General features: G+C 39.4%; 4 protein-coding genes and 1 long non-coding RNA gene across 6 annotated transcripts; 2 read left to right on the top strand and 3 right to left on the bottom strand.

Annotated features, from left to right (window-relative positions):
* Positions 1–9,609: 9,609 nt before the first annotated feature.
* LOC103436799 (F-box/kelch-repeat protein SKIP25) lies at positions 9,610–10,923 on the bottom strand. Its single transcript, XM_008375253.4, has one exon. It carries the CDS (start codon positions 10,832–10,834, stop codon positions 9,701–9,703), a length of 1,134 nt encoding a protein of 377 aa, XP_008373475.3. The 5' UTR covers positions 10,835–10,923; the 3' UTR covers positions 9,610–9,700.
* Positions 10,924–30,209: 19,286 nt separating this feature from the next.
* LOC114825596 (F-box/kelch-repeat protein SKIP25-like) lies at positions 30,210–31,719 on the bottom strand. Its single transcript, XM_029104398.2, has one exon. It carries the CDS (start codon positions 31,498–31,500, stop codon positions 30,349–30,351), a length of 1,152 nt encoding a protein of 383 aa, XP_028960231.2. The 5' UTR covers positions 31,501–31,719; the 3' UTR covers positions 30,210–30,348.
* An 18,138-nt stretch (positions 31,720–49,857) lies between these two features.
* On the top strand, positions 49,858–51,185 carry LOC139197173 (uncharacterized). The gene is made up of 2 exons (XR_011582309.1): positions 49,858–50,009; positions 51,022–51,185. It is a non-coding gene; the product is annotated as an uncharacterized lncRNA (long non-coding RNA).
* A 4,660-nt stretch (positions 51,186–55,845) lies between these two features.
* LOC103436798 (urea-proton symporter DUR3) lies at positions 55,846–59,810 on the top strand. 2 transcript variants are annotated; one of them, XM_008375252.4, is made up of 9 exons: positions 55,846–56,353; positions 56,910–57,017; positions 57,136–57,231; positions 57,345–57,427; positions 57,546–57,766; positions 57,874–58,136; positions 58,246–58,484; positions 58,569–59,218; positions 59,311–59,810. In XM_008375252.4, exons 1-9 carry the CDS (start codon positions 56,165–56,167, stop codon positions 59,616–59,618), a joined length of 2,157 nt encoding a protein of 718 aa, XP_008373474.1. In that variant the 5' UTR covers positions 55,846–56,164; the 3' UTR covers positions 59,619–59,810. The 2 variants fall into 2 exon arrangements, with proteins under 2 accessions (XP_008373474.1, XP_070680039.1); XM_070823938.1 differs by having other exon boundaries at positions 55,872–56,353; positions 58,566–59,218.
* A 1,042-nt stretch (positions 59,811–60,852) lies between these two features.
* Positions 60,853–71,295, bottom strand: LOC103436797 (formin-like protein 14). The gene is made up of 18 exons (XM_008375251.4): positions 71,112–71,295; positions 70,667–70,804; positions 69,860–70,560; positions 69,506–69,727; positions 67,475–69,156; positions 67,036–67,162; positions 66,236–66,307; positions 65,101–65,199; positions 64,714–64,755; positions 64,558–64,638; positions 64,429–64,479; positions 64,267–64,348; positions 64,053–64,147; positions 63,631–63,702; positions 63,408–63,524; positions 62,796–62,864; positions 62,627–62,693; positions 60,853–61,460 (listed from the first exon to the last, which is right to left on the bottom strand). Exons 2-18 carry the CDS (start codon positions 70,737–70,739, stop codon positions 61,306–61,308), a joined length of 3,807 nt encoding a protein of 1,268 aa, XP_008373473.3. The 5' UTR covers positions 70,740–70,804; positions 71,112–71,295; the 3' UTR covers positions 60,853–61,305.
* Between the last annotated feature and the right edge of the window lie 531 nt (positions 71,296–71,826).

The raw sequence follows: 71,826 nt of genomic DNA, 5'->3' as shown, positions 1-71,826 counted from the left end.
TTTGAGAAAGCTAGCACCTCTTCAATTTTTGAATTGGCCTCTTCGAATTCTGAGCTCGCCTCTTCGATCTCTGAAATCCCATCGAGTGCTGATTTTTATAGAGGCACGCAGTTCGTTTCAAAGCACACTTGAATTTTCGCTTGTAGAAACTCCCTTCTTGTACTTCTAAGATCTTGATTTATCCGACCTCTTCTTCCTTCAACACCTTTGAAAATGTCTGGACCCTCCGACCGTCGTTTTGATTTGAATCTTGGTGAAGAGGCAGTCCCGCCTTCTCCAGACAACATATGGCGCCCATCCTTCATATCCCCTACTGGTCTTCTTACCGTTAGGGATTCGGTGGTGAATAATGATATGACCGCTGCGGTGGTGGCCCGAAACCTTGTCATTCCCAGAGATAACAGACTACTTTCCAAACGGTCTGATGAGTTGGCTGTTAAGGATTCTCTGGCTCTCAGTGTGCAGTGTGCAGTGTGCAGGTTCTGTGTCTAATATGGCTCAACGCCTATTTGCTCGAACCCGTCAAGTTGAATCATTGGCGGCTGAAGTGATGAGTCTCAAACAGGAGATTAGAGGGCTCAAGCAGGAGAATAAACAGTTGCATAAGCTCGCACATAGCTATGCGACAAACATGAAGATGAAGATTAACCAGATGCAGGAATCTGATGGTCATATTTTACTTGATCATCAGAGGTTTATGGGTTTGTTCCAGCAGCATTTGCCTTCGTCTTCTGGGGCTGTACCGCGTAATGAAGCTCCAAATGATCAACCTTTGGCTCCTCTTCTTCCTGGAGTTCCGTCGAGTGGTGTGGCTTCAAACTGTCAACCTCCGGCGCCTCTCATTTCTGGAGCTCTGCTGAGTGGTGAGGCGGCACCTGATCGTCCTTGAAGATCCCCTCTTGTAAATTTGATTTTATTTTTTTTTTTAAGTATGTATAATGCAAATTTATGTAAAATTTCCAGAAAAAATAAATAAAAACGGACTTTATTTCTCTCAATGCATTTGTTTTGTTTTTTTTTTTTTTTTTTTGCTGTAAACATACATATATTATGCACACACACATACATACATACATATTAATTTTTCACATGGACTGATCCACCATTCCAAAACCTTTTCCCTTTTTTTTTGCATGGTGCTAGCCACCAAGGATCCACTTTCTTCTTTTTTTATTTATTATTTTTATTATTATTATTTATTTATTTATTATTATTATTATTATTATTTTATTTTTTCTTCTTTTCCGCTTTCGGTGCCAGGTGCACCACCATTCATTTTTTTTATTTTATTTTATTTTTCTTTGCTTTCGGTGCCTGGTGCACCATGTCTCTTATTTTCCCTTTTTCTTTATATTGTAATTTTTATATGCACACATACATACATATATATATAGGGTGCATGATAGGAGTTTGGAGGAGGAAGAAGGAGGAGCACGGAGGAGGAAAGCAATGGAGAGGTTGCTGTTGATGAAACCCCAACAAACCCGAATGGGAAAAACCCTCGTCGTAGTGCAGACGGTGAGAGGGAGCAGAGTCCCAATTCCCAAAGAGCCAGAGGCGCCAGGAAAATGGGTGCAGAAGCCTTGACCGCCACCGGCATCATCGACCTCATCGAAGATCGAGATCAACCCCTCCGTTTTCACGACGAGTTCACGAGCCTCCCAACGATGATCACTCTCATCACCACCTATGGGAATTTCTTCACCTGCACTTTCACAGGCCACAGTGCCGGAGTCCAGAAGCTTGCCATGGATAGAACCAAAGTTCTCACTTGAGATCCAGTCGCCAAGTCATTGCTGCAAGTAGAGAGAGTCAGAGGTGGCGGAGACAAAGCATGTCTTCCAATGCCTGCGACGAGAGAGCAGATGAGTGCCATGTTGAAGATGTTCTATCTCGGATGCTGCCGCTCTATCATGGTTCAGAACGACGACGAGGTCGTAAGTTTGGAGACGCAGATTTGCACAGAGGAGGAGCGGGCTGACGTGGAGGTCCACTTGCTCCGGGTGTGCACACCATGTGCAGCAGGCGGGGTTTGGTGGAGTGAGGCAGCAGAGAGCGGTACAAAGACCGGTGGATTTAGAGATGTCTTGGAGGGCATGACGAATGGAAATAGAAGCGTGGATGCCATTGCTGAATGCTAAGCAACTGAGTTGGACCGCGTCGAAACCATGCATGGCTGTCCGATTGAGGAGGAAGGAGGAGGAGGCCGAGGAGAGGAGCTTGGATGGATCTGGTCCAACCCCACTGGAAGTGCAGGGGAAGAGATGAAGTAGGTGATGAAAGAGAAGGCCATGAGAACAGCAAGCCCTGCAACCCATCCCAACTGAGCTATTGCCCATGCCAGAGACAACACCCCAGACCCTATCACAGCCGTTATGATATGTGCACTAGCAGTCATCCATGTCCCGGTTCTTTTGGGACGGCCATCGTCGTCCACGTTCTTGCGAAAGTCAACGTTTTCGATTATTGCAGGGTTGTGCTCTATGTACATGCTAGTCTTCTAAAATTGGCCTGCCATCTCTTCTATCTATCTCTCTCTCTCGATTTGTAGCTCTTAGTTTTGGTTGCAGCGGAGTTGAGAGAGAAATGGGCCTGGATCTTATGTGTTGTGGAGATGGCGGAGAGACTGGGCCTGGGCCTGGTGTTGAAAGAGGGCAGCGCCGCAGATGGGTTCGACAAGTCTTTGTCGTGGGTCGTAGTGGTCCGGATCTGGATGGTGCGGCGCGTCATCGCTGTGGTCTGTGGGCCCTCGAGGAAGCTAAGATCCTCATCGTCGTCGATCGGGTGCGATTCCTTACAGAAAACCAAGTGGGAGAAGAAAATGAGAGCGCTGAGCGTGAATGCGAGAACGAGTCGACTCGCCATTTTTTTAGCGAGTGAGTGAGTGACCTTGACCTTTCTCGTCGTGCTCCTCTTGAATGCGTTGTTGGTGCCGTTTGTCATCGGTCTGAGTTAACACGTCAGTGGCGGCTTTACCAGTGGACTCGCCGACCGACTCGGTCTGTTCTTTGGAGAAGGCTTTGGTGGACTTGTTTGGCAGAAAGTGGGCTTGGCCAAGTGAGGATGGGCTTCGAGACAATCATACATATTTATTATTTCTTTTTCTTTTGTTTTGTTTTTTTTTTTGTTTTTTTGTTTTTTGTTTTTTTGTTTTTTGTTTTTTTTTTGTAATAAAATTGACTTTCTTTAATAAAACATTTATTTTTTTATTTTGATATGACTGAACTCGAAATTTTGAATATTCAAGCTGCCTACGTACCCCTCCAAAGAAGAGATCAAGTCAATGTAGTTCAAATACATACATATTTTTTTTTTTTTTTGGTATTTTCTTTTTGTGCCGTACGCAGTTTATGCTCGTGCGGGCGAGGAGCCTTGTGTCTTGCAGTTTAGGCTCTTGCATATAAGGAGCTTTTGGTGCCGTTTGCAGTTTCAACTCGTGTAGGCAAGAGCGTTTGTTGTCGCCTTTTATGCTCGTGCGGACCAGGAGCGTTGGTTTGTGCAGTTTAGGCTCGTGCGAACAAGAAGCTTTGTGCCGTGTTGCAGTTTCAGCTCGTGCAGGCAAGGAGCGTTAGTGTTGCCTTTTATGCTCGTGCAGACCAGGAGCTTAGTGCCATGCAGTTTAGGCTAGTGCAGGCGAGGAGCCTTGGTTCGTGCAGTTTAGGCTCATGCAAACAAGGAGCTTTGGTTCGTGCAGTTTAGGCTCGTGCGAACAAGGAGCATTGGTTCGTGCAGTTTAGGCTCGTGCGAACGAGGAGCATTTGTGAATTTTGTCAAGCAATTTTGGAGAGGCGTTCCTCACAATCTTCATAGCAAGGAGCCTTGACCGAGTGATTGAAGAAGTCTTCGGGAAAGAAATCACGCATTGTGATGGCAATGGATGATCTTTGTGTTGCAATTTCATCATCTTCAACACGTTCACGTTGCTTTGAAGGTTGACAATAGTTGCTTTGCCCCCTTTCTGATTGGCGGACTTGTGGAGGAGACGTATGCTTCTTGTGCAATTTCTTAGGAGTGACTTGAGTCCATCCTTCAACTTTGCTCGTCTTGGAGGATGCCCCCGGAGGTTGAGGTAAAAACTTTGAGTAGGAAGAGCCAGAAGTGATGATGGTATAGTTTGACTTCACCACATCGTCAAGATCTAGCTCGATGATTCCTTTCTGGGCCAGCTTCATGATGAGATCTTTCAGCACGAAGCACTTTTCTGTCGGATGACTGATGAAGCGGTGGAATTTACAGTACCTTGGACTGTCGGTGCAATTCATCTCTTCTGGCCGTCTGCATTCAGGCAAATCGATCACCTTCTTTTCCAGCAAGTCTTCTAACATGGCAACCACATCAGAGTCGGGGAATGGATAAGTTTTCTCTTCAAGCTCTTTCAAAGTGCGTCTACGCATCTCTTGATCACGAAAAGCTTCAGCTTGAATCGCCTTGTCTCGTGTAGGGATTTTGACGGGAGATGTGTTGACTGTCATTGCTTCCTTGGTGGATTTCCACGTAGCCTTCTCCACCTTTGTCTCAAGAACTTTGTCGTTCTTGTAGTCGGCAATCGGTTCCTTCTTCCCATGATGGGTGATGCTCAACTCCATGTCATGGGCGCGGGTGGCCAATTCCTCGAAAGTCCGTGGTTTAATGCCTTGAATGATGTATTGCAAACCCCATTGCATGCCTTGGATGCATATCTCGATTGAAGAGGTTTCTGAGAGCTTGTCTTTATAGTTGAGGCTTAGAGTGCGCCATCTGTTGATATAGTCAATGACCGGCTCATCTTTCCATTGCTTTGTACTTGTGAGCTCCAGCATGCTTACAGTGCGGCGGGTGCTGTAGAAGCGGTTAAGGAATTCTCTTTCCAATTGCTCCCAGTTGTTGATGGACTCAGGCTCTAGGTCCGTGTACCACTCAAAGGCGTTTCCTTTCAGCGAGCGCACAAACTGCTTGGCGAGGTAGTCTCCCTCCGTCCCCGCGTTGTTGCAAGTTTTGACGAAATGTGCAACGTGCTGCTTTGGGTTTCCTTTTCCATCAAACTGCATGAACTTTGGTGGTTGATATCCACTCGGCATCTTTAGGGCATCAATCTTCTTTGAATAAGGCTTTAAGTACAACCCGGAGGTATTTGAGCTCCCTTCGTACTGTGCCTTGATAGTGTTGGTGATCATCTCCTGCAGCTGCTGGATAGAAAGAGATCCCATGAGTGCCGCTGCTTGGTCTGGCTCTGGCTTCACATCGATTTTCTCCACCGGAGGCTCATCTTCTTCGACAGCTCATCTTTTTTGTGGATCATCTTCTGGTTTGGGGTTTTCGCCGTCCTGTGGCTCTAGTCGGCTGACGAGTGCAGCGATTTGCAAGTCTTTTTCTTCCACAATCTGTGTTAGCCTTGCAATCGCTTCATTCATTTGAGCCAGTTGTTCTTCGATGGAGGTAACGTCGATAGTCATGACTTGTGCAACCAATAGACGTGACTTTCCTTTAGACATCCAGGATGCTGACGAAGAACATCGTTGGCTGCTTTGGGATGTCATCTTGTGTGCCTCAGCAGCATGCTTTGGTGCCCTCAGTGAGGTCAGGTTGATGATAGACTCACACCTTTGATGCTCCCCTTGCTCTTTTAGCGGCACTAACTTTGAAGTGGCATGTTGAGGAGCGGTTGTGGCACCAATGGATTGTCCGTTTGCGGCAGAAGTGCTTAGGATCATTCCCCCAGTGGTTGCGGGAACAGCTTGTCCCTTGCTTGATGCCATTGACTTTGAGGTGTGTTTGGATTCCTTGAACGGAGAAAGAGATGAGAGGTAGAGATGGTCCCACTGGGCGTGCTAATTTGTGAACACGGAAAATTCCTGAAAGGAAAGAGACAAGAACAACGTGCACAAACAAATATTTGTATTTGATGATTTTGGGTTACAATCTCCCTCTATTTTGATCCTCTGATTCGATCTCCGTAAGGTATTGGTTTGTGGATGTGTGATTGATCCAAGGGCCGTCGAGGCTTGATCTTGGATGAACGTTCTTTAAGGGCCGTGGGCTTGATCTTTGAAAGTGGATTTGAGCGGATCTTCAAGGAGCCGTTGGGGCTTGATCTTGAGGATGAGTGTTTCTTCAAGGGCCGTTTGAGGCTTGATCTTGAATAGCGATGATGAACGGGTCTTCAAGGGCTTTTGGGCTTGATCTTGAAAAACAGTGATGAACGGATCTTCAAGGGCTTTTGGGCTTAATCTTGAAGAACGGTTGGATGTGTGGATTTGTCGACGTTGTTGATCCAAAGGGCCGTTGGGGCTTGATCTTGGATGAACGGATAATGAACAATGGTGCTTTCTTCAAGGGCCGTCGGGGCTTGATCTTGAATTGGTGGAAGTTCTTCAAGGGCCTTTAAGGCTTGATCTTGAATTGGTGGATGGTTGATCCAAGGGCCGTCGGGGCTTGATCTTGGAAGAACGATGAACGAGGAACGAAGAACACTTTCTTCAAGGGCCGTCGGGGCTTGATCTTGAATTGGTGGATGATTGATCCAAGGGCTGTCGAGGCTTGATCTTGGAAGAACGATGAATGAGGAACGAAGAACACTTTCTTCAAGGGCCGTCGGGGCTTGATCTTGAAAGAACGATGAACGAAGAACGAAGAAAACTTTCTTCAAGGGCCGTCGGGGCTTGATCTTGAATTGGTGGATGATTGTTGATCTAAAGGGCCGTTTGGGCTTGATCTTAGGATGAACGATGAACGAAGAGCGAAGAGAGCTTTCTTGATTCTTTGGGAACCTGGATGCTTGAGAGCTTCGGAGTTTCAGAGCTTCAGAGCTTCAAGAATTTTGCCTAATGATTTTGGTTCCTCCCCCTCAAAGAATGAATTAGCCTTCTATTTATAGAAATTTCCAAGGCCTAATTTTGAATATAATATTCCAGATGAAATAAGTCGTTTCTGCCAGGTGTTGACACGTGTCCTGTTTGATGACTTTTCCAACTTATTTTGATTTTTTGTTTAGAAACACGCTACGTGTAAAATTTATGTAATACATGAGCGTTGAAACTTTGATTTATCAGTCAACATTTATTTACCGAAATTTCGATGTCTACACTATCATAATATGAAACCTTCCAGAGCCTATTTCAAACAAACTTGGCAATTTCCTCAAGGAAATCTCATTTTGTCATTTTAAAACCTTTCAGAGCCTTCTCCCATCTTCTATTCCAAACTGAAACCCACCAGTTCTTCCATCTCTCATTTCTCTCTCTCTCTCTGCAAATCTAGAAACTATTCAACCTACCCAACTTCTTCAAATCCCTCAATTTATGCCCACATGCTCTCAGTCTTTCCCTTGATTTTATCGAAATTTTACTCGGACGAAGAGGGCACAAGGCTCCAAATCAGAGAAGACGATGGGCTCTAGATCAACGAAGATGACGCGGTGGATGTGCTTTGCATCATCGGTGTAGGAAAAGATGATGTTGAAAGCGTCGTCGCCGCGGCCGACAATCTATCCTAGGCATCTGACCATCTGGTCATTGTTGCATCTGGGTTTCGCAACGTCAGAGGATGACGAGACTTTGAACGAAGCGTTTATGTTGGACCCGTGGACGCGTCCCTAATCGACTCGTTTCAAACGGGTCGAGTTAGGTCCGGTTCCTAATTCAGAAACTTGAATACTTACTCCGCCCCGCCCCATTGCATTTTAAAACGAGTCCGGTCCGGTCCCTCCAAATTTAAGCCCGGCCCGGCCCGTGCCCACCCCTAATCTTCACTAGTTTGGGTGGCTCTTCAACGACGGAGTATCTATGAGTAGACCTCTTCTAAATGCATGCATGTTTTAATAGTAGAAATGCATACATGGAAAGCATGATTTAATGGTTACATTTTATGAATAAATTAGATTTACACTTTATGATTATCATGCTTTACTGAGAATATTTTGGAATACCATACTTTATCGAATTTATATTCTTTGTAGTATATATAATGGATAACTATATACTATTTATGAACATGTTTTTACACTCTTTGTAGTATATATGATGGATGACTATATACTATGAAGATGTTTTGAGATATATGTATGTATGCTGAAAAGATTATGATTCAATGGTTTTGTGCGTATCTAGTGGTCACTGTTCTGCCTACGGGCGATGATACTTATGTTGGCCTACGGTTCGGTTGATGTAGAGGCCTACGGGTCGAATGAAGATTTATATATTAGCCTACGGGTCGGGTGATGTAGGGGCCTACAGGTCGAATGAAGATTTATATATATTTGGCCTATGGGTCGGGTGATGTAGGGCCCTACGGGTCGATTATGATACCACTAGTTAGCACATTATATACGATATATGTTTTATGAAAGGTTTTATGGCATGCTAAGGTTTTCGGAAAAACCTGCTATTGATGTTTTCATAAAACTTTGGGAGTTAGTACGTTATTAAATAATTGTTTTAATATTATATATATATATCAACTTGGTCCACTCATATTTGTTTTGCGCCCCCTCAGGACTTAGAATCGAGGCGTACAATTCTGGCATCAAGGCACTCCCATGTCGGCATCTTCGAGTCCTTTCGGTGTAGGACCCATCCTTTGTTTATTTCAATTTTATATTATTCTTTTCTAGTATCTCTGTTTAGCTGTATGCTCTAAGCACGTTCCTCAATTGCATAAACATTGTATTTAAATTTGTAAGTATTGTTTATAACTATTATTTCTCATGCATCCTAATATGGACCTTTGGGTGTCGGCTAGCACGTGCCTACCTCGGGTATTTGGAGGATATCAGGGTCGCATGTGTCCAGTATTCATCTTTATTAGAAAATGGTACAAATATATGTGGTAAAAACAACGTTTATTGTAAAATAAGTTAATAAATAATCAATGGGAAATTTTATTTGAACTCATATAACATCTCTCTACACCCAACTTATATTTTAAATGTGAATTGTCTTTTTTATCCTATTGCATAATTAAGATCAAATACAAGGTGAAATTAATAACGAAACTAGAATTTATTAATAAACCCACTGTTGATTCTAAAGACAACTGAGGGTCTGATGCTCCTTCGAATTGGGGAATCTGAAATAAAAAATTTGGATTTAAGAATTTGGACAAGCATAAAACTATCGTCTCCTACTCCCCGCAACCTTAAATTCTTCATTCTCTCTCTCCTACCAAGACAATGTCAATGAGGTTAAAACCAATGACAGATCTCAACCGCTAGAGAAATCGCTCTTGCCAGCCTTAACCCCGCTTCTACTCACTTTCCAGAATAATAAAAAATAACAATTAACATCTTCATAAAGATGAGAAGGCTAGCTTAATAACATTACAAACCAGACAAGAATCGTTCTATATAATTTGTCCTTATATAATTATTATTACTACTGTGTGTATTTATAAAATGATTTTGAGTTTTGGAGTAGAGTTTAATTATTGTGGCAAGGAGTGCGTGAGTTTGAATTGGTCTTGTTTATGAAGCAGCAATGGGATAAACAATGGGAATCTAATTCAGATAAAGCACACTTTGAATTAATGGTAGAACAGTAATTTAGAGTTTTTGTTTTCTACATTGGTCTAAAGATAAATTTACATATTAAATTGGGATTATGAGGGTAATTTAGGTATTAAATTTAGATTTAAAGAGATATTAATAGTTTAGTTAATAATAATATAGATGTAGAGAATAACTTTGTGTAGAAAAAAGTTACATGGGTTGAAATAAAATTTTCATTAATCAATCCGCATTGCTCATTCTCGGCAAGATATGAATCGCCAGCGCCTCTAGCCCCGAAGGCGTTTGTACAGCCCAAAGCCTCGGCGTCGCCGCCGACACGTCCACCACAAATATCTCACCACCACAAACAACGCAAACTCGTCCACCTCCGGCAGCGATCTGATCAGCTCCTCTCAGCCTCTCGGACTCGAATATCTCTTCCCACACATCCTTGTTGGGATCGTATTTTCTCAAAGCACCGTTGGCCTCGTCCACCACGTACATCACGTCCTCGTCCATGGCTGCCACCGGTCCTCTCCACCCAATAATCATCCCTTCCGGCATGTCTTGCCACGTGTCCTTCTCCGCATCGTAGACAGCTCCCTCTTTTGCAGCGTGTCCCTTAACATTGACCATGCAGAGCTTTCCTCTCCATCCCACAGCGTCGATCGCATCTCTGCTGAATCTCCCATCTCGAAGCCCGCTCACTTTCTCCCAACCATTCGAATTAACTTGATACTTTTTCCATTTGCTTAAGTCCCACTTCTCTACTGAACGCGCAACATCCATAGAGAAATGGGACCCGATTCCACTCGCCATGTAGACCACTCCACTTAGCACTCCGACCACACACCAGCGGCGTGGCGTGGTGAATGGGGGACCGAAGGTCCAGTTTCTGGTAACTGGGTCGAAGACCAGAGGGCGAGGGAGAGCGTGGAGAAAGTTATGGGTGGTGGCTGCGAGGAGGATTAGGTTGCCGGATGCGGAGACGGATTGGATGGGGAAGTTGCGGGATGTGAAAGAGGGGTGGCGAAGGACGAGGCGGAGAGGCGGGTCGGGAGGGGTTGGGGGGAGGGGATGCCAGTCGGAGGAGATCGGGTCAAATCTGTAGAAATGAATGGAATTAGAGGTGGCGGAAGCTGAGGAGGAGAAGAGGGCGTAGAGAGAGAGAAAAGGAGGGAAGGAGGAGGAGTAGATAAGGCGGCGCCATGAGGTGCAAACGGAGAACAAAACAGAAGGATGGACGAGGGAGAGGGAGAGTAGGGCTATGCTGTCCGGCAGACCAGGCAGGAGGGGGTGATGTTGGTCGTCGTTTTGACTCAGTTTCTTTCTTTCTGAGGGAGATATGGAAGTCTTTGCCTCTGACATTGCCATAGGAAAAATTATGACGAATAATTTTGTCGAAAAATATATTATTCTTGTAGTGAAAGCAAAGAAAGTTATCCTTTTCGCCTTTAGAACTTTGTTTTGGTTTGTTTGTGTGAGAAGCGAAGATACATAAATAAAGAAAGGAGTTGTCGAACTCAACCGACCTCTAGGGTGGACACTTGAAATTGAAACACGAACCAAATCTGTGGAGCCAAAAATATTCACAAAGCGACACGTGAATTTTTTGATAAAAGAAGACAAAAATATCCTTGAGGCATACCGGGATTCCTACGCACGAGCAGCGGGCAATCATCCGTTAACCAAGTCAAAAATGCCCAAAGAAGGTAACAAATAAAAGTTATTTCATCCATATACTCCACAAGGTAACCATTCCAAACATTCCATTTAAATTAGATTAATTGGTGAGTTAATGGATTTATTTCCTAATTAATCCATTAAATCACCAATTAAATGACCCATTATGCCAATTAATCCCCCATTACATAACCAATTACCCAAAAAATCCCAAATGGCAGGCCACCCTAGTTGATCTCATCATGTTCACCTATTTTATCACATTAGTTAGTTAGTTAATTTGGCAATAATTTTATTTGCTAAATTAATTAGTCAATTATTCCCATAACTCCTAAATTTAACCTAAATCAAGAACCGTATCCCTATAAATAGGCTCTCATTCTCACCAAAAACCTAATTTCCAATACTTTGGCAAAAATCCCAAAATTCTCTAAACACTCTTTCTCTCTAAATTCTAACTTTGGCATCGGAGGTTCTTCGGCCAAAGCCCCCCCCCCCATTCATCGTGGGCGCGTGAGGCTCTTGGCCTTAACCTAAGGTGTTAATTGTTTTGTAGGTGCAAAATTGTCCAAGATCAAGGAGGAAGAAATTTGCATCCACAAATTGGTGCTTTCATTGAGAGTTGAAATCCATACTCGTAGAAGACTCTCGCACAAAAAGGTTTTTTCTTTATTTTCTAGTCCATTTGAATATTTTTCATACGTTCTTATTATTAGAATTTTTTACTTGCAAAGGTTCTTTGATAAAACGTATAAGCAAAATATAATGGCTAGAAATTTAGAAAATTCCACAAGTGAAAATTCTAATGTTCAAGAAATGGGATTGCGGAGATCTGTGAGGCTAAATGCGACAATAAGTGGAGCAGCACCACCACCACGAGTTTCCACCATGGGAACCACCACGGTGGCTACCTCGGTAGCCATCCGTGGCGAGGTCCATGGTGCCTTCACCACGGCTCGAGCCGTGCCATCCAAGGCTCACGGCATCAAGGCCACGGCCCAAGTCGTGCCATCCAAGTTTGCACGGGCCCCGGCCCAAGCCTCGCATTTGCTTGCATCACATACTAAGCAGCATGTTCTCGCCAAGCAACCTGCTCTTCCGGCCCAGCCTGCTCCCGCCAAGCAACCTGCTCTCGCAGCCCAGCCTGCTCCTGCCAAGCAGCCTGCTCTCGTGACCCAACCTGCTCCCGACGAGCAGCTTACTCCTGCCAAGCAACCTGCTCCTGCCAAGCAGCCTGCTCCAAACGAGCAGCCCACTCCCGTGGTCCAGCCTGCTCCTGCTAAGCAGCCTGCTCTCGTGACCCAGCCTGCTCCCAACGAGCAGCCTACTTCCGTGGTCCAGCCTGCTCCTGCCAAGCAGCCTGCTCTCGTGACCTAGCCTGCTCCCGACGAGCAGCCCACTCCCGTGGCCCAGCCTGCTTCCGTCGAGCAGCTCACTCCCGTGGCCCAACCTGCTCCTGCCAAGCAGCCTGCTCTCGTCACCCAGCCTGCTCCCGATGAGCAGCCCATTCCCGTGGTCCAGCCAGCTCCAGTCGAGCAGCACGTTCCCGTGGCCCAGCCAGCTTCAGTCAAGCAGCCCACTCTCACGGCCTAGCCTGCTCTCGTGGCTTTCCAAGCAGCCCAAGTCGGCCCAAGACTATCTCAACCATCCGGACCTACCATCGAGCCGGGGGCATTCTCACCACATTTTTTCACAGATTTGACATTTCCCAACTCAAATCTCACGCCCAGAGTCTACCACTCTTCCACTGCCCAATGAGGCGCATTCCTTCCAAGCTCTTCCAATCCAAATGGCGAACAACACTTGTCTCGACAAGTCATAAAGTTGACGAGCGCCCTTGCACAACAGACAACCTTGGTGAATCAACTTTTGCAACGCATCGGGATCCAACGTGCCCCAGACGAGGTATCCCGAAGTAGGACAAGGGCAGACACCTTTCCAGCAGCGTCCCAGCAAGCAGCCACTCGATCAATCACGAGCTGAACGTTTGGGAAGTGTACATTCCCGTCTTAGCGCGCGGAGGAGCATGCACTATCGACTAGGCCCACGGATGAGCATACATTCACGGTTGGGGTCATACTCTGATAGTCAACATGAACAACCTTCCGAGCAAAGTGTCCATTCGTAGCTAAGCCCACAAAGAGCATTATCCACCTCACATCAAAGTAGGTAGCACGACGGACGGAGAGAAGTAGTCACTCAATCCAGCTCAAGTTCAACCAGCAGCCTGCGAAGAAGTCGCTCGCCTGCTAGGAACACACCACATGCACTGCATCCGCGGCATAGACGAGCTAAACACCTGGAATAGCAGCCTAGACCAGCAAGTGATGGCTGGGAGCAGTCGAGAGCTCAGCTACCCCAACAAAGGCAAATTCAGGAAGAAGTAGAGAGACTCTTGACTAAGCGATTGCATGATTTCCAACGCAACGAGGTCACCGACGAGGCACTTCGACGGATCATGACCAACATAAGCAGGTCACCCTTCACGGACGAGATCGAGCAGGCAGAGCCTTCACGCGAGTTCAGCATGCCATATTTCACATCTTTCAAAGGGGATGAAGACCCGGAGAGACACATAAAGCGCTACCGAAGCGCAATGATCCTTTATCGAAACAACGATGATCTCATGTGCAAGATATTCACCACTACTCTACAAGGCGAGGCGCAAGATTGGTTCTACACCCTGCCGCCACAATCCATCTGGAATTTCTATGAACTTTCTTTGGTTTTCACCAAAGAATATTCATCCTATCGCTCGATCAAAAAGAAGTCTGACCATTTGTTCGACGTCAAGAAAAACCCAAAGGAGTCGCTTCGCGACTATGTGAGGAGATTCAAAGTAGAGAAGGCAAAAATAGTCGGATGCAACGACTCGATAGCTAGAGCAGCCTTCCAAAAAGGACTTCCAGCAGACCACCCGCTATTCGAAAAATTGATCATGAAAGAAGATCTAACTCTGGCAGACTCTTTTACTTTGGCAGAGAAGCATGCACTTTGGGATGAGGATCGCCAATGCATATTCAAGGACTTGAAAAAGTACCCGACATCACCTCCATAGAAGCAGCGGAGGACTTATTCACATGTTTGATGGTATCTAAAGTAGCAATAAGCTATACCATCATGCGAGAAGAGATGAGGGCCCGACTACCTGTATTCTACAGTTCAAAAGCTCTCCTCGATGCTATTAAAAATTCAAAAGCTAACTTTGGCGATAGTTGTTGCAACCCGGAAGCACAAGTTTTACTTTCAAACGCATGCAGTCATCCTCATGACGTACTATTCTGCCCAATCCAGACGCGCGACGATAAAGGCATAGACCCCGGCGGATGTAAAGTTTTCTGACGAACGCAACACTGGAAGGACACACTCAGAAGCAAGTTTTGTCCTCGTCACCCTAAAAGATTCTACATAGGAGCAACATGTACCGGCTGTTAAGTACCACTTCTTGCTGCGCACCACACGGCCCTAGCCGACCCTTGCTCAATGATTCAACTCTAGAGTGGCCCAATACCAGCAGTTGAGCATCTCCTGCTGCGTATGACATGGCCCCATCTCCACAGCTCCCTACTGCGCCTTCACGCCGAGCCTAGGTGACGCAACAGAGCGGCCCAACGATGCTTCAGAAGTAGCCGAGCACACTCTAACCGCGCCTACTCCACCCGATGGAGACTTTTGGCATTTGCATGTCGACGGCGCAGAAAAGCCCTCATCACTGCCTGTAGAAAAGGATCCAAAAAGACGATTCTCATCTGGGAAAGTCTGTACAAGATCAGCAGAGTAGGCGGCAAGAGTAGTTACACCCTCGCCACCATGAAACGGTAAAAAGATCGAAAAGTAGTGGATGGCCTACAATCTGAAGAAGTACCATGTGTGACCTCCCGCTACATCAAAACCCGAAGACTCAAGAATCTCGACGGGCACCACCTCACAAGATGAGGACTATCCAGTTGTTATGCAGTTCCTACCTTACAGCTAAAGTCTCATTCGTTTCACTCGTTTTTCAATGAGGAATTTAGAAGTAATCATAACTTGGCTTGGCTGCATGCTTACAACAACTAATCACTCATGCACTTCAAAAGAAGATTGCGCCCTTCTTAGGGACTCATCGCAGGAATTGCGCCCCTCGAGGGACCAACCATGCTCTCCAGTGCGAGAGGGTAAACCAATTCCCCGACACCCATATGGGTTAGCTCTCCAAGATGGGAGGATAAACTTTACACTCCGAATATCCAGACATGGATGAGCCTGGCTGCCCTAGTATAACTAGATGCACGATGGCTTGCGCCGGGATTCCTAGAAGTAGCCACAATGGTCTTTTTCAAGGCTTAGCTAACTGAAGGATTTTGGGTCTCTTGGCCTAATCCGTGGGAAACCGGGCCCTAGATACGGAGGGGGCACATTATGCAGTACGCCCTACAGACGGCTGCCCTGAAACCCTAAAGCTGCTACCGATTGCACTAAGGTAGCCTACGGATTCCAGAAGACTGCCTACAACTTGCCCTTCGAGCAGTAAAGCCACACTAGACTTATACAGCCGCACATTCTTGTGAAAGGTTAAACAAGCTAGCATGCATATACGAAGTTTTATCCACTGCCGACATGCTACGTAGTCGATAAGCTTCACTTCTGCCAAGCGCGGAACAACCTACACCAAGTCCTAAAGTGTTGTGATACTTGCTACGCAATCTACGGAATTGAAGAAAGTCAAGTTAACAGCCTAGTGGTTACGCGGACTTGTCTGCTTCTGTAAGTAAGGCATCCGGCTGCCAACCCTATGGCTAACAACTTTGCAAAGTTCTACACAACACCTACGGCTGCATAGGCTGTGCGAGCTTGTCTGCTTATAAAAAAGTAGCATGCCTGCCACTGGTCTATCAAGTTTAAAGGTTAGGGTATGAACAAAAGAAGCGAAGATGAAGAAAAGTGAAGGAAAACATGTTTATAAACAACTAGCAAAGGCTGAAAGAGTTCAAGCAAAACAAGAGCTACAAGGAAAAACAAATAAAATCCTAAAGGCTACCTAGAAGAGTATAGCAGCTTGGACATCCCACGACTACTCGGTCGCCACACCTTCAGCAGCCGCGACGCTTTTAGCAGCGGTATCATCCGGCGTTTCACCCCCGGTTGCCCCAGCCTGGGTACTAACTTCTCCAACTACTTCACCAATGGAAGCCTCAAAAGTAAAATCAAGCAAGTCTTCCGGAGAAATAGAGAAGGTCTCGAAACCCCGAGCCCAGCCTTTTCACCTTTCAGCTGCTCATCCTCCTCGAGCAGACCAACATGGATATTCTGTAGCTCATCCACTTCCTTCTTCAGACTTTCGTTGATCTTCAGTACGCCTTGAAGTTCCAACACTTGGGGTTCAAGCCTATCGATGATTCTCTTGAAGTGGATCACTTGGTTATAAGCAGCAATCAACTCTTCATCCTTTGCAGCAGAACGAAGCTAAAAAATGACATGCTTAAGATCTTGAATCTAAGGTATGTGACATCTGATCTCCTTCTCTACACTTTCATGCTTAACTTGGATCGCGTCAAGCCTAGTCTTCAAGTCAACGATCTCTTGGCGAGCGGTCTCAAGCTACAAAAAAGTGGGGGCAGAAATATTAGACCCTTTCAAAGCAACGAGCTCAGAATCTGCCATAGTATTTGCCATCTCCTTAGCAGCCTTGCTATATCAGCATCATAACAAGCAAAGCAGTTCCTCTATATTGGGTTGTATGCTTCGCAAACGAGCTTGGGCAAACAACCTTTTTGACGCCATCAACAAACTTGGCACAAACATCCATGTTTTCAAGAGATCTGGTTTCAAAAGCACATAGATCTCAGCAGCTTCCCCAGAAGCAGGCTTAGTGGATTTCTCACAGCTGCCTACGCGAGCAGTCTCCTCATTCCCAACAGACGAATCAGTCTCAGCAACATAAGGAATGGGCCTTGGCACCACTTTAGCAGCAGAGTCCACCTTATCGCTCTTCATAATAGCAAGCCTCTCCAAAGGTGAATCGGACTTAGCTCCCAACAGACGTCTTGGTACAAAATTCGGCACTAGGGGCATAATAGGACCTTTATGCCGAACAATCCTATCAGCAATCATACTAGCCATTCTTGACATGACAAGCGCCACATGCTCAGATCTAGCAGCCTCATTTTTCGTCCCCTTGGAAAAAGTCAAGTCAATCACAAGCCTGAAGGCAGTCGGCGAACCTGCGCCAGCAGCGAAATAAGTCTTTGGTTTTTTCTCAGCCGGCATCTCTTGAGCAGGCAGGGAAAATCCATTTTCCCACCTTCACTTGCAGCAGGATCCACAACAGTGATGGACGAGCCAATGCATCCGCCTTGATCCTATTCACCTCATCTTTTGGGAGCAACCCACGTTTCTCCTGACAAAGAAAGTTAAAGTAGCCAACACCATTCGTGGTACCTAGCAGGGGAGTTTCAACCCAACATTCCAAAAGCTCATGAGGCCCGCAACCTCTTTATTTCTCTCAATCACCGGCCTAGCTCGCGTCATGTCCAAAAGCCTAAAAGGACATGAGCCATGTGACTCGCCTAGTATTGCACCCCATCGCCACAATCCGCGGCCCCAGCCTCACAAGCTGCCCTTGGTTCTAGCCAAGTCAAGCAGCTTAAAGCAGTGGTCCCTGCCACAATACCTCATCGGCCCACGCCGAGCCGACTCCTGGCCCATGCTAGCCGACGTGCCACACCACCCCGACGGCTGCCCTGCGGTGGCACCATCCAAGAAGAAGACAAGGAAAATTAATTTTTTCTTACCTCAGTGCGGCACGAAGAAGACAAAAAAAGCAACAAAAGATGGTCCTTTGCACGGGCAAGATGTAGAAGATTGCTAGAGGAAGGGGAACAAATATCCTCTAAGCTATCTCTCTCTTGTAGGGTAGAATAAATCGCTCTCCAAAGTTGATTTAATAACCCACTTAAGGTGGACTTAAATAGGCTTTGAGAGAAATTTATTTTCCTTTTCTAGAAGGACCTAATTTCCTATTAAAGAGAGAATCTACATCAAAATAGGAAGCAGTCCTACGTTTCCTAAAGCAAGATGATCTCTACACCTGCTGCCCTTTTCTGCGAGCAGCCCAACAGGTGTGGGGGCATTTGTGGAGCCAAAAATATTCACAAAGCGACACGTGATTTTTTGGATAAAAGAAGATAAAAATATCCTTGAGGCATACCGGGATTCCTACGCACGAGCAGCGGGCAATCATCCGTTAACCAAGTCAAAAATGCCCAAAGAAGGTAACAAATAAAAGTTATTTCATCCATATACTCCACAAGGTAACCATTCCAAACATTCCATTTAAATTAGATTAATTGGTGAGTTAATGGATTTATTTCCTAATTAATCCATTAAATCACCAATTAAATGACCCATTATGCCAATTAATCCCCCATTACATAACCAATTACCCAAAAAATCCCAAATGGCCGGCCACCCTAGTTGATCTCATCATGTTCACCTATTTTATCACATTAGTTAGTTAATTAATTTGGCAATAATTTTATTTGCTAAATTAATTAGTCAATTATTCCCATAACTCCTAAATTTAACCTAAATCAAGAACCGTATCCCTATAAATAGGCTGTCATTCTCACCAAAAACCTAATTTCCAACACTTTGGCAAAAATCCCAAAATTCTCTAAACACTCTTTCTCTCTAAATTCTAACTTTGGCATCGTCGGCCAAAGCCCCCCCCCCATTCATCGTGGGCGCGTGAGGCTCTTGGCCTTAACCTAAGGTGTTAATTGTTTTGTAGGTGCAAAATTGTCCAAGATCAAGGAGGAAGAAATTTGCATCCACAAAATCGAACCCTACCGAACGGTTCGGTTTTGCATTTTTTGAAACTAAATTGCATTGTAAGAAACGGTTTGGTTTTAGTTTTAACTGAAAAACGCACCGAAACCGAAACCGCACCTTAAATTAGATGTCATGTTTTAATTAGTTATTTGTTAGAGTCCGTACATTTAGTATGTACATGTCATAATAATGATTATTTTTTCCAAATTATATCCCTCATCAAGCTTGGCATCTCAATGTTTCTTTACAAGAAAAGATGAAAATTTTATTACCAGTAAAAGCACCTCAGAACCCTAATTTACAAGTTCTAAATGACAGCCTATATAATAGACTGATCAGAAATGCAAATGAAAACTCAAAAAGAAACAATGAGCATCAAATAAGAGTAGTCACAGTAAGAATGATACAAAGACCGAATCTCTAATCAAGTAATAAGCCGCAACACTCCATTTGGGTATTTTTTCCTGCTCATAGAGTCTATCATTTGTGCAATTAGCTAGTTAGAGTAAAGAAAAAAATTATCATGTGGGTTGGTTAATTAATGTATTGTGTGGAAAATGAGACCATGTTTTGTGTGAATAAGTATAATTTAAATTGTATATATTTTCTCAGAAACCAAACCGAAACTGTTTGAAATCACATCGAACCAAACTAAACGGTTTAGTTTCATTTCGGTTTTGGTTTCAAAACCGCACTGAACCACAACGCAAAAAATTACAATTTCACTCAAAATCGCACCAAACCAAACCGTGCTCACCCCTACCAACCTCGTTCTAGCTCTGGTTTGGCAGACAGACACAGGAGAAAGTGGGCAGTCAAAATAATGTCAGCACCGGTAACGTGATAATAATAAAAGACAACAGTGGGTGAGAATATGACAATGCGCTACTTTTTGTGTGTTTGCTTGGTCCACCGAAAATAGCAAAAGCCTACAAGGCACAATAGGTACCATCTTATATTAATGGATCCCACTAGGTCCGGCAAAATTATACACGATACGATAACACAATACAAAATTACAAGAAATGATTAAATGTTTAGGTTGAAATTTAACAGGTAACAGGTGAACACGTTAATAGCCTGTTAATTCACACGTACACTCGAATCGCCCAACAGGTATCTATTCTATACCTATTTGTTTCAACCTGTTAAGAGTAGGGCTGATTTAGAAATTTTACATGAGAAAGACTTGGTCCCTCATGAATTGAGAAGGAAATCCTCCTCAAGATTCTTCTTGAGTTATTCCTAGAACTTCATATTTATGATCGGAACCATTTATATTATAAATTACTCTGTAAAGATCACACTACAATAAATAAATTAAAACTAAGATCATTTAGTCATCAAACTCAAACTGTATAAAAACAGATGGATTGATTAGGTAAAAGCATTGAAAACAGTATATATTCATTTGCTTCCATTGATTGACTAGGCAATCTTAATTTTATTTGATTTCTTGTTGAATGATTTATTATATGAATAATACGCTCGTAAAAATAAAGTTTTGTAAATAGATCACGAAGTACTTTGATGAGGAACTCCTCCTCAACCTTAAGGAGTCGAGCTTTTCTCATTTTACATACCAACAAGAAGCTAACATGAATTCACCACCCATCTTCTTTTCTTCCTCCCTCCCTAACTTTCATCACTCATCACAACCATCGCACGCAATATTTGAAGTGTACACGAAGTTAGCATGAACCGAATTTTAAGTAAATAGAGTTGTACTCGTAGTCAACTAAAATAAATTTTGCTCATATGCAATTGCACATTACTTGCTCCGGAGAAAAGAAAATTGCATTAAAGCAAGCAAGACAAGAAGGTCAGAAGAGGCAGCGGAAGACCCGATCAAGGGGAACCCCCCAAAAAAATGTTTTATATCATTCGTAACATAAATAAGTTAATGTGATGGAAAAAAATAAAATATATACAATGATTATAACCAAATATAATGGATTTGGAATTTTCGAACAAAAAAATATAAAAAAATAGACAGAGAAAAAAAAAATATATATATATATGATATGTTATAAATTTAGTAAAAAGTAGATCAGAGAGATTTATAAACTTTAATATAACATTAAAGAATATCTTTTGATAAAACTAAATCAAACTTTAGATTTTAATTTTAAGAGTTACTGATTTGTTTATAAAATAAGATGTTAAAAATAGTTTTAAGATGAGTGATGCTGGAATTGAAAAGAAAAAGAAACCTCATGTTTTAGTTATTAGTGAATAAAATTAAGAATTTTGTGTAAACTAAAAACAATATAATATTGAATTTACCAAAAAAAAAGGAATAATATAATACTAAATTCTTTATAAAGGATGAAAGAGTGAGGGTAGGCATACTAGGCTTATAGTGCCTCCGCCTCTGCAAAAAGGTAGACAAATCTAAAATAATTAAGATATTTATTTGTAGTGAAAAAAAAATTGACAAATATGGTTTACTAAGAAATATTAAATTTAATTCAACCGTCGGAATTTGGGTTATTTTAGTAGATATGTTCTTTGAAGTAAGACTTAAAAAATAAATAGTTGGGTCATTGAAAAATATTACGGAATGAGCTTTACAAAAATGGAAATTTTATTTAAACTCATTTAACCTTTTTTTATACCCAACTTAAATTTTAAATGTTAATTGTCTATCTTACCTATTGTATAATTACTATTAAGTACAAAATGAAATTAATAATAAAACTCAAATTTATCAATAAACTCAAAAACTATAATTAAACCCTACGATCACTCTTTGTTTATCCTACATTTATTATGGCTAAAACCCTAATAGCTCTTGACACACCCCGATCCTAGAATCAAGGCGTGTTGGCCGTCACGTGGGCGTGACGTAACCAAAAGTGCGATGCGGAAGCAAAAGATAAAGGAAATACGAAGGAATAAAAACCAACTACTAGCAATAATATCCAACTAACATGCTAGAGTGAGTTTAAGTGTGAAACACGAAAATTCAGAGCATAAGTACTAGGTACAGTCAAGTAGGACCATAACTAAATTACAACACCCGAATGTGAGTCCTACATTTATGTAGTCTGTCAGTATGCCGCGGAAATCCTCGTGGGCCACCAAAGCTACTAACTAGAACCTGGAGGGGCGCAAAACAAAATTGAGTGGGTCAGTAAAACAAAGCTTTTCAAAAACATTTCATTTAATAACATTTCTAACCCCTCGCTGTAAAACATGTATACTTTCCCAGAAAATAACATAATATGCATATAATTCTTCAAATATCTCAAATCACCAATCTTTATCAAAAACCAGAAAGTATGCCATGTTATAAGCGTCAATAACAGAATAAGGATGCAACATTATAACAGGTGAAATAAGGAATCAACCGAAGACCCTGCAGTTGGTCATGTACGGTTAATTCTATAGCTCAATATCCAACCAACCGGAGTCACCACAGTGACCTGTACGGCGCTACTCTGCACATAAATCGGAACTACCTGAAGTAGTCTGTACGATAAGAAAGGTGTAAGAATACGCTCTAGTGCTTCTCTCATCAACAGCTGTATAATAATCTAAAATCACCTACAAGTCGGAACCACCTCTAATGGTCTGTACGACATGCACCTACTTGGATCCAAGGTGAGCGTGTGGTGCGGGTGAGTAATATAAGCACTAACACCAGGGGTGCAGGTTATGAGCTCTCAACACAATTCACATCATCAATAATTCACATGAATAACATAAAACTCACCTGATACTCACATGTGCCTCCACAGCACCATTTCACATATATATATGCATCAATTACTAACTCAGATATTTCATAATATGCATGCATGGCATTTTAAAACATACTTTCATTTAAATTCAATTTCTGGGAAAAAAATCAATAGTATATAGGTAAATACATAAAATATTGCCCACTCACTGGTAAGTCGAAGAGTCGTAACCCCCGTGACGCCCTTGACTCGGGATAGGTATCACCTATATGCGAAACAACTATAAAAATGTTATTTAAAGCACATAACCGACAATACGTAATAAATTCTCATACGATGCTCAATTTGGGTATATGAATATACCACAGTGACCTACTCGACGTCACGGACGTCGAGGTATTTTTAGAAAAAAAATTCAATGTTGCATACGCCCCCACGCGCGTCATCTTCTTCCTCCAGTCGACGGACTAGTTTTGCCTGCGCCGGAAAACTGGAGATTTTTCAATCTCCTTGTTCTCCGTCATTTCTCAACCATTTCTTACAAAATTTATACCAAAATGAAGCCCTAAACATGTAGAATCACGATGCACTACTTTAAGGCTAAAAAACACACGAAATCTCACAGGAGAAAATCCAAGAAAACCGGCCAACTTCGAACCCTACGATCCCGACATCCAAAACCTTCAAACTAAGTACTCCGAGCTTCCTTGGGACCTCACTAAGCTCCCTGTAAGCTTAGAATTACCTGAAAATCAACATTTCACGTGTGCATGAACAGTGATTTCAAAATGGGTTACGAGTTCGACGTGATTTCGAAGGTTTCCAGTTCTAAAATGGTACCATTCAACTAAGGAGGTTGCAAGGATGAAGAAACTCACCTTTTTGGCGTCGATCCGTGAAGATTTGAGGGTTTGGTACCTTGTCCGTACGGTTTTGAGAGGAAGAGAGAGAATGAAACTGAGGGGGAAGAGAGAGAGGGCATGGGGTAAGGGAGAGGGCTTGTCCCGTGCGTGTGTGTGGTCAACCCAAAACAAATCAAAATTTCTTAAATCCCTAACCACACAAAAATGCATACCATTTTAATCCACTAAATTTCCAAAACTGAGGCATGTAGGTTTTATTCCAAATAACATGTCACACGTACCTTAGCAATCGTTAAGGCAAATCTGTCATTTCATACCCACGGATATGAAATTCCGGGACGGGCTGTGACAGCTCTCATAGAGAAAAATAAGTTTTTTTTATTGATGGATTGTGATTTTGAAGTTTTGAATCCTCCAATCAAGGTATGACTCAATTTATGAATTTTTTGTTCGTTTGATTTCAATTTTTTAGAGAGTAGAAGTTATTTACTGTAATTTTTTTTTCAACAAATACAACGAAAGCATCCTACCTTCCGCTAAAACAACAACGAAAGCATCCAACCATGAAAAATGTCCCGTGTGAAAATACCCAGTAACTGGTTGAATTGGCAAACAACTAAGAGAAGTCAAACTCTATGCTCCTTTTCCTGCGGTTCTGAAGCGAAAACCACATTCCCTTCCCTTTTCAAGTCTGTTATGAAAACCCACTGGGCTCGAAGGTCACACAAATTCGTAAGGAAGCATTTCCTGCGAGCATCGATACAGAGCTTCTATGGAAACAAATATTGATCATGTCATTCAATCTCATATTCTCCCAAGAGGAGACTCATCCGCGTGATCATACCAGCCATAGATCATAATCATAGAAGCGTTTTATCTTCTTCTCAAAACTCAGGATATAATTATTGTGAATTATAACATGCATCCCTTTAGTTTCTCGCACCCACATCTTGTTCTTAAAGTATAATCCTCCAATTGGGAATGCTGCATGTGGCAGCAGGTAGAGATCCACTTTGTTAACGAGCTTGTTGTCTAATGCCTAGTTAAAAGCAGGTTGATCATTTGCTTTTTTCTCTCTGGACCATGGTTGATCTTTAAGTTCCTCGATCCACTTCTTAATAACCATCTTTAAGTTCATGCAAGTAACAAATGAATTGTCAGCTTTTGTGTTGTGGAAAACCATGCAAAGAACTTAGGTCTAAACACATCAAATTTAGCTTCTAAAAATCAAATGGGTGTAAAAATAAATCCACATATTGAATTGGGTTTATGAGGGTATATTAAGTATTAAATTTGGGTTTAAAGAGATATTAATAATTTAGTTAAAAATCAAATTGGTGCAAAGAGTAAGTTAAGTGTAGAAATGGGTTAGATGGGTTTAAATAAAATTTTCCTTACAAAAATGTGTGTCAAAAATATGTGGGCCCCAAATCATCGTTGCTATATAAGAGCAAAGAAAAAACCTAGCAACGGTATTTCCATGCTAAGCCGGATGAATGACATTTATGACGAATAATTTTGTTGAAAAATTATTATTTTTGCTCTAATAGCAAAGAAAGTTCACTTTGGCTTTACAACTTTGTTTTGGTTTGTTTATGTGAAGGATACGTAAAGAAAGAAAGGACTCGTCAAACTCTAACTGACCTTGTTCCTGTTCTGGTTATCGTGTTTGCTGGCGACAGCGGCAGTAAGGACGACAATGGTGGCGCATCTACCAGCGACCAGGTGGGGGTGTCGCGTACGGCGGCGTGCAGCGACGAGTGATTGTCTGTACAACAGCGTGTGGAGACCTGAGATGTTACTACAAGGTCATTCGAATTCCCAAATCACGTGGTATCCTCCATTTTCACTAATTTGAAGTCTTTTCTCTGCGACTTAGAAAATCTTAAATTTGCTTGGAAAAGTTACTAAAGGTGTTAATTATAGGTGCAAGCTTGACTAGCGTTGACAATGGCAAGGCGCCTGTTGTGGAATCACGATCCGAATTTCTATGAATGGATCCGTTGAAATGTTTGATAAAAAAATTTTGATAAACTTACATGCCTCTGATATTATTCTTTTGTGGAGTCACGAGATGCAAGTTGTTAGATGTCATGGAAGCAAAGGTATTTGTCAGAAAAAGGAACAAAATAGAGATCGCAATCTACAATAACATCAAGATAGCCATCTGATATCATTGAAGGACAAGGATTCTCTTTCCCCACTTTTTTCCGTCCCTTTTCATGTCTTCCTGATCAAGATTTCATCTTTGTGGAGAAAGAAAAGGGAAAAAATGTAGAAAGAGAAAGAAGTAAAACAAATTGTGAGAGGGGAGGAGGGAGGGAAGGGAAAAAAGGAGGGGGGAGAACTTATTCCTCATTGAATTAAACTTTGTCCCTCGATTTGATTCGACGGCGACTCCGCCCCTTGTGCCGTCGGAAGTTGGAAGGCTGGGTTGCGAATTTATCATGCTAGGCTGGGAATTATCAAATTATGGATCAATTTTTTTCCGAGCGATCGTGAATTTCGTCTTCTTGGTCTTCTTCGTGGATTTCATCGTCTTCTACAACGTAGTCAGGAATATGAAAAAGATCTGAATCAACGGTCCAGATGGTGAGATTTTGGAGGCTCCGGTTCAAAAGATCCAAAGAAGATATGAATCCCTTTTATTACCTTCAAAATTTATCTTGTGGCATTCTATTTAGGATTTGACAAAATGCTGGCTATAGTTGCATAACTTGCATTGATATCTGAACATCTCCCACGTGACACTATCAAAATTGGAAGGGCCAAAAATTGTTTCCAGTGTTATGCCAATTTCCAAGCACTAGTTCTTTCAAAAGTAGACAATTCGCGCTTTCAGCGTTTAAGAGCAATTAAAACATCTCTCTCCTTTTCTCCACCAAAAGGATTCGTTGCCTCACAAATGTTAAAAAACAAGGAAATGAATCCTCTCTGGATCCTTTCCTCCTAATCCATCAAATCAGAAAATTCATATCGTTGAAATTTGATCAAACGGCTGAAGTTATCATATTTTTTATCGTGAGCCCCTGTTTGTAGCCGTTGAATCAAAATTCAACAGCACAGATTCATTGATTTAGTGGATTAGGAGTAAGGAATCCGAAAATGATCGATCCCTTTCCAAAAAACAAAACAACAAAATAAAAGGTTAAAAATACATAAATAAATAATCAATTCGCGTTGCTCATTCAAGGCAAGATATGGATCGCTACCGCCTCTAGCCGATATTTTGCCGTCTAAATTGCATAAAAGATTTGGATTCTAGTAGATAGGGTGAAGTACATCCGGTATTTTTTTTTTTACAGAAAGTTAAATTATCACATAAGTCATCAAATTCGCTCTTTTAAATTGGGTCATGAGAGTTCTTAACTTGAAAACCCAACACAGTATAGATCAATAGAAGATCTACTTTTGTTGTTAATTTGGTTTGTCAGATCATGCATTCTACAGGAACCTCATTTTCAAGTTGTGAGGAGGTGCGACCGTGAGCGAACGTGTTTTGGACTCATAACTAATGTCAATCGACAAGTTATGAAACTTGTGCTATTCTGGACTTGATTTCGAAATAAAAAATCAGTCCATGATGCTATTTATGCATCAAACAATGATATGGGACTTGAATCATTTTAATGATTCATAGCATGTCCCATCCGGCTTACCAAACGGGCCCCTTCTTGATCAATTGGAGTAGTAAAAGACTTCCATTGTTGCTCCATCTTCAACATAGGCAGAGTATAGATCCCTTGCCAGCTAATTATGTATGTAGCTAATATTAGGGCTTGTTGGAAAAAAAAAAAAAAAAAAACAAAGATTAGGGCTTGCTTGGGATGAATTAAAAAATAGACCATGAGGTTTAAATTTATCATATTACACCCTTACATTTTGAAATTATACAAATTTGTTGTGCATTCGATGTGATTGACTATATGATCATTCATTAAAGTGTACCCTTTTGTGTTCTAACGTGTAAGTAATATTTGCACTATATTGAAGAAAAAAAAAATTACTCGTCAATTTAATGGAGGATTAGACATTCAAAGAGACAAAAAAAAAAAATTTAATTTATGCAATTTCAAAACCCCAGGTGCAATGTGATAAAATTGGAACTTCATGACTCATTTGAAAACCACCTTAAACGTGGAGGTTGTAAAATATTGTTAGCAGTTAAGATTAATTCCCGGAAGATACTCATACCAAGTCATTGTCCAAATCTCGATTTCTATGAAAAATGCTAATTAGGAGAATTTCTCAAAAGTGAAACTCTCTATAAATTCTCTGTCATCTTACAGTTTAACATCAATTCTCATGTCAACATTATAAAACATTGTACCAAAGACAGGAGGTGGCAAAGAGTCCATGAAAATCTCATTTTGAGAGAGTCTCCTTAACGTTCTCCGATTTATATTAAGGATTATATGATTTTATTAGTTTGTTAATAAGTTGACTTTGTACTCCGGTCTAATGATATTCCTCTTCACTTGTAAGTGAGAGGTCTTAAGTTCGATTATCGTCAAAGGCGAAGTTGAACCACATTAGCCCTCTCTCACACTCCCTTAATGTAGATACTATCGTGTTAAATAATAATAATAATAATAAAGGTTGACTTTTTCTGATTAATAGGATGACTTTGTTAACCAAATTTCCTATAAATACATTGTTAAGGTTAATATATTTTTATTTTTTTTCAAAAGAATTTGGGGACTCCTAGAGGTGTCAAGGATTGGGAGGAGTTGGATTGGATTGTTAAAGGAATGCTGTTTTGTTCTCTTGTATTAATAATTGCTCCAGGGAAGAAATTTTTAGTTGTGACGGGAACACAAGTGGTACACTATGTGTTTTAATAGGAATGGTAAGAAATTTTATTTTTTAAGTTATTAACCTTTTAGCACACATATCCCACCATTTGTTTAGCGACATGTTGTGTATTATCCCGTGTCCCGGTCACACTGAAAAATCTCTCGCTCCAGAGACCAACATGCGACTTTATGTTCTTTCGAGGTGGAAATTAGATAGTCTCATGCTCACAACTCAATGATACAACTAATGGGTTCTAGGTGAACAACCTGATTGAGTCTAAAAGTTTTGGTCTTGTCTACGGGTTTGTCTTCGGTAGTCAAACTTATCAAGTAGTCCGACTTAAAAATAAAATTATTGTACGATCATTTAGAGTCAATCTTTTATCGTTCATTTTTCGAGTATTGAAGAATATTTGTTTACAAAGGAGTACTCCCCAGTGATGAAACTTACGTTTTTTAAAGGTCCGCACAACCTACTAAATCTTAGGTCGAACACTTAATTTTTCGAGCATGTTCATGTTATGTTATCAAATTGTTTTATGAGTTTGCCAAAGTATAATATAGTACTAGAATCTAGTCATCATCCAAAGAAAGCAGCTTCTAAAAATGATGACACTGTATTGAGAAATTTTTTTATGCGCCTGAAACACAAGCCAGTGTCCTTTCACTTGTGTTATGACACGTACTGGCCTAAGCTCTGGATATACTAAAAAAATAAACAATACTTGGTTACTTAAGGATGAGTAGAAGCTCATACTTAAAATTCTCTACGTTTCAATCATAGAGCTTTGCGCTTATGATCAAAACTGTTCATATTATGAATTACTCTGTAAATATCATCTTTGCAACAAAAATGAATTAAAACTAAGAAAAACTAATGAAAAATGGCTTAAAAACTTTGAGTTTTAACATTAAGAACAAAATAAAGGGTAAAGTGAATAGTGCCAATATTGACTTTTTAGTGTAAAAATGTGATTTTTTGTTAAAATGAACAATACCAAGAGCTTTTCGTTAAAGTTTCCTTAAAACTAAGGTTGTTTGGTCCATCTATTGTAGCACAATATTCATAGGACAGTTCGTAATGTTTTTACTAATTTCGTTCATCTGTTTTTATATAGTTTCATGACTAAATGACCTTTATTTTAATTAATATTATGCAGAGCCGATCTTTAAAGAGTTATTTATAATATAACCGATTCTAGCCATAAACACAAAATTCTATGAATCGATCATGAACAATTTTGAATTATTCGATCTTTGAATAGCCAAGTATTATTCTTCAAAACTTTTGCATTACAATCCATTGAATTCATTACACTTCTCTTTTAAGGATTTGGATCCCATCCAGATCCAAATTGTGGGAATTCTATAGATCCTTATATCTTAATCATTCATCGTACATCGTGTGGTTATAAATTATTTGATTTTGTTTATTTAAAATTAAACATAAATAATACCTGACGAAAACTGATCGCACAATGTACGATGAACGGTTAGGATGTGAGGATTCCTAGGATCCCCACAAAGAAGATCATCATCCCTCTTTTAATACCATTATTTTGAAAAGCCACCTCACAAGTTGGCTAACATGGACATGGATCCAGATCCATTGGTCCTAATCCACCAAGTTATATCATTTGAACCATTGAAATTTAATCCAACGGTTATAAAAAGGGATCCATTTTAAAAGTTATAATAATTTTAATCGTTAGATTAAATTTCAATAGTTTAGATAATGTGACTCGATGGATTAGAACCAATGAATCCGGAGATGATCCATGTCCGGCTAACATCTCCCACGTGACATTATCAAAATTGGAAGGGCCAGAAATAATATCGATTCAACGAACTGTATCCAGTTCTATTCCAACCACTAGTTTTCAAAAGTAGACAAATTCTAACTTTCACCTTTTAAAGAACAATAAATTAATTAATTAAATATTCAATTGGAACATATCTCTTCTTTCCTCAACCAAGAAGATTCGTAGCCTCACAAAAGTTACACAACAGAACAACGAAATAAAAAGTAAAATAAATAAATAAAATAATCAATCCGCGTGGCTCATTCTGGGCAAGATATGGATCGCCACCGCCTCTAGTCCCGGAGGCGTTTCCACAGCCCAAAGCCTCGGCGTCGCCGCCGACACGTCAACCACAAATATCCCACCACCACAAACAACGCAAACTCTTCCGCCTCCGGCAGCGATCTGATCAGCTCCTCTCAGCCTCTCGGACTCGAAAACCTCTTCCCACACATCCTTGTTGGGATCGTATCTTCTCAAGGCACCCTTGGCCTCGTCCACCACGTACATCACGTCCTCATCCATGGCTGCCACCGGTCCTCTCCACCCTGCAATCATCCCTTCCGGCATGTCTTGCCACGTGTCCTTCTCCACATCGTAGACAGCTCCCTCTTTTGCAGTGTCTCCCTTAACATTGACCATGCAGAGCATTCCTCTCCATCCCACTGCGTCGATCGCATCTCTGCTGAATCTCCCATCTCGAAGCCCGCTCACTTTTTCCCAACCATTCGAATTAACTTGATACTTTTTCCATTTGCTTAAGTCCCACTTCTCAACTGAACGCGCAACATCGATCGAGAAATGGGACCCGATCCCACTCGCCACGTAGACAACGCCGCTCAGCGCTCCGACTGCACACCAGCGGCGTGGGGTGGTGAGTGGAGGACCGAAGGCCCAGTCTCTGGCAGCTGGGTCGAAGACCAGAGGGCGAGGGAGAGCGGGTAAAAAGTTGTGGGTAGTGGCGGCGAGGAGGATTAGTTTTCCAGACGCGGAGACGGATTGGATGGGTAGGTTGCGGGAGATGAAAGAGGGGTGGCTTCGGAAGAGGAGGAGAGGCGGGTCGGGAGGGGTTGAGGGGAGGGGATGCCAGTTGGACGAGATCGGGTCAAAGTTGTAGAAATGAATGGAATTAGAGGAAGAGGAGGCGGAGGCGGAGGTGGAGGAGGAGGAGGAGAAGAGGGCGTAGAGAGAGAGAAAAGGAGGGAAGGAGGAGGAGTAGATAAGGCGGCGCCATGAGGTGCAAACGGAGAACAAAACGAAAGGGTGGACGAGGGAGAGGCATACTTGAGCTATGTGGTCCGGCAGACCAGGCAGGAGGGGCTGATGTTGTTCGTCTTTTTGGCTCTGTTTTGTGCGTTTTGAGGGAGATCTGGATGTCTCTGCCTCCGCCATTGCCATTTTTGTACCAAGAGGAAAGAAGGTTATCCTTTTTTTGCCTTTTCCAAATTACAACTTCGTTCTAGTTTGTTTGCGTGAAGGATGCAAAAATAAAGAAAAGGCTCGTCAAACTTAACTGACCTAATTGTGGTCGGCAGTCCCACACAAGAGGAAGTGGGGAGTCATAATAGTGTCAGTACCCGATATGATAATAAAAGACAAAAGCGGATGAGAGTATGACAATACGCTACTTTTTGTGTGTGTTTACTTGGTCCACCCAAAAGCCAAAATAGCAAAACCCTAAAACGCCTAATTATTTGGATAATGATCTTTCTAAACTAAATGATGTACCATCTTATATTAATAGGTCTAACTACAACTCCCAATATTTAACAAGACACAATTACACGGATTTGGATCCTCTCCTGAGCTAATGGAGAGGATCCTCCTGACCACTAATCATGGACCGTTGGATTTTTATCCAACGGCTACAAACGGGGCTCTTTTTAAAGTTATAATAATTATCCCTTTAAAGTTATAATAATTATAATCGTTGGATAAAAATCCAACGGCCCATGATTAGTGGTCAGGAGGATCCTCTCCATTAGCTCAGGAGAGGATCCAAGTCCCAATTACACAATACAAAATAACATGAAAATATTAAGTGTATAATTTGAAATCCAACGGTCCATGATTAGTGGTCAGGAGGATCCTCTCCATTAGCTCAGGAGAGGATCCAAGTCCCAATTACACAATACAAAATAACATGAAAAAATTAAGTGTATAATTTGAAACTTAACAAGTGAACCCATTAGTAGTCTATTAATTAACAGGTATGCTCGAATCACCCAACATGTATTTGTTTCAACTCCTTAAGAGTAGGATTAATTTAGCAATTTTATTTGAGAATTCAATCTCATATATTTAGTTACTATTTCATTTCAATTTCATACAACCATTAGAAAATCTGTTAAATCAGTCATTAAGTGGTGACATGTCAAGCATGAAACCTACAATTTGTTGATTTAGAGTTCAAATTTGTGCCATGTGGTAAAAAAATTAGAGGAAACTTGATATAACTCCAATTTTTTGAGCCAATAGTAGGAATAGTCCAATTTATTAGAATAGGTCCAATTCTTTAAATTTAATTATTTTATTATCAATAATTATCTCTTAAATGAAAAAATTTATTGTAAAAATCAAATTTCTTCCTAATTATCTCTTTGATTATTTCTTTTTATTTATTTATTTGTTATTTCTTGTTCTTCCTCGTGCTTTAGCCCATTTATAAATTTTATTTTAATTCTTATAATCAACCTATATCACAGGTTAATTGTATTTATCTACCTATATAACAAATTCTTTTTCATAGTCAATCTGTCACAAATGAATGTGTCTTACTTGTAGGTATATTATGTTTTTTCTACCTTTTAGTTAGGTTTCATATCTCACTTATAGGTATAATATACATTCATATATTTGCTACTTGAGTTAGGGTATAGTGTTTTGTAGATAGATTTATGTTAGTATATTATTATTATTATTTTGTTATAAGATATTAATTAGATATTTTGGAGTTGAAAAATGCATAATATTAAAAGATTTTAATTGATTTTTAATATTTTTAGAAAATATAAAATGAGTATAAAAGAAATAAAAACATATAATTTATTAACTGGACTCACTCCTAAAAACTCTCTGACACACCCCGACCGAGATCAAGGCATGTTGGCCGTCACGTGAGAGTGACGTAGTCATGTGCACAGTGCGGAAGCAATAGAGATAAGAAATATACGAATAATTAAAAACCGAATTACTATAGTACACTACTAAACAGGAAGTGATAAGAGTTAGTTACAAAAGTAAACACTCCTAATCAGAGCATAATAAGTCTAGGTGCAGTCCAGTAGGACAAGTACTAGTTATACAGTACCAGGAATGTCCTACTATTATTTAGATAGGTCAGAACTGCCGACGTCCTCAAGCCACCAACAGCAAGCTTACTTAAAACCTGGAGGGGCGCAAAACAGAAAACTTGAGTGGGCAAAAACAAATGTTTTACAAAATCATTTCATTTATCAACATATATAACCCCTCGCTGTAAAACATGTATAATTTTTCCCAGAATCAAGATATAAGCATGTACACACACACACACACACACATATATATATATATATATATATGAAATCATATCAATTCAATTCATACTTCACATAATCATTTTCATATGTATGCCATGCCAAGATATAATAGAGTAAACAATTCAGGTAAGATTAATTTCATAGGAATATAACATGTGAGCCGAAACCCCTAAGGTAGTATGTACGGCTGAATTCATAGCTCAAAGTTACTCTAGCCGGAGTCACTACAATGACCTATACGGCAACATACTGCACAAGAGTCGGAACCAAACAAACAGGTCTATACGACAATAATGGGTGTAATACAATCATGCTCAAATCTACTCTCATATAATAGCTGAGCGATAAATCGCTAGTCACCTACAAGTCGGAACCATAAATAAAGTCTGTACGACAAGACTGTGCACTTAAATTAGATCAAATATGAGCATATGGTGTGGGAGGTGACATAATAAATAGGCATGTGCCATATCTATGGCTAAATCACAATCACCCTAAGTGCAGTTTTATGAGCTGATAGGAGCATATTTATGCGACTAAGTTAGCTTGTTCTCATGCATTTATGTTGTTATTTCTTAGTTAATTATGTATTTTAAGCTATTTTCGTATGTTTGTAGGTCCATAGGCCTTATGAAGCAATAAGATCCATTTTGGTGCATTTTGGAGCAGTTTTGGGCTTGGAATGAATAGCACATGCATGGAGCAAGGTGGATGGACGAAATTGAAGACTAAAGAGGCTAGGAATGTGTTAAAGAGAAAGAAGAATTAATGTAAAAAGGACAAAGAGCTCAGCCACAAAGGGGTGTCACTCCACCATTCACCTTTCCATCATTGTCGTGCACCACCATTGCACTCTCTTTGGATTCCTATGCCGTGCTACACCATTCCTTGTTCCCTCCATCATTTCAGATTTCATGCATCATTACATTGAATCATTGCACTCAATTGCTACACTATTCCTTGTTACCATTCCTTGTTCCCTCCATCATTTCAGATTCATGCATCATTACATTGAATCATTGCACTCAATTGCTACACCATTCCTTGTTCCCTCCATCATTTCATATTTCATGCATCATTGCTCTCAATTGCCACACCACTCCATGTTCCCCTCCATTGCCATGCACTTCCTCTATAAAAGGAAGTATGTGTAACATAAATTGAGTTTATACTTGGTTAGATCATTCACTTCCATTTCAACACAACATTCATCCAAACACATCCATTCATCTTCACATCCATTCCTCCATACAAACAAACCTTCAAACACTCACCAACACCTTGTGCCGTAGCAAAGGAAGGGAATGAAAGTGCTTGGACGTGCTTGCTGTCCAACTTGGATCGTTGGAGCGTTTAGGTGTTTTCTTTCTTTTCTTTCTAATGTTTAAATTCATTTCCTTTCGTTTTGTTGTAAATATGAGTGGCTAAACCCCTATTGGCTAGGGGTGATTTCAAAGCCATGATTATGTGTGCAATATAATTTGATAAATTCCAGTTATTAACTCTTGAATCGTGAATACAATTGGCTTAACTATTTGATTGATAACTTATTTGTATTTGTTAATTAAGGGTCGACACTTAATTGGCATGCATAAATCTGTTGCTAGAATATAAGGAAGTTTCACATAATCGTTACAAACTTATATTCACATGTAGTGAAGGTTGCTTATAAACGATCGCGTTAAGTTCAATTCCTAGCATGAGTGACATGATGTCATAGTTGCAAGTGCTTTGTCAATGCTTATGATTTTCATTAAACGTAATGATCTTTGATTGTATCTCTATTATGATGTCATGTAGGGAACTTTAGAAGAATGTTTTGGGTTGTCGAATGATGTCATCCAATCCAATAAAACAAGGAAAATCTGAGAGTTAACTAGTGATGTCACGGTTAATTTGGAGCATTGTCGTTCATAATTCAATGAAGTAGTAACTAGAAATCGAATTATTTGCATACATGTCATGTGTGGAGAAAAAGCCTCTAGCTATCCCATCCATCATCTTATTTCTCAAATTTGTTTTACAATCTGTCTAGTTTTTCATACTTGTTTGTTTGTTTCAACTTCATCCCAATCAAACCCCCCCCCCCTTTTAGTTTCTTGTTTCAAAGTGTTTCAAATCTGTTTTAGTTTGTGTTTTTAAATGTTTTGATTCAAGTAAAGTCAATTTTCATCCAAAGTCATTCCTAGTGTCAAGTTTAAGTTTATTTGGTTGTTTTAAGCTGTTTTGAGTATTTTAAGTTTGCTTTGAGTCTTGTGAATCTTGTTAAGTGTTTTTAAGTTTAATTTTATGTTTTTGAGTCAGTTTAAAGGTTATTAGCAAGCCCTCCTAATCCCTGGTCCAGAACGATCCCTACTTATACTTGTACTACAATTGTCAAAAGAGGGTTAAATTTGTGTGTTAAGATAATTTTCACATCATGAGCTCAACATTATTCAATCACATATCACATCATCGATGATTCACATAACTAAACATAACTTACATGAGCTTACCTGAGCCTCCACAACACCACATTTATACATATAAAGTATCACACACCAATTCATAAACGAATTATAATATACTCAAAACCAAAAGCCCACTCACTGGCATAATATAATTCAGAACACCACATTCATATGCATGGCATTCAAGGCATAATCATTTAAACATATTTTTCTGGGAAAATATCAAGTATATAATATATACTGAAAACCAAGAGCCCACTCACTGGTATGTCGAAGGATCATAGCCCCCGAGTTGCCCTTGGATACGCTCGTCCTCGGGATAAGTCTCACCTATATGCGAATTAACTATAAAAACGTTATTTTAAAGCACATACACAAAACTAGCTAATAACTTCTCATACAAAGCTCAATGTTGGTATATGAATATACCACAGTGACCTACACAACCTCAGGATCATCCCCAAATTTTTAGATAAATTTTTGGAAGCCTCACGTGCCCCCATGCGTCGACAATGGCATGGCCAGACGCGCTCCCCACGCGCGGCCATGTGCCAGGCACACTGATGGCGTCAGTTAACGCCATCAGGAATATTCCAGGAATATTCTGTTTAATCCTAACGATAACTATCCAAACTAACTGACAACATCAGTATATTCCGTCCAAACTGACAGAATATTCTATCTTTGTCTCCGACGAGTCGTCGGTCGCCGGAAAACTGGGTAAAACTTCAAAACCTTTGTTCTCACTCGATTCTTCACCAAAACTTATGAAATTTGAACCATTGGAAAGCTAACAACATGTAGAATCACGTTATACCATTTTAAGCCTTGAAATCCACTAGAATTTACCTAAGGAAGCTCGATAATCCGGTCAACTTTGAAAAACTTCGATCTCGGCTCTCCGACGTCCAAACTCTTCTAATGAACCACCCCGAGCTTCCTTAGGACCTCCTAAAGCTCCCTATGAGAGCTTCAAATTCCCTGAAACAAGTAGTTTTATGTCCATGTGAACAGTGCATGAAACTTTGTTTCTCGGGTTCTCGAGGTATCAAAAGTATCCTTACCTGAAATGGATATCAATCAACTCATAGCACCACAAGGAACACAATGGTGCACTCAAAACCTTCGATCTGCGAAGTTTGGGGTGTTCTTGCCCTTGTCCGTACGTATAGCAAGGAGAGAGAGAGTGAAACCGAGAGAGAAAGTACGGGAGAGAAGAGAGAGAAAGGGTATGGATGTGTGTATGGTCCCAAAATGCACACCAATCTCAACTAAGGGAACACTTAGTTCTAATTGGATCCACTAAAAGAGGAATATAACTAATTGGTCCACAATCTTAAGTTTAAACCACAACATCCCATAATAATTCTCAATGTCCAAGGATATTTAGGTAATTTCACACTGTCAATAACATAATTAACGTACATCTCCAGGATAGGCTGTGACACTCTCTATGTTTTTTGACCTGGATCTAAAAGCCCCAAAAAATTAAAAAAATGTCCCAATTTGCAGTTTATGCAAATAGACTGAAGTACAAAAAAAAAAGGGTAAAAGACTGTTTACCACCCTCATGTTTCGTGGTTTTCAACATTTAGTACATCAAGTTTTTTTCGTCCCAAAGTCATACCTAAAGTGTAAATTTTGGGACAGTCTCATACATCTGTTAGTCAAACTGTTAGTTCTTTCGTTAAGTGATGACGTGGCGCTCTGATTGGACGCCACGTGTCATTAAAAAAATAAAAAATTTATTTAAATAAAAATAATATTAAAAAATATTTAAATAATAAAATATTAAAATAATAATAAAATTTTTTTTTTTTCTTCTTCTCTTCTTCTTCTTCTTTTCTTCTTCTTCTTCTTCTTCTTCTGGGTTCGGTTTCTTTTTTTTTTTTTTTCCCTTCTTTCCCTCCTCCTCCATCTTCTTCCTTCTCCTTCCTCCTCCTTCTTCTTCTCCTTCTTCTTCTTCTGGGTTCGGTTTCTCTCTTCTTCTTTTTTTCTTCTTCTTCTTCTTCCTCCTCTTTCTCCTTCTTCTTCCTTCTCTTTCCTCCTCCTTCTTCTCCTCCTTCTTCTTCTTCTGGGTTCGGTTTCTCTTCTTCTTTTTTTTTTTTTTTTTTTTTTCCTTCTTCCTTCTCCTTCTTCTTCCTTCTCCTTCCTCCTCCTTCTTCTTCTCCTTCTTCTTCCTTCTTCTTCCTCTTCTTTTCTGGGTTCGGTTTTTTTTTTTTTTTTTTTTTTTTCTGTTTTTTTCCTTCTCCTCCTTCCTTCTTAAGAAGGAAGAAGAAGGAGAAGAAGAATGAGGAGGAAGGAGAAGGAAGAAGAAGAAGGAGGAGGAAGGAGAAGGAAGAAGAAGGAGAAGGAGGAGGAAGAAGAAAAAAAAAAAAAAGAAAAAAAAAAGAGAGAACCGAACCCAGAAGAAGAAGAAGAGAAGTAGGAAAAAAAATATTTTATTATTTAAATATTTATTTAAATATTTTTTAATATTATTTTTATTTAAATAAGTTTTTTATTTTTTTAATGACACGTGGCGTCCAATCAGGGCGCCACGTCATCACTTAACGGGAGAACTAACAGTTTGACTAACAGATGTATGAGACTGTCCCAAAATTTACACTTTAGGTATGACTCTGGGACGAAAAAAACTTGGGCCTCGTTTGGCAGCTCGGACTGTACTAACTATTTCTGTCGGATAGGATAAATAGCCACCAGATAGTACTGACTAAATTAGTCGGGCGTTTGGTGCAGTATCGGACTAATGATCGTATTATTTATGGTGTGTTTGGTACTGAACCGGATAAGAAAAAGGAAGGAAAAAAAATCAAATCTTTTTTTTTTGTTTGATGAACTTTTCTCTCTCCCTTCCCCAGATTGCCGATCATCTCCCCAGATTTCAGATCTCCTCCCCTCACTCCCTCCTCCTCCATCACTCCCTCCCCAGATGAAAAACAATTTCCCTATTAGTTTAAAAAAAATCTGTTAATAAAATGAAAAAAAAAGGAAAAAAAATTGATAGAATAATCAACAAGGGAAGTCTTTTTGGTTTTCTCCGATTTCGTTTTCGAAACGGCAGTTGTTTTGGCTGCAGATTTCTCCTTCTTGCTCGACTCGGAGAGCTTGTACGAGGCCTTGATCTTGATCACCTTCCCTATCGCCGTCGAACTTTTTAGCTACACACCGGAGTCTTCCTCCAGATGCAAAAGTTGAAGAACGTGACCAGAAATCTTGAATTCGAGCACCATAATTGAAAATCCATAAGCAAAAAGATGGAGAAGATGAAAACCCAGAAGCAAAATTTTGAAAACCCAAAAACACCATAATTGAAAACCTGGGTTTCGTCTGCCTAGCTACCTTTTCTTCCTTCTTGGGCTCCTCCATCGCCAGAGCCTCTGCTGGCAGTTGGGAAGGAGGGAGAGACAGAGCAGCAATAACTTGGTGGAGTTCGCGTTGGGCAAGAGCAGAGAGGGTCGGAGAGAAGAGCATACGGGAGCGCGAACCCGACTAATTATACCAACCTATTGGAGAGGATAGCTAAGCGGGTGTGGAGTGTATTAAAATGGTGGGACTGGATTATTTTATTCGGTGGCTATTTCACCCGCAAAGCACCAAACAACTGAGTCCGTACTGTTAATACTATCCGATCCCTTATACGAGCTGCCAAACGAGGCATTGATGTACTAAATGTTGAAAACCACGAAACATGAGGGTGGTAAACAGTCTTTTACCCAAAAAAAAATCAAACTTTTTTGGTGTGAAGGGTTCAATGACGTCGTTTCTATGGGTAGCTCCTCATCTTAGACGCGCATTGATTAGACGCCTCTACAACCCAAACGGCATCCATAGCGCCATAATTTCCGATTAAATAACTTATGCATCTGGAATCAAGGACATTCCGATTGATATTTCCAATTTCAATTTAATGGTCACAATTTTTTGGGCGAAATCACCGATATGGGTGGAAGATATACCTTCATCCCCTATTTATGTTAGACCTAAACATTCTGACCATACATGCGGGTTGCGGCCATCTCAAAGAGAGGGCAGCTCTCGCATCCATTTTCTTTAAACTTATCGTAGGTTTTGACGATCCGGCAATGGAGGCAAGGCCTAACCTCGTGGACAAAACTCATCGAAATCTAGCCAATTCCGACTGTGCGTTTATCATCTTCTTCACTGCACTTTAACACTTGTGATTCTTTATTTTAATTATTGCGTATCAAAACGTGGATCCCAGAATCCTAGTCTATATATATATATATATATATATATTCATTGCTCTATATAAACTCAGAAAAAAACTTTATTGGTATTTCCCTGCTACATAACCGGATGTATAGTGTCCAATTACAATACAATATGAGAGTGGAGATACAGCCTCAATATCGTTTTATTAACAAAAAGTGGAATTAAAAGGGAGAGAGCACCATCCATCCCATTCTTCTCCCAAAATACCCGAATACAAGTGGATTGCCTTTGTGAGTGAAGCACTATCTTCAATTATCAACCAATTGCATTCCGGTTTAAATCAACCGCTTCCTTTAGTGTTGCTTATAATCATAACAAAGCTTTTGTAACGAAAACTTTAGAAACAAAAGTTTAACAAGACGGCCAAGGAATGTGTTTTTGTAGGCTACAGCTTAATACTTGTCTTTATGGTCGTATGGTCGTCTTCCTACTATTATCTCTCTTTGTACATTTGGGTGTATGTGTTATCCATATCTAGAGGCTTATACCGCTAACAAATTGGCATCTCGTTCCAAAGAATGTGTTTTTGTAGGCTACAGCTTGCAGTACGAAGGCTACGATCCTCATACTATTCGTGGATACATCTCTTGTCATGTGGTATTTGACGAAAGCACTTTTTCCTATGCTCGGCCTCCTCCGTCTGGCACTGTTCCAGCCACAATTCCTGTGGAAATTCAGACCCCAAACCATGCCTTGGAATCTGCACCAGCCACCAGTGCATAGCGTACCATCCCTAGCTCCTGGACCCTTGCTATTGCCCAATCTTCCAGATTACCAGACTCTGGGCCCGTGCCTATTCTACCTGCGCGTGGGCCCACGCCTCCCACTCTGTCTGTATCTGGACCCAAAGGTAGTGGGCCTTCTTCCACGCCTGATCAATCAGGCCTCGGCCCCACGGTCTCTTCTTCTGCTCAATCCTCTGAGCCCATTTTTGCAGCAACAACATGCCCAGCCACACCATGGTGACCAGATCACAAACTGAGCACTCTCGGCCCAAAATTCGAACCGATAGAACAGTACGTTACCCTTTACCTCATGCTCTTACTGTTGCTCTCATTATCTATTCTAAATTGAAGGGGGGACGGCACTGTAGCTGCCTCATTCTATGCCACTCGATTTCATCTTATTTACAACAATACCGGCCGAATTGCATGGGTTGGGAGTGTAATTCTCAAAATTTCAGAGGGTAATTTTGTCCATATGACTTATCAGGGAGCCACTCGATTTCACGCTATTTACAACAAAACTGTGAGGTTTGGGCTGGTATTGGGGCTGGGTTGGAAGGGCAATTTTGTCCTATGCGTTTGAGACGGATTGGGGTGGGTTTGGGTTTGCTGTCATTCAGTGAGGGTTTCAGGGATGGGAGGTCATGCCTCCGAGAGAGAGAGAGAGAGAGAGAGAGAGAGAGAGAGAGACAGATAGAGCGACAGAGAGAGGGAGAGGGAGGAGTGGGGATCTCAGCGCCATTGCTGCAGATCCTCGATTTCATGAGTGGGAGAGATGTTTGGAGATTTTTTTTCCCACTTTTTGAGGGACGGATGGACAGGGAGAGAGAGAGAAGGAGGGCAGAGAGCATGCTGTGTGTTTTTTGGGGTTAACGGGTTACCCCACGGGGTTGGTGAACAGAGGATGTCTGAGGGAGGTATGGGAGAGGAGAGGGTTTTCGCTTTTGTCCTCTGATTCAATAGGTAGAACACTATTCAGAAATCATTGTTTATTGTTTGTTTCCCATTTGCTTTGTTAAAACTGTGATTGACATTTTTTTGTTTCAGTAAAATTGTAATGGATGTTTATAGCCTGTTTAGTTGGGTGTTAGGAGGATAGGTCTGTTTAGTGCGCTGTTTTGTACACTGTTAGAGTCAGGTTTGTGTCTTTTAAACTTAGGGTGTTGCACTGTGCTCATTTCTATTTTCTTCGTGCTTTGCTGTTGTTTCCTTCTCAACAAGTCGAATTCAGGTTCCTTTTCTACTTTCATCCTTTGAATATCCCTCTGTTGCTAGGTTGTTTCTCCATGTTTTGTTGCTTCTCTATTTGTGTGATAAGGGTGTTAGAAGGCTGTTTTATTTATTGTTTTGCTCCTCTGTTGCTAGGTAGTATAATTTTGAAACAAGTTTCTTCTCTGTGTGTTCAAATGCATCATTGTTTTTCGTTCTTCGGTTTTCTTTGTCACCATTTGCTATCTTCTGATCATTGATAGTTTAATAGCACTTGGGGATTTAGCACAAATAAATTATCTACTCTATTTATTTCTACTAAGCAATATTTCTTTGCTGAGTAATATAGTTGTCCGTTTCTCTATTTTTATTATTTTATCTGAGTAAGAACTCATAAGTTGCCTATGTTTGAATGAGTAATTCTCTTTTGACTCAAGAAGTAATCTTAATGGTTAAGACGGGTTAACATGTAAATGTGAATGAGTAATAGCTTATGCTCTTATGATCCAATCATGCAATTTATAGAGGATGTTCGTCATACAATAGATCAAATTGAATAGGTTTGGCAGTCAAGGCAGTTATAGGTGCTGAGGGAAGATGTTACTGATTCATCAGTACGTGTTAAGCTCACCACAAACAGGAGTGAGAGGAATGCTCATAGCTTTGGACTTATTGAATTGTTTTCCTTTAGGTTTGAAAAGAGATATAGTTGATGTGCTCATTTCTGTGTTTATTCTTGCTTTGCTGCTGTTTTCTTCTCAACAAGTCAAATTGAGGTTGCACTGTGCTCATTTTTGTGTTTCTTCATGCTTTGCTACTGTTTCTAATATGATTTAGCTAATGCAAAACCTTTATATTGATTCCCATTGACCTTTATTTCATATTGTTTCCCCCTTTAATTTTAGGTCAATGCAGCAAGAAGGGCAGGAGCTCATGGTGTAATTGTTGGACACGCTTCGTGTAATGCGTATGTAATATGATAATTTGGATTTTCTTTTTCCTTTTGGTAAATTGCTGCAAGAACTTTCAAATTTGGTTATACTGTACATAGTTCAAGTCTCTATCTTATGACCCTTATATTTTTGTTTCATTTTTGTGTATGCGTGAACATGTAATTCTAGCCCTTCGAGTAAAACTAGAACTCATTCAGTAGAGTTTTAGTTTATTATCAAAGAATCAAATGAAATCTTCATGTGAAAACAAGCGATTAAATAGAAGACCAAAACGTGAAAGAATAAAATTAGGGATACCTGAGTTCTGTGAAATTTGAGCAGAGTGTTTGCAGGTGGGAAGAATGAAACCACTTAGGTTGAGCTTTTCTGGTCGAAGAGTCTTATCCAAGAAAAGAACACATTTTCCCTCCACTATTAATTAGCTTACAACATCTCTCATCATATGTAAGTCTGTCTGCTGCCCTTGAACCAAATGCGTCTTGCATTGCCAAGTAAGAAATTTACTGGAAAGTGAAAAATCAAGAGTACATTTTGTCTGTAGTTTATGGAGCACGAGTACATTTTGTCTGGCAGGATCCAATGTGGTTGGCGCAGATCTGCCTCCCTATTGCAGAAAATCTGTACTTAACAATGTCATTGTACCTTGAGTTAAAATAAAATTGTAGATTTGGATAATCACGTAGTAGAAATGGAAAAAGAAAAGGCATCGGAAAGAGAGAGTGACAGTGAGAGAAAGAGAGAGTGGTTGTCCGGATAACAGGGAGAGAAACAGAGAGGGAGGGGTTGGGATGGTGAACAGAGCCGAGTAAGTTCCCTCAGTCCATGAATCACTCTGGATCATCTGTTCCCTTTTGCGTGTCGGATGAGTGGCTGGATTTCGAAAGCTAAGTTGCATTTTTTGTTAGATTCTTTGTTGTTAGCATAGATTGTCATCATTTAAGCCTTTTTGCTATGAAATATTTCCTGATGTTGTTGAACTGTTAGATCAGGTTTTGGGGGTTCCTTTATTTGTTTCGTTTTTTGTCATTTTCTCTCATTTTGGGGATGCATCTCTCTGTTTTGTGTACTGTTCTTTGTTTTAAGGTTAGTTTTTTTTTTTTTTTTTTTTTGGGTTTTTTTTGTGGATTTTCAGTTCGTTGATATATGACTCTGTGTTTAGATTTTCATTCGTGAATGATTAAATGGGTATTGGGTTTTGGTGGTTGAAAATATGTGTTTTTTTTTCCTGCTTATGCTTCTTGCTCATTTTCCTGGGATTTTTTGTTTTGAGTTGTAAGGGTAAAGAGAACACTGAAATCTCAAGTTAAATGGGTATTGGGTTTTGGTGGTTGAAAATATGATTTTTTCTGCTTAAGCTTCTTACTCATTTTTCTGCGATTTTTGTTTTTCGGTTGCAAGGGTAAAGAGAATACTAAAATCTTAGAAATCGGTTTTGGCATTTGTATTAATGCATTTCTATTGTCGTTGGTTTGCAGGATAGGTGCATTGAGACCTAAAAATACTTGCGTGAACTTCATAAATTTTTCTAAGGCTCCAAACGTTGAAGGGTAAGTGTTTTTGAGCTAAGTTCAATTTTTAATTCAGTTCTCCACTGTTAGCATAGATTGTCATCATTTCTTCCCTTTTGCTGTGAATTATTTCCGGATTTTGTTGTGCTGTTAGGTCAGGTTTTGGGGGTTCCTTTTTGCTGTGAATTATTTACTTTCTGTCTAAATTTAGCATGTTTGAGAGTTGCTAATGGATTTACTATGTTTCAAAATTTTGGATCGTTGGAGTGAAAACTTGGTTCTTTGCCATTTGGAGGTATATAGTCATACACTTTTTTTTAGTTCTTACCTTAATCAATGGAACATGCTTATTTATATTTTCTTCTCTGTGAAAAAGTGAATTAGACCTCAATTTCTTTCAGGCTTCTCTAATTTCTGTGATCTTTGGTACAATGGTTTTAAATTTTTAATTGTGGAAATGGGGTCGAATTGATTATGATATTAATTTAGCCCAGAAAGATTGAAGACTCTATTTATGCTTGCAAGTTTGGTTTTTGAGAGGTTTTTGGTCAGGGAATTAATTTTGTGTTTATGGTTCATGTTGCCAATTTTGTTTTGTTTCCAGGTGATATATATATGGCTTCATAACCAAATAGCGATAACTTCGAGTTTCTAAAAGTTTTGATGTGTTTTGTGTCCTGACGTCCACACAAGTTCTCGCTAAGATCTTTTGGTTTCTAGCTAATTTAGTTTTTCGCCATTGAATTGTAGGATTAAAGGGTTTAGGGTTTAGAGTACTTGCTATTTGTCTAGAGATAGAAGTATACAGTCTGACTGCAAATGGGTGATTAATTTATAGTTATTATAAATTAAAGGGTAGTCTAACTGTACTCCCTTCACTTTTTCTTTTGCTTTGTCGAATATTCCATATTAGTCCCTGTATGGTTTTTTTCAGACATTGCCTCTTTATGTTTTTAAATATGTTTCAGTGTGGTCTGTCAATCCAGATTTATACTAACATGAATGAAAGTTGCTCACATGCTTGCCATGTTAACTCATATCCATGTGGTACTATTGTCCTGCTCATTTGATGACTTTATGGGTAGTGGATGTAGGTTGCATGACATTACTGTTCAATTATAGCTTTGGTCGACGCCCTTGCAATTTACTCAACATTTCACCTAGGCCTTGAGCTTTCGTATTTTTCGCTGAACCAAATTAGTTGTGTTGGATTCAAAATATTCCTAATTTTTTTTTGTTTTATTTTTTGGTGTGTCTTTGATCATTTAGCTGAAATTTCATTAGATTTCGTCTTTAAATTTGAAAGTGTTAGGGTTGCTAATGGATTTACTTTTTGCAAATTTCAGAAATTTGGATCGTTGGAGGAAGAAGTTGATTCCTTGACGTTTTCATGATTGGATTTTTATATATATGATTTATTTTTGTTCGTTTTAGCTTACATTGGAACTGAGTTTCTTTTTATTTTATGTGCGTATCTATTATCTGTCCATTTATGTCAAGGTCGAGTAACTAAGCATGTATTTAGTGGTTTGAGCTTAAGAATGGAACTGGGCTTCTTTCTATTTTATGCACGTATCTGTATCTGTCCATTTATGTAAAGCTTGAGAAAACTGAGTAGTCGGTGTATTTGTTCCAAACGCCCTTCAAATTGAATGATTGGTTTATTTTCTAAACCCTATTAGAATTGTGTTTGCTTGGATGGGCTGTTAGTATAGGGATAATTAGATTAGGAATTTTGGTTTGACATTTTGTGATTGGGATCTACTTACAGGTTTTGTGTTGCATGTCTCCATGTTTCAATTTTTGTCATGTTTGTGTAGTTAGTTTGGGATCTAATTGTCCAGTGGTTGGACGATTTTTTTATTATTTTTTTTCCTTTTAATTTTGTCTTTGCGATTCTATTAGGGTTGAAGGTCCCTTGTCATCTCTGTTATTCTGGTTTAGGTCAGTGTTCTTGCTTTTTTTATCAAATGTTGTTAGGCGTTTTATCTCTGTGATTTTGTTATTGGTTGGTTGGTGTTTTAATTGGGTTTTTCCAATAGTTAACTGTCTCATCATCCCCGAATTGCTTTAACATATGGTGTTCATGACTGCACTTGATCTAATTTTTTGGTTTTTTTTTTAAAAAAAAAAAAAAACCCACATTTTAGAAAATGAGTTGCCTTTTAACAACACATGAATGCATCTTAGATGTTCAGAAAAAATTGTGGGTATTTACATTCAAGGCGCAAGATGCATTAATTCATGCATAGCTTCTTAATCGGCTATCACTTCAAAATTTGATCTACAACACTGTCAAAATGCTTTTTGATTGTGTTTTCTTTAATAATTATCTAACTTTCAAAAAAGGGTCTAAAAATTGTTATTGCTCATGATTCCGACATGCCTTACAGTTATACAAAAAACATAGTTTATAAAGATGTTTTAAAACATTTACATGAAGGTATAAGTTTGCTTTGTTATTTTGTCCTTTTGTTTGTTTTTCTAAACATGACTCCACCGTTACTTTGATAAATTAGCTTATTGAGTTTTCAATTTAATTGATGGAGATGATGCCACTTCATCGTCTGAGGCCATACGAACCAGCAAACAAGCTCCAAATTAGGGTTTGTAGGATGTGGATCACAAAAACCATTGAAGATGATCCTCAGCCACAGAGTCTCGATTGTGTGTTTGTCGATAAACAGGTGAGAATTTTGCACCTTTTTCGTTATTGTAAGATGCTTACGTTTTTATGTATCCAAGTGTACATATTGTGTTCTTGGTACAACAAATTTTATGGTGAAACATTCTCTAAAGTTCATGAACTAATTGCTCTACGCAATTCGCTGCCCAATTATACATCACATTCATGCAAATCCACCTGTTTAGATTTCATATGGTGTTGCCTACGTACTACTTCTACATAGTGTAGCTTTACTTTCATCATTGTAACAAATGTGATAACGCTCTTCCATTTACATGCATGTATCATCACATAAGGAAATAGATAAAAGAAATGAAAAAATTAAACAAAATCAACCCCAAGGAGCAACCAAATTCAACCTCAAAATAAACCTAAACAAAATCAACTCGAAGGAACAACCAAATTTAACTCCAATTTAGTAAAACTTAAACAAAACTCTTAAGTCCACCAAAAATATAAATTGCTTACCTTGAGTACATAGGGCTTCTCAAAACAATGGTGTTCAAGCTTCAAAACAAAATGCCCAAAATCAGAAAAACGAAATTTGCATGGTAAACCCATTTCGAAATTCGAATTTACAGCTCTATACAGACTGAGCTGCTCCTAATGTATTAACTAACCACGCAACAACGCTATTAGCAATGTCTTGCGAGATCTGGCACTCAAGTGGATCCACTGGCACCCTAATCAACAATAAAATTAGATACTTCTAACACATCATTCACCGCTACAATATTATTAAGTTTGTAAACTCATCATTTGACATAAAATCCTCTTATGAAATGATGCAGTTGTTGACATATAACGTTTTACTCCATTTAACTCACTCCCAAAAACAGAAATAAAGGAAGAACTTTTATGATTTCAATAAACAGAAAATCGTCCTTAGATACTTAAATAACAAATATTTGTCAGTAACCGTTGTTGCTACCATCTAACTTCTCTAAATTGTCAGAAACATTCATGACTAAATTCACGTAAAGGCTCAACATTCTACATTGGAATACAATGCAACACTACAAATTACAAACAACAAAACACAAAAGAAAAGAAAATGATACAGTAATGCATCATTGGCAGCATCCAAATTGACAACCGTAATTTTCCTACAAGCCGAATTGTGCTATCCTCACTGTTTTTAAGCATCTTAAACCACATGTTAAATATTCTCCTACTCATTTAATAATCTGTATTATTTTTATTTTCTCCTTCTAACAAGGGGATGCAGTTCACGCGACTATGAACGCTCGAGACATCCAATTTTTTTTGGATCTTCTAAGAGTCGGCGATGCATACGAGATCAGCAAGTTTCGCGTTATTCACAACAGGACATCGAGCAAAGTTGTCCCTCATCCTGCCGCAATTGAATTAAATAGGAGAACCACAATCGTTCCCATAGACAAAACAAACCAGGAGATCCCAAAGCAGTGGTTCAATTTGATTGACCTTAATCAGCTTCATAAAAGAATCAACAACGATGTTGAGCTTACAGGTAACAAATTTGGTTTTACATGTTGCACTAACATATGAAGTCATTATTATAATTTATTCATTGCCTTTAGTGTGAAATCATTTTCACCACTAAATATCATTCGCAGATGTGTTTGGTTGCTTAATGGCTGTGCAGCTGATTGAAGAGGTGACTGTCCAAAACTCAAGAATTGCGAAGAAGAGGGATCTTAACCTGCAAGATATCAGGTCATTCCTGTTTTACGTTAAGTTCAAATTACGCTTTATACATAAGGCGTCGTATTTATGACATATAAAACAACATCACATTCTTTAAAACTTACAAGGGCGAAATGGTTAGAATCACCTTATGGGGATAAGCTGCAACGACTTTTGAGGACAACAGAATGCAATCTCTTCTACCACCTGTCTTCATTGCTTTAACAAGCCTCAAAGTCAAACAATACAAAGGTTGAACTTCAACGTCCTTTATTTAGCTGCTTATACCTTCAATTTGTTGATGGTTATGTTTTATACATAGGAAACCCTGTTCTTGGAAGCACTGGATCAACTGTTTGTATTTTCAATCCAGAGATTCCACAACTCACCCAATACAAACAAAAGTAAATCGACAACCTTCCTTTAATAACTTTGCTGTTTATATTTCTTCGATTTATCTTTCTCAACCTAAACATACACGACACAGGTTTGAGCATTTGAAATCACATGTTTGAATCTTGCGCACCTCAGCTGAGATGTATGCAAACTGTGCTGTTAATCCTAATTTTAAGTCCAAAACGATTGATGAGCTCCTTCTACTTGATCCTACTTTAAATAAAGTTAGTCTCTTATCACATACATGTTAACAAAAATTACATCTTTTTAATAATAAATTTTAGCGCTTCTTGCTTGGCTATCTCTTGCTTTTTTTCTTTATTCATTTGTATTTCATGTTTACAAGATGATGATTAAATGTATTTCATTATTTAAAAATTGTGTGATTCCATAACAGAATGCAAGTTTTGAATGCAAAGTAACTGTCGTTGGATTCGATTTGACTAGAGGTTGGTGGTACAAGTCGTGCCCATCCTGCCATAAAGCTGTCAAGAAAACTTTGGGATCATTTGAGTGCAATGAACATGGTTTATTAAACAGATTACCTAAACCATGGTAATTTCTTTTACGCCTACTTTACATCTAACTGTTGTATTAAGCTGCTTAGTCATTTTTAAATTTCTTGCAATTATAAAATTTATGTGTCTTTGGATTTATGTTTATACTTCGTGACTCAATCTACAACCTCTTGAATTGCCTTTGATATACATATGGATGGGAATGTCTTTGGTTGACCAAAGTTTTGGAATAGTCGTGGACTTTTATTCAAAGTTGTTTTTGTAAACAAAGCGTCTTTGTATTTGGATCACAAGTAATTGGTGAAATAGGGTAATTGGTGGGAAAGGTACTAGATTGCTGATAAATAAATGAGAAAGTTTCATATTACATGTTGCATGTCAATTTGGGATTATTTTCTGTTTGTTTTGTTGAAGGAAATGGAATTTTCCCCTTTCATTATATCTGCAAGTTTCACAATCATGGGTATTAAATGTTGCATGTTATAGGTTGTTAATCCTTACCTAAGATAGAATATGATGCGGTGTTTTTATAGGTTCCTTGCTTTTTGGGCAGCTTCCATTCGTTTTGAACACAATTTTTTGTGTAATTTGATGCCAAAAATGAATTTATGCACATGTTTAGGCTGCAATGACGTGCTCATTATTTCTGTTGTTCCAATAGGCAGACGTATAGTTCCTATGTATTTTACTTCAAGAAACACTCGTATTGGGTTTTTTTTTTTTCGTTTCAGGATTTTGTGATCATTAGCATTCTTACAGCCATTATTTGGTATCTGGTTAAATTTGTTGGCTTGATGAGATTAGTTTTGGTGGTATTCGGTACTTGAGAATGTTACAAGAAAAAAATGCATAGAAACAAACGAAATATGAATCTATGATTGCCTAATTTTTTTAAGTGTGCTGAAATCCAAAGGCTTATTTGACTGTTCATATATTTGATTTGAAGATATGTTCTACTATTGTTTTGCATTTACTGTGGCACTCTATACTTTCAGAATGTTAATGGTAGTAATAACTGCCTAACATGAAAATATCCAACTCTTCCTTAGGTTCAAAATCAATCTTATAGTGGAAGACAGCACAAATCAGCACAATTTCCTCATGTTAGAAAGGCACGCTGAAAAGATACTTCATGTTTCTTGCCACACTTTGGTAATAGAGGACGGATACGATGATCCCTTAATGGTGCCGCCACCTCTGGAAAAATTGGTAGGTGAGACAAAAAGATTTTTGCTATCTTTTGGCAATCAAAACAGTGACTTTCGGAAGACGGACTTCATCATTTATGGATTGGTTCAAGAGCAGTTGCCCTTCAACCCAGCAACTGTCTCAATCAACCTGCAAACGCATGTTGCTGTCGCAGGAAAACAAATTATGAGTGAAGCGACTCCCGCCCCAGTGACGCCTTCCCAGCGGCTAGATCACCAACCTCAATCGGTTGCACCTCCCAAAACTTCAAAGAGAGCATTGTTTATTGCTCAACTAGACAAACCCGACAGATTAAGCTTTCCTCTTAATTATCGTCTTATGTGTAAATCATAATAAATATGGTTGCTTATCTTGGGTGTACATATGTGTTATGCTGTTGATCAAAAACTGTTAGCCAATCTTTTTGCACCACCCTTTGACACTTTTTTGCATACCTATCATGATTCTCTCTGACCTTATAAATTATACATTCATTCACAGCAAAAAAACTCGCACCGGGCAAACAGAGACAACCAATTCTGTAAGAATTGCCAGAGAATTCCACAAACTGGTTGCCCCTAAGATTGAGCCCGCCGACAAAGAGCTGATAGCTGCACTCAAAACAAAGTCTCAAGCCAAAAAAACCAAGGATAGGTAAATTATAATTTGTTTTACGCATACACGCCTGCATAACATCTGTTATACCTGTGTTTGCTAAACTATGATTCATGTTTTTTACTATAGTGTCGAAGATGAACGCCTGCTGAAAAAATGAATGGTTGCAGTCTCCGTTATGAATTGCTACAAAGCTACTCTACATTTTTTTGCCTTTAAAACATGTGTAGCTGAAAACTTAGTTGCTGAAACCTTTTTTTGAGTTTTTTTGTAACTACTTAAATGGGTGCCTGGGTTGCAGGGCATGTATTTTGCCACCTTAATTGTAGGGGCAAAATATGTGTGGACTGCATCTTCCTTCTGTAACTAATGGAAACAGGGATCGTGCATGTTTATTGCTTTGAACATTTGGGCTTTTTTTTTGTAACTACTTAAACAGGTGTCTAGGCTACAGGGCATGTATTTTGCCACCGTTACTGCAGGTGCAAAATATGTGTGGACTGCATCTTCCTTTTGTAACTTATGGAAACATGCATACTGCATCTTTGTTGCTTTGAACATTTATGCTTGAAAGATTAACTGCTAAAACAAAAACAACCTACTTTTTCACCTTTCACTCATCTATCCTTTTTATTTGTTCATGATTCTGTTTAATTTTTTTCCAAGTTACATGTGTCTAATTCATGTGGTTAAGATTCGTGCATTCAAGTCCCGCAGCAACGCGCGGGCATTTTTCTAGTTGCTCCTATGAAGCCTACTTGTCATACGCTGGTTGTTCGTATTCCTGAGTGGCGTGTTGCTATGATGGAGGAATTCAATACCTTACTTAAAAATCAGACTTGGACACTTGTGTCACCTTCTCCTCAACACAGTGTTGTTGGTTGTAAATGGGTCTTCGAGATCAAATGACTTGCCGATGATTCCATTGAACGGTACAAAGTCCATCTAGTGGTCAAGGGATTTCATCAGCAGCAGTGGGTTCAATTATGATGAGACCTTTAGAAACTTGCTACAATCCATATAGTTCTAGCCTAGTTGTCACTTATGGTTGATCCCTTCGTCAGTTGGATATCAAAAATACCTTTCTGCAAGGCTTTCTGCTTGAGGATGTCTATATGGTGCAGCCACCCGGTTTTGTTAATCCAAAAAGGCCACACCATGTCTGCAAACTTCACAAAGCTATTTATGGTCTCATGCAGGTGCCTGGTTTCAACAATTCAATTCCTTTGTTATTCGTCAAGGGTTTGTTCAGAGTCCAGTTGATTCTTCCTTGTTCATTTTTCATCGTTGTACTTGTATCTTGGTATTATTGCTTTATGTTGATGATATAGTTTTGACTGGTGATAATAAGGATCCTCTTACTCGGTTCATTGCTCTGTTGGCCAAGGAATTTGATATAAAGGATCTTGGGCCGCTCCACCACTATTTTCTTGGCCTTGAGGTGCTCCCACATGCTCATTATGGCCTTCATTTATCTAAGACCAAATATGTCGTGGATATTCTCAAGTGGACTAACATCGTTGATTGCAATCCGTGCTCCACACGCATTGCTAGCTGTGCCCAGCTTTCCAATTAGGGTGACTCCCTGCTCACTGATCCCATAGAGTTTCCTCAATTGGTTGGTTCCCATCATTATCTCACTTTGACACGCCCTGACATTGATTTTGCGGTTAATCATGTTGCTCAGTTCATGGCTAATCCTTGTGCATTACATCTCATTACTGCTAAGCGTATTCATCGTATATTAAGGGCACTCTCGAACTTGGGATTCAGTTTCGGCCTTCCACTGGCCCTCCACTGTTACAAGGGTTCTTTAATGCTGATTGGGGTAGATGTCTTGATACGCGTCATTCTACATCTGGGTACTTAATTTTTCATGGTCCTAATCTTCTAACTTGAAGCTCGTCGAAACAACCGACACTTTCTCGTTCGAGTGCGGAATCAGAATACATGGCTCTTGCTCATGCTTGTGCGGAATCGATTTGGTTGTCTTATGTTCTTCGCGAACTTCATAGTCAGGCTCCTGGACCTATTCTTCTCTTTTGTGATAACTTAAGCATTACTTGTATGGCTGCCAATCTGGTTTTTCATGGTCGCACCAAACATATTGAATTAGAATATCATTTTGTTCATAAGCGTGTTCAGTTGGGCATTCACAAGGTCCAATTTATACCATATGTGTTGAATTATGGCCAAATGACAAAACAACTTTCGGCTAAATAAAATAAACAAAATGAGGTAGACAACATCATTATGTTTGTTGAAAATATAAAAAGGGTCATGATGATGTTTGTAGAAAAAAAGGTAAAGGCTAGAAAGTAGCCTTATTATTAGTTTTGTTTTTGGGTGCTTTCAAAAGGATGAAGCTTAGCATCCGAATGTGAGAGAGAAGAAGGAGAGCACCATTTGTTTTAGTAGCTCATCTTTGAGAGACCAAGGCAGCCACATAGTAGTAGAAAAAATAGAGAGCACATATTGGTTTTTTCAGTAGCTCCATTTTGGAGAGAAGAAGAAAGTGTGTCATCTCATTGTTTAGTTCTCACTCCATCAAATGTGTTGTAATAGCTTTGAGCTTTGTATAGAGAAGAAATTATTCATTATATTTCTCTCTATTTGTTTCTTTGGTGTGTGAGAACTATTGGTTGTATTGGGGTTTTGGGTTGTGAGATTGCCAACACTTTGTAAACTCCCCCAATTGTACTTCAAGTCAATGACTTGTATATATTTACTCTACACATATCAATGAATCATCCAGTTTAAACTTTCTACAAAAATATATTTTTCCATCCCTATTTCCATCTACATATTATGCACTCAAATGAGCTCCTTACCCAGATAGTGTCTATGTGGTGGGCAACAACGTTAGTTAGAACCGATCGTATCATAATTCTTCATCACTACGTATTACTTCCATCTACATAGTATACTCTCAACAAGGATAAGGTGCTTTTTGCTCTTTAGCCTTTTTAAGGATCCATTTTCAGTTTCTTCTTCTTCTTCTTTAACCTCATCAGGCTGCGCCCGAATCTGCATACATTGTCGCTTGTTCAAGGATTCTACTTCTGTAATTTTCTGTCTTCACTTTTCCAAATATATTCTCCCACCGCAAAGAAATTAAGTATATTTTATGCATAAATTCAGGCTGACACCTACCCTTGTTTGTATAGCAAGAACATAGAGTTATAGCATATAATACACTGCACTGAGTTGTTCAGCGCTCTTGTTCAGGCCCGCAGTACAAGTGTTCATCGAACAGAAGATCTCGATTTACTTAAATTATTACAAGAGATCCCCCACGTCCCTTTCTAGATTTTCAAATTAGACATAGATATTGCACAAAATTTGAAATAGCAACATAGAAATATGAATACATTTCTTTGACAGACAACTACGTCGGGATCAAGCTCCCACCAGAAATCGAAGGTATGCATGTAGTGAAATATAAAGTAAATAAGACAATATTTACAAGGTTCGGCAAGTATGCCTACATCTTCGGGGCAGCAGTAGTTGTTTTTCTTATTATCTGAATTAATAGGAGTACAAAGATAAATCTCACTATTTTTCTCTCATCTTTCTAGGCTTGGCATAGCTTACATGAATTTCTCTATTTTGTGTTGTGTTCTTCAATGATACAAATATACCTCTTTATATAGAGGTTTTTGTTCTTTCTTGGTCATACTTAGTTGCTCGTGCCTTTCAATCCAACAAACTTGCAAAGCCACTTTTTTTGAAAATTTTGTAAAAAAATGGTCATACTTAGTTGCTCACATTTACGGGCATTCACACATTACAACATATAAAACTTTCTTTCCTAAAGGTTACCATGGGTTTTGGTAGTTTTACCAATGAATATTACTGTGTTAGGAGATCCAAAGTCAACGGAATAAGCAATCATTGGTGGAACGATGATTCTTTCAATATTCAATGAAACTTAAAAAAATAATAATAATTTGATTCTTTCTATAGCGTTTCATGCTTGTTAACATGTCTAGCTATCCTATCAACATTAACAAAATTACATGAATCTCCTCATACTCCAAGACAAATTACATCTACTCAATAATATCCATACAAAGACTTGGAACAGTTGTGAATTGTGATTGGGAAAAACTATAACGCCATTGGACAGACAGCTTCCTTGTTTGACTCACACTTCACACGCACTTGCATTGCTTAGAACTCAGGACAAGAAGAAAGCAATATCTCAGCCCTCTCTACATATCCGTTGTTTGTTAGTTTCTAGTCTGTAGGTTTTGTCTTTGATGACGAACAAAGGATAAACCGGTAGCCAACCAAACAAGTGATTAAGTAGTAGCTGGAGTCTGGAGTGGGAGGAGGACTAATTTCCTGCATCCCTGGTACGCCACCACCGGCCTTCTGACCATCTTCATGGCTAGCTCTTGGTCTCAGTGTCCGCCTTTCGAGTTTTCGAGCAAGTACTATCACGTGGCCGGAGACGGAGGTGGCTGTGTGAGGCAAAGCAGCTTCTTTGGAGGCAAACCAGTGCTTAATCAGGGCGTAGGGTATTCTGTTATTCTTGGCTTTGGAGCCTTCTTTGCTGTCTTCACATCTTTCTTGGTTTGTGTTCCTTAACTTTTTATTCCCATCTTTTTTTTATGAGTAAAAATTTGTCATTGGTTACCCTTTTAATCCATTTACTCTAATAAATTGTCGCATCTCAATATGTTTACTACAATATTTCTCCACCTTTTAGATGGGCTAACTGCTATACTGCACAGTTCTTAGATTAATCTAGTAATCCCGTTTTGAAGCACCCCAAATATGAGCTTAATTAGAGCACGAATATTTGCATTTCTGGTGTTAATTAGTGCAAGAACTTTTACCTTTCTTGTTTACTTATAAATTTGGCAAATTGGCAATGACTGCAATCTGAAGAGATGTACAAAGGCGATTGAAAGAATTTGTTATCGCAGTTCCAGATTGCAAGTAAATGCTTGATATATTTCCAGATGCGTTGCTCCAATGCCGACACTAGTTTGTTGTGGTTCTGTTCAAGGGGAAGAATGAGAAAGCATTATACATTTGTATTTTGTAAGGAACTAGATAACTAGACGGTTAATTGTTTAATTGTTTTTATCAACAATTGCTGATTGTATGTTTATCTTTCGGTCAGGTATGGTTGGAGAAGCGATATGTTGGTTCCAAGCACACATCTGAATGGTTCAACACTGCAGGAAGAAGTGTTAAAACAGGACTCATTGCCAGTGTGATTGTCTCCCAGGTACAGTACAGTCCCTAACTAGAATCGGATGCAACCGTTCACAAATTCTTAGGGGAAAATTCTGTGTTTAGAGGCAACTTTGATGAACTCGTTGCTCTCCTTTGCGAAACTTGTACAGTGGACTTGGGCTGCTACAATCTTGCAAAGTTCAAATGTTGCTTGGGAGTATGGAGTAAGTGGACCTTTCTGGTATGCTAGCGGCGCTACTATTCAGGCATGTCGAAGCTGTTTCCTTTCTGTCAATTGCTTGCTACAGTACTTACAGTCTAATTATATCACGGAAAACTAAGGCATGCCAGATTAATAATTTAACGTTTCTAAACATAGGTACTCTTGTTTGGTATAATAGCCATAGAGATCAAGAGAAAGGCTCCTCATGCTCACACTGTATGCGAAATCGTGAAAGCTCGGTATGTGTATAGTTCAATAAACTAAATTATATGATTCATTGAGTTCCATCCTTTACTATGATTGGTTTCCTAAAGCTCATAGTTTACTAATATATTGAATAATGTTCCTCTTCTTCAGCTGGGGCACAGCGGCACACATTGTCTTCCTCAGTTTCTGCTTTTTGACAAATATTATTGTAACTGCAATGCTGCTGCTCGGAGGTTCTGCTGTCGTAAATGCACTTACAGGAGTAAACATTTATGCTGCTAGCTTCCTTATCCCTCTTGGAGTAATCGTCTACACATTAGCTGGAGGACTAAAAGCGACGTTCTTGGCAAGCTACATACATTCTGTTATTGGTAGTCACTTGAATTTCTTTCACATTTTCCCTTGATGTTATTTATTATGTTTTCGTCCTTTCATGTCAGCCTACGATACATTTTGTTCTTCGTGTATTTGGTTTCAGTTCACGTGGTACTAGTCATATTTGTATACCTTGTGTATACGGCAAGCAGTGAGCTTGGTAGCCCTAGCATCGTGTACAACCGCCTTGTAGAGGTAGCGAGTAAATCAAGGATTTGTAAGGAGCCAATTTCTCATCACGGCCAGTCTTGTGGTCCTGCGAGTGGGAATTACAAAGGGTCGTACCTAACAATGTTGAGTTCTGGAGGACTAGTCTTTGGGATTATCAACATCGTCGGAAACTTTGGCACTGTTTTTGTTGATAATGTAAGATGATCAACAGATTAGAATTGCAACTTATTAGCGGACATCTTTTATATGTTTCAATTCAGAATTTTATTTGTCACATTTGACAAATTAACATTGAAAACTTCAGGGATACTGGGTAAGCGCCATAGCTGCACGGCCTTCGTCAACTCACAAGGGCTACTTGTTAGGTGGGCTTGTCTGGTTTGCAGTCCCATTTTCTTTGGCGACATCATTGGGACTGGGAGCACTGGCCCTTGATTTACCACTAACCGAAAGTGAAGCAAGTCGGGGACTTGTTCCTCCTGCCACCGCTATAGCTTTGATGGGAAAAGGAGGATCTGTTCTTCTTCTTACTATGCTTTTCATGTAAGTTCTTGCCTATATGTTTTGGTGCAAAACAACATATAACGTGCTTTTCGATCATTCAACTTTGTTATATATATTGAGCAGGGCAGTGACTTCTGCTGGTTCATCAGAGCTTATAGCAGTATCCTCATTATGCACGTATGATATCTACCGCACGTACGTAGATCCAAATGCAGACGGAAAGAAAATCCTCAAGGTATCAAGGGGTGTGATCCTTGCTTTCGGTTGTTTTATGGGGCTGCTAGCAGTGATACTAAATAAAGCTGGAGTTTCATTGGGTTGGATGTATCTGGCAATGGGAGTGCTCATCGGTTCAGCAGTTATTCCCATCGCGTTCATGCTTCTATGGAGAAAGGCAAACGCAATCGGTGCAATCCTAGGAGCAACTGTTGGCTGCGTTCTTGGGATCATCACATGGCTATCGGTCACGAAAATTGAGTATGGCCGCATAAATCTGGACACAACAGGTCGAAATGCACCAATGCTTGCAGGAAACCTCGTCTCTATACTTAGTGGTGGAGCCATACATGCTATCTGCAGCTTCTTGTCACCACAAAACTACGACTGGGGTACCACTAAGAAGATCACCGTGGTTGAGAAGGCAACGAGTGATCTTCCGGCAGAAGAGTACAAGGAAGAAAAATTACAGAGAGCAAAGGCATGGATAGTGAAATGGGGTGTTGGCTTTACTGTTGTGATCGTTTTACTGTGGCCCCTTCTCTCTCTTCCAGCAGGTAAATCCAGCAACTTAGCGAACTTAAACGTCGGTAGGAAGATGAACCTTTCTTGTTGCTTATCTCATGTTTGGGTTGTGAATGCAATGCAGGTGATTTCGGTATAGGGTACTTCACATTCTGGGCGGTCATTGCAATAGCATGGGGCACAATCGGTTCAGTTGCAATCATCGCTTTACCGGTAATAGAAAGCTGGGAAACAATCCAGAGCGTAATTCTGGGAATGTTTACAAATGACAGGCTCATGGAGAAGGTTGAAGAAATGAATCTGAAGCTGCACACAATCATGTTGGCCATACCGGAATCGGAGAAGATTTACTTGCTTGAGAAGGAGAAGGCTAAAAAGAAAGAAGCATTGGAGCAAGGAAGCCACTCTCTTTCTGCTGTGGAACAACCATGAGAAACTGAGAATTGGGTTGCACACCCCTCTTAATCATGGCCCTTAATTTTCTTTGATTTGTTTCAATCGAATGGCTCAGAAAAGAGAGGGTTGTGCAGGAGGTGAAAAAGGGTGTACAAATATCGTTTCCTGACGTGTAATCACACGCCACTTAATGTCTCTGTGTTCTCAACATATTTGCATTTGATAGGATGATTGAAGTGTAACTTATTATACGTAGAATCTTTTTACACGTAAAAAGAACGAGAAGAATGGCAGCCCAATTCAACGGGGAAGTGGTCGAGGATAACAGCTACTCACTCTTTCTTTAACAGAGTGTAGGACTAGGCCTGGCATTTTGGACCCAACCCGTTAATATTTGTATTTGGGTGGATACTTAACGGGTCGGGTCGCTAACGGGTGAACCCGTTAAATAACGGGTCACTTTGGGTCAACCCGTTAGACCCGTTAACATCCGTTAGCAACCGTTAGTTGAGGATATTTTAGTAATTTTAGTAAGGTCTTAATAACAAAAAATAAACTTTATGCAAAAATAATAATAATAATAATAATTGTTAACGGGTGAAACGGGTGACCCGTTAGCTTAACGGGTTGGGTTCGGGTGACCCGTTAACTTAACGGGTCGGGTTGAACCCGACCCAAACCCAATAAACCCGACCCGTTTACAGGTCTATGTAGGACACAGCTAAAAGCCACCTACCAGGAATTACAGTCACGATCAACACCACATGATTGATCTACCGTTGTTCCAGCTCAGCGATAAGTTTCGATTTTGGTTGATGAAGAGTTCAAACCAAATTATTATATCAAATCCGTTGTGTGGCTTATTATGATCCCTAACCTCTTTAATGTAAATATATATCGTTGAAAAAAATGCATCTTAGATCCGAAATTCCAATTCTTCCAATCGAATAGAGTTTAATGGAGAAAATGTTGATACCGGGGTCTTTGAATTACATGCTGCTTAAGTTCGATTCGCATCGATGACGAGTTCAAAACTACAAACCAAACTCTACTATAGTTGGGTCATTGTATAGTCCAACTCCAAGTGCCCTATAACCTCTTAGTGTTAATATATCGTATGGTCTTCAACAATTCTTGAGTAGAGTTCAAACCAAAACATGTTGCCCAAGTGATCAAATCTAAGATATGAAATAGCTCAGTAGCTTTTGCTCATGTGACTCAAGATGTTTGATGGATAATTCATCAAATATCATCCAAAGCCAAAAAGAAATATTCACAAAACGTAACCCTTTCCGATGAGATGGTACAAAACCCTTCGACATTAGTGACGAAAAGATTACAGTGCTAGCATCTAGCATATCTAGTTTTAATATTTACAGCTCGAATACAATTGAGCAAGTTGTATTTAACCATACGCATAAGTTATCCCTCTGAAGAGGATGTACCTGAACAAGAAAATGTCAAGTTGCCGTCGAGTTTCCAGTTTCTTCAAAACAGAGCTTAAGGGTAGACAGATCTTGACCTGTACGGCAGCTTCTGAGAAAGTAAAACCTGCCTCAAAAAGAATTGCGGGCTTAAGGTTTTGAGTTTGAAGCAGGGTAATTTGCGCTTACTTGGTCGAATTAGGGCGTGAAGTAGAAAATGATTCTTAAATCGACCACCAGTTTCTGGCAACAAATGACCCACCAAAACATCAACTGTATGATGTAGATTTCATGGTGCTCTATTTAACATCATCTTTCCTTGCAGATGAATTGGTTACTGTCCGGTCTTTAATGGCTTCCCTTTCAAGCTTCTTTTTTTCGGCCTCAGCAAGTCTTTCATTTTCCTCTCGTGACTTTTTGAACATCTTGACGAAAACGAACAAGACCTGTGTCACTGCAAGGGCAAGAAACGTTATATACCATACATCAAAATGTTATTTGATTCTACATGAAAATTAAATAGTTAAAACATAAATCAACAATAAAAATAAAAATAAAGAATTATCACCAGTATATCTGTAATTTGCTTCGCCTTGAATATTTAAGTTTGTACTAGGAAAAGAAAAAGTAAAGAGGTGGAACAAAAATTTACGGAAATTGAAATACTTATAAGGTCTTCCACATGGTTTAGGTGAGTTTGATTCGCATATATAGAAATCAAACTCATGAGACCCATATGTTACACTCAACAATTGAACTCCCCCCATAAGAATTTACCGGCCCAGCATGCAAGTTTGATTCCAATTTATGGGCATCACTCAAAATTTTCGGCCCACTATGAAGGTTAGGCTTTGATATATGAGAGGACAAAAACATATGAAGTACGGATAATCGTAGATAAAGATTCAAGAGAACAGTTTCTAGATGTTAAGAGAATAAGTGACAGAATCATAGCAGTAAAATTGGGAGCAAGAAAATAATTGAAAAGCTAGCTGAAACCAAGAAACATAAAAATAAGATGTGAAGTAACTAAATTAGTCTGTGAAGACTCCAATCATACAAATGGGAAACTTTTTCAACTTTGGTCTCACTCTTTCATTACCGTCTCATAGGCTACCTCACACATAATTGGCATTTATATTCCATCTAGAGAAATAAAACACATGGAAGCAAACGAATAAAGTTTCTTGTTGTACCAAACTCATTTTCTAGCCTTCTATAATTATCTAATTATTTTGTAAACTACTGCAGAAAGACTAGGTTCATACAAATGGAAGATAAGTCTTTAACAGGTTGGACATGTCAAATTACGATAGAAAAAAAAAAGAAGAAGAAAAAAGAAGAGTGGGGTTTTCAAGAACTTGATCCCTAGTCACTCTAGTCTCAACGGGCTTTCAGCTTTTCCAAATAATAGGTTAAGAAAAGTGAGACGAATTCCCATAAGTTGAGGTGGGCCAATAATGACCTCTTTGTCCACAATTCAAGATTCAAGAATGCACATAAGTTTTTTTTTCTAATTCTTTCATTCAAAAATCGTTGTCCATAAGATTTGAACACATGGCCTCCTCTAACAAAATGGAGACTCTGTGGTGTATTCATGAGGTAAATAAAGTAGCAGACCTTGTTCAAAAGGACACCGAGCTGGATCCTCCCCGAAGTATTGAGACAAAGAATCTGCATTTCTTCCCTGCAAGAAGAAGAATTAAGCCATTAGACCTGTAAGCTACACAGTACAAACTACAAAGATATCTACCAACAAGATAAAAACTGTGATATGGACTGCACTCACCACTTCAGAGTACAAGGAGATTAACGACCTTACATCAGCTTCAGCAGTATCAAGAAAATTCTTCAGCACCTGCAGAGGAGGAAGTTTTTTTTTTTTTATGTAAATGCAGAACCACATCTTAATCATCACCCATGTTTCTTTATCTGAAAAATATACTAATTAAAAAATATATATCTTCAAAGAAGCAGTCATGAATGAAAAAGCATGGGCATAAAGAAATTCATTATGTTTGCTAATAGTACTTTGTAGAACATGCATTTTCAAGCACCAGAAAGAGGTCTTAAAGGAAAATCAATAAGATCCCTCCTACGCATAAGGATAATGCTCGGGCCCAAACTAGTTAGGACCTCTACATCACTACTGTGTGCTCAGATTATAACATCTACCAACAGAACATCTTTTGTAGATTGTGAAACATTTTGTCTCACGACATTCTTTTTTCACTTCAAAGTTTCAAACAAAAAAATATGATATAACTGAAACATTTAAGAAGTGTGACTAGTTTTCAAGAGGAAATTGCAAACAGCAATTAATTAATTAATGTTATCCTTATAAGTGGAAAGTAGTATATATCGTTTAGTTAAGGAACCAAATATCATCGGTATTTCTCACTTTTTGGAAACCAACAGAGATTGCTCCATCGTTTTCTGAAGCAGCAAGTTCTTGCTCAACCTTTTCCAGACCTTTACTCACAGCTTGCATTTCTTCAGCCAAAGCTTTCAATTGAATCTGGTTATTTGACGTTATGATCAAATTGAATGAGCTCTGAATTAGTTACGAACACAAGTTACAGTACCATCAGAAAGAACCAATTCTAGCAACATAATCAGCTTACCTTAGAAGCAGCTTCTAAATGAATCAGATCTTTATCAAAATCCAGCAACTCTGGCATTTTCTCAGCAAGGAGCTAATGGAGAAAAAAGTTGATTAAGACTACATAAATATCCTAAAACTAACACCAACTACAGAATGTGAAAGATAAAGCAAGACATTTGTGCAGATATAATATTCACATCAACAACTTTGACAATGTTGTAGATGGAACAAACTTAACAAACAATAAATAACACCGACACAAGTTGATGTTTAAGGAAAGACCACAAAAGAGTTCAGGTGATATTTTAGTATCTATCTATATAACACCCTTTTATTTATATGTGAGGATCTCATAAAAGAAGTAACAGTCAGTCCTAGCATTATTGTCTTTCTTTTTCTTTTTAGTTTTTAAGAGTAAGGTTTAAATTTCAAATATTATACCTTACACAAATAATGCATTAAAGTCATTTTATTGTTTCTTGCACGGGTATCAGACAATTTAAGAAGGCTGTCCAATTTGAATCCTACAGCAGATCCTGCAAAATAAAAAATAAATTGTAGGCTAAAAAACATAATGGTAATAATATTAATACCAAGAAATAAAACGGCAAAATAAATCATAAGAATAAATAAAACACGCATTAGACAGTGGTACCTCGAGCAGTGCCTTGATTCAAGGCATTTCCCAAAGTAAGGATTGTCTGCATTATCTGTCGCAATTTCACAGATTCCTTCACCTGTACATACAAGTGGCTTTAGATGAGCGTAAAAATATGCTCATATACACTAATTTAATAACCATTAATTATCATGATACCTCATTAGCAGCACCATTGATTGTATTCAGATTAGATCTTAAATCATTCACCTGATTAAATTCAAGCACCAAAATGCTGTTAAGCTTGTACCACGAAAAATCAAATAAAGAAAACAAGCTAGAACTTACCTGACTAGAGAAGGTAATTTTGAAAGCAAATACTCGTAACTTGGATTCTACTCGTGGAACCTTCATTAGCTCTACGAAAAACTGAAGATAAACACACTGTTAGTAGGAAATCCGAGAGAGCACACATACATCTAAGATGACGGCATCAGAAAGAACCTGTTCACACTTCCCTAGCATTTCCTTGTCGCCTGCATAGTTCTGGGAGTCAAAAAAAGCAAAATCAGCACTCTTAAAGAATTAACCCTCTAAACTAGACAACCTCCGGAAAAACAAAAAGTATATAATTTGGGCGTAACTCTTGATTCTTCTTAGAAACAAAATTAATCAATTAATCTTGTATGCATTACTAATTAGAACATCAAGAAGAAGAAAAAATTATCTGCCATGAGACTGCAATCCTTTTTTTTTTCTTTTTTCTTTTTTAATTTCTATTATTATTTTTTCTGAGAAAAGAAAATTCTATTTAACAGCTAAAATAGTGATACGAAACTTAGTGAACTAATAATGAAGAGTGACTTATAGTGGAAAGGAAGAGTGACTTACCTTCAAAGTTTCCATTTCTTCTTTGGTAGGACAAAATTTAATGAGATTCTCAACCTGATCAATGTCAAGAACAGAAGAATCCAGAGCTAGAACTGCATTCTGGAAGCACACGTATCTAGTTTCAGCACCATACTCCAATAAACAAATAGCATCTATGTACTAACCACTGCCAAAATTGCCAAAGTTTACTTTTTTTCATTTTATCTTTTTTTAGAAGATAATAACGAAAGAAAACAGAGGGCGAGCTTTGGCGCAACGGAAAGGTTGCTCCTTTGTAAGGTCATCGGTTCAAGCCGTGGAAACAGCCTCTTTGCAAAGCAAGGGTAAGGCTGTGTCGATAGATGTTCCCCCCCCAAAAAAAAAAAAAAAAACCCACAAAACCGTCGCAAAGTGGGGAGCTTTGTTGCTTGGGGTTGCCCTTTTTTTAGTAATGAAAGAAAACAAGTACAGCTACATAATATTTGAGGAAGGATATCCAGCCTATTTAGCATAACAGAATGCCCTATTACTGTCATACAAGGTCATACAGTTTCTGGCAGATCTACTCAACGTTGTTATGGTGATAATAAAGGACGAAGTGGGGCTGGTCATGCTGGTGACTGTAGTCCCAGGAGGTGTTTGTGAAGTCTGACTCTGCAAATACTCTGGTTAAAGATGGTAAAGCACGGACTATGCACGTTGATATTCCATCCAAGCATGATATTTCTAGCCTCGCTTTTACGATGCACTTGCTAATCGGATATGCAAAACTAGTTTAAACAACAATACATGTGCCTTCTGGTTATGTAAGACGCATGACAATTGATTGTCTTACAATCTACAATATAGCAATTGTAGCTTGATTCTACAGTTACAGGTCCAGAATTCTATCGTCAATCCAATTATAAAATGTCATATTACATCAGAACAACAGAATGGTTTCCACACCTGAATGAGACAAAATGTCACCAGACATGAGGACATCAATGCTAAAGCATTGATGTGCTCAAGAGTAAACAAAAAGACTAGACCTAGAGAGTTTATTTGTCTATCCACATTCCCCCAAGGCATGATAAAGGAGGCCCACAAAACCAGAGGGAAACAGATTTTTCTGGTGATATATATGAAATGTACATGAGTAGGAGGAAGAACTTACAATCATATCTGGCAAGGGGATCTTTACTTTTGAAAGCATAATTTCACAGTTATACGCACGTCGCAAGTCAATCTGATAAATAGAGAGAAACATAGCAATAAATTTAGTTTCATATATCTCCATGGAGCATAAAGCATAAGTTTACTCAAAATCTGCACAAAGTTGGTCTCATACATCTCTATTGAAAGCATTGGTCTGCTCAAGAGTAAACAAAAGAGAGAGACAAAGCAACAAACTTAGTCTCATACATCTTTATGTCTAGATAAACCATAAAGCATAAGGACCCTATGGAGCATTATATTCATCTTTTCTCAAAGTCTACACAAGTTTCAGCTTTGCAAACTTATAAGTGTTGAATCAGGAATCATAATTTGAAGAACTCTATCTTTTACTAGGTTTTTCAAATCAACAAACGAAAACAAGTAACACTTGATCTTAGCTTAGGTTATCAACTCCCATTGCTTAGGCAAGTTTTAGTATGCAAATAAATGCCTACAGCACCCCATCCTCCCACTACTTCGGTGCTTACATATGATTGAAAAATTGGCATACAGAAAATGTGCGTTCAAATGAAAAACTAGAAGATCCCGTTTCCCTATCCTCCTATAACTTGGTGCTGTTACCAAGTACACATATATCACTGAAACAAATTATAATCACGAATCAATTTATCAATTTACCACATACATACATGTCACTGAAACAAATTATAATTATGAATGCCAATGACAAAGCATTGAGCACGGTAACATTCTAAAGGAGACCATAACCTACTACATGGACAAAGAAAGAGAGCTAACCAGTTGCACTTTCTCAGGTTTGGTAATGTTAGGACCACGTCGACCAGCAGTCTTACTGCCATGCACATCTGAAGCAGCGGCTGCTGAGAACAGACTTTCAAGTTCTGATATATCTATTTCAGGAGCCCTGAGAAGAACTTCCATAATGTTACATCAGAAGACAAAACGGAGAAAACAAATTGGGCAAAAATAGAGAAAGAAAGCCACGAGGAGAAAGAACATACACAGAAGCAAAAACCAACACAAGTCAAATTAGCACCACATGTGAAATAAAACGAAAAATACTGTGACACTTTACAATGACTCCACTTAATTCATCACAATAAATATCATGTTCCTGCAAAACCATTCATTTAACTAAAGTGACTTTTCTTAGTGCTAGTGATCTTTTTCATTCAGTGAAAGTTAATTGTCTAGAACAAGTTCTATAAGAATGCACCTTGGCTGATTGCCTTGTTTCTGAAAATCCTCCCATAAACTCTCTTTCATTGCTCGATTAACTTTCACCCAGTGTAAGGGCTTTAAGGAAGTTTTCTTTGGGGCAATAGAAGTAGCACGGCCTTTTCCAACAATCCCCAGCCCAGAAGACGCTTTGCCCCTTCCAACTGATGGTGGCGGTGGTGGTGGTGCACTAGAGCCCTTTGGTCCAGGTGGTGGAGGCACAGATGTTGTTGCACCGCGACTTGGTGGCATTGGTGCTGGTGGTGGAGGAGGTGGGGTTGGCCTTGTAGGTCCTGAAGGAGGTGGAGGTGGGGGTGGTGGCCTAGTATAATTACCAACACTACCACTCATAGGAGGAGGAGGTGGAGGTGGGGGTGCTCCAACCCCAGAACTAGAAATGGGCGGTGGAGGAGGAGGAGGTGGGGGCGGTGCCCTACTATTAGTACCAAGGCTACCACTCATAGGAGGAGGTGGTGAAGCTGGCGGTGCTCCAAAAACAGAACTAGAAGTGGATGGTGGAGGAGGAGGTGGCGGGGGTGGTGCCCTATTATTAGTACTAAGGCTACCACTCATAGGAGAAGGAGGTGGAGCTGGAGGTGCTCTAAAAACAGAACTAGAAGTGGACAGTGGAGGAGGAGGTGGCCGAGGTGCCAATATCGGTTGTAGATTGTTACTTACAGGAGGAGGGGGAGGCGGCGGTGGCGGTGGCGGTGGTGGCGGTAGCTTGTTAGTTGTACTTCCCAAAAACGGAGGAGGTGGAGGTGGTGGTGGTGGTGGTGGTGACGGCAAAGGCTGCTGACTAGACTTAAAGGGAGGAGTCGGTGGGGTCGGCGGTGGCACTGTAGAAGAAGTTGGTGGAGGTGGGGGAGGAGGTGGCAGTGGGCTTTTGCTAGAGACAGAATGAGATGGAACAAGGGGTGGTGGTGGTGGCGGCGGTGGCGGCGGTGGTGGACTTCTTGTAGTAGCCAAATGTAAGCGGTTCACAGAATCTTTACTGGATATGCTAAGGGGTGGAAGTGGTGGGGATGGTGAAGACCCTCTACTAACACCAATAAAAGGAAGTGGTGGCGGTGGTGGCGGTGGTGGCGGCGGCGGTGGAGGTGATGGTAGAGTGTGAAGAGCAGGACGTAATGGTTCTGTTGATAGGGATTTTGGTGCCAATGATTCAGGGAATGAACAAGGTGGAGGTCCTTTACTTGTATCTAATGATTGCTGATGAAGAGAATCCAGGACGGGTCCAAATGACTCTTGATCAGGAGGCTCTGAAGTAAAGTTCGCATCAGGTGGGCCATCATTCTCATATGATAAGGGGACAGAATCAAAACTGTCCAGCATCAATGCTTTTGTTGAATCTGCTGAAGCCTTGGAAACAGTGTCAAATGCTTCATCAGCACTGTCAGCAGTGCTAGATGCATTATTTTCTTCTTCAGAGTCAGCAGGTGATGAATATAAACTCATTTTGTTTTGAAACCTTGACAATTCTTTTGCATCACTTAGGACAGAGAGCTGTTTAAGAAACCACAAGGCCGCATCATCATTGCTATCAATCCACTCAACTCCATTGAAAAGTTCTTGAACCCTAGAAAAAGTATCATGGGGCAATCCACCTTTCTCCTCACCATTCAAAGTTGTAGTCGGAGCTCTCGGAGGAGAAATGCTCTCAAACTCCCCAAACAATACCTGAATAGATGAGTTCATTTATGGTCAGATGGAAGGATAACTGATATGAGTATAAATACATAAAAATAAGGAGTAATGTTTTCTTGCCATTCTAATTATCTAGACCATTGATTAGGATGATTGTTGCTATAATGTGTCGTCCAGATTCACAGTCTGGCAACAAAGCATTTGTCTAGCAAATATGAGTACAAGTCTAGCACCCTCAAGTCAGACCAAAGCATCAGCCACTACTTGTAACTTAGAGAGAAAACTAAAATGAAGTGCACTTAGTTTCTTGACAAACCTAACGTCTCAGGCACGTTTAATCTTATTTCTAATAAGCTAAAACAAAGGACTCAATAATGGTCACCTCAGCTCGGAAGCCCTTTGGATAGCGCTCCTTTGCATCCCATAGAATGTCCAAGTTATCAGAATTCAGCATCAGTATGTTGGAACGAATAAATGCAGTGTTGAACATAATACGGAACATCATAACTTCCCTCTCTGGATCCAAATCCAAGTGGACACACTCCAATACAACATCTCCTTGCACTAAACACTGAATGTCAATTTTGATGACATCACAGTCTGCCTGCAAAGAAGGAACACTCATAACAGAAGTAGTTGATATAACTTATAAGGAGTATTGACTAATGCGAAAATGTAGAGTAATAAAAATCAAGTGGGATTATGCTGAGAACAGTAGTTACAGTACAAATCTTACTTGACGGTAGTTCCGAAGTGTCTTCTTCCTAGGCATGGAGAATATCATCTGGGTTGAAAGCCCGCCCTTACTAAGGAGATTCCGACCAAAAATTCTGATAACTGGAGTGCAGCCTTTTTGGGTATCAAAGTTTGGAATGGCTCTAAGTATAACACAGTCTAAAGAAAGTGCCCGCTCAGGTGGTGGCCACTCTGGAGCTATATTTCTCCTTGCCACGTACTGAAGGTACCGCAGCTGAGATGGGAGAGGATTTAAAGGCGACAAAAGCTGCAATAAACCTTTAGGAGCTTCTCGATGTACAATTTCAAGCGTCTTGCGTTCCCCACTATGCAGTTTTCTGAAAATGAGAAAGCTAGCTAAAAGGAAAGCCAAGAGTGGCCAACCTCCCCTCTCACAATGGAGAAGAATAACATTTTGTTGCTTGTCATTCAAGAGCCAACTCTCACAAACACGAAGAAAATGTTGAATAAGAGATAATGGAAGGAGTGGACAACCCTCGTACTGTCGCGGATAATCCATAACTGTAACATCATATTCGCATAATATCTCAGCAAATTGGCTACGTTTCTCACCCTCCCGAAAGTTGAATGCAAGGAAGGACGAGTCGGGGAATTCTTCATGTAACTCAGTAATGATTTCATGTAGATATATTTGGTACATTTCATCAGGCAAGACTTCAGTGGAAAAACAGGAATCAAATACTGCACATATTTTCATGAAAAGAAAAATACCGAATTCAGCCAAGTCACACACAATGCCATAGAAATAATAGCAACACAAGATTAAAGAACGAAAAAAGAATGTTACCGTATACTCTCTCTACGAATTCGAGCAACCCATCTGGGGGTCTTTTGTAAAAGAATCTACTCAGAAGTGACATTTTCCTCTTATTTTCTTTAATTTTCCCAACAGAAATGCATGTGTGAGTTTGCCAATTAGCTAAACCTGAAAAACCAAAATTATACAGAAAAAAGGCACTAATCACTGATACATTAAAACAAAACACAACAAATATATCAAATCACCGATTGGTAACAGGAAAATTGATTGAATTGAGTTAAAAATTTGGAAACTTTCCGCATTAACTCAAGAAATTCCAGCAGTCAAGCTAATATAACCCTAATTACAGAAACCCTTGCCCGAAAATTCATCATTTTCTTTCATTTTCTCAGCAACCAAACAGGGAGTGAACTTTACGCGGTATCGGTGCAAACCCAGATAAAAAGCAAGACGTCGGAACCAACGAGCTAACCTGAGATAACAAAAGCGCGAACCGGAGAGCGGCGATTCCGGCGGTGGAAGTCGAACCAGTTCCCCCCACTTACCGGCTGCTATGAATAATGAGAGTTCAGGATTTCAATTTTGAATTCCTTTTTCTCGCCAAAGTTTCAAACTTTAAAAAGCAGGTGGTTTTTTTGCATACTTCATATTTTCCCCCAACGGGGACCCAAAAAAATCAAAAATTAAATTTTATTTATGATATTTTCCTTATGTAATTTTTGCATCAAGACACGTAGGGTGTTTGTTTGGACTAAGGTCTAAAATATTGATGATATTGGAAATATCAGTAGTTCAAAAACAAGAAAATTTCAATGAAAATATCGAGATATTATCGATATCGATAAAAATTGAATAAAAACCACAGAAATTGTAAGAAAAACTTGGAAATTTGTATTGAAACTTTGCAGGATGTTTATTTAGTTAATTATCTATTAGTTTATCACAAAAAATTGAAAGGAAATGCATTGCATGATGGATTTAACTGATTTAAGTTGATTATATAGCGAGCTGGCAAACATTGTGAGTGTAGAAAATATGTAGTAATTAATGAAAAAAGTTTAAACACACTATAATCATTTATATATAATGAATTAGTACAATATTTTACACTTTATACATTGTATGGTAAGATACATGAGTGACTTAGTACCACATAAAGCTCCTATCAAGGTCTAAAATATCGATGA

Source organism: Malus domestica, chromosome 06 (assembly GCF_042453785.1).
Source record: "Malus domestica chromosome 06, GDT2T_hap1".
In the NCBI taxonomy this organism is placed as follows: domain Eukaryota; kingdom Viridiplantae; phylum Streptophyta; class Magnoliopsida; order Rosales; family Rosaceae; genus Malus; species Malus domestica.
This window is presented reverse-complemented; position numbering and strand designations above follow the sequence as displayed.

Coding starts and splice junctions, on each gene's coding strand:
- LOC103436799 (XM_008375253.4), bottom strand. CDS start 10,834: ATGGCAATGTCAGAGGCAAAGACTTCCATATCTCCCTCAGAAAGAAAG.
- LOC114825596 (XM_029104398.2), bottom strand. CDS start 31,500: ATGGCAATGGCGGAGGCAGAGACATCCAGATCTCCCTCAAAACGCACA.
- LOC103436798 (XM_070823938.1), top strand. CDS start 56,165: ATGGCTAGCTCTTGGTCTCAGTGTCCGCCTTTCGAGTTTTCGAGCAAG. Junction 58,137..58,245: donor GCACTGTTTTTGTTGATAAT/GTAAGATGATCA, acceptor TGAAAACTTCAG/GGATACTGGGTAAGCGCCAT. Junction 59,219..59,310: donor CCTTCTCTCTCTTCCAGCAG/GTAAATCCAGCA, acceptor AATGCAATGCAG/GTGATTTCGGTATAGGGTAC.
- LOC103436797 (XM_008375251.4), bottom strand. CDS start 70,739: ATGTCACTTCTGAGTAGATTCTTTTACAAAAGACCCCCAGATGGGTTG. Junction 65,200..66,235: donor TCCCCTTGCCAGATATGATT/GTAAGTTCTTCC, acceptor GTGTGCTTCCAG/AATGCAGTTCTAGCTCTGGA. Junction 64,349..64,428: donor TCAATGGTGCTGCTAATGAG/GTATCATGATAA, acceptor TTGTATGTACAG/GTGAAGGAATCTGTGAAATT.